The sequence below is a fragment of the Dioscorea cayenensis genome, unplaced genomic scaffold (genome assembly GCF_009730915.1).
Source record: "Dioscorea cayenensis subsp. rotundata cultivar TDr96_F1 unplaced genomic scaffold, TDr96_F1_v2_PseudoChromosome.rev07_lg8_w22 25.fasta BLBR01000121.1, whole genome shotgun sequence".
Taxonomy (NCBI): Eukaryota; Viridiplantae; Streptophyta; class Magnoliopsida; order Dioscoreales; family Dioscoreaceae; genus Dioscorea; species Dioscorea cayenensis.
Window position 1 is genome coordinate 16,488 of NW_024086512.1, and position 72,089 is coordinate 88,576.

The 72,089-nt window shown below is 36.3% G+C and overlaps 1 long non-coding RNA gene across 1 annotated transcript; it reads left to right on the forward strand.

The window, feature by feature from the left end:
* Positions 1–46,300: 46,300 nt before the first annotated feature.
* LOC120253588 lies at positions 46,301–48,366 on the forward strand. The gene is made up of 3 exons (XR_005534331.1): positions 46,301–46,567; positions 46,750–46,800; positions 48,101–48,366. It is a non-coding gene; the product is annotated as an uncharacterized LOC120253588 (long non-coding RNA).
* The last annotated feature ends 23,723 nt before the right edge of the window (positions 48,367–72,089 follow it).

Here is a 72,089-nt window from a genome sequence, read left to right on the forward strand (position 1 = left end):
GGTTAGGGTTTGTTAGGATCCAAGACGATGCTCGGCCTCTTTGGCTATGGAGTTGGTGGCAGTGTTATCTTCATCATCAGAGGACTTGAAGAGAAGGGTCTAAGAGGTGAGGTGAGGAAGTTGAAAAAGGGCACCATAGGGCTCTAGAAGTGGTTTCATTTCTTAATTTTTTTCACAACCAAATGGGTATAACAAGAATATGGTACAATGTGTTGCTTTGATTTTGTTCATTTGGATAAATTAAAGGGGGTTAATAGTGGCTTTGGGTTAACATTTGTTATTTTTAAATGATTTAGAAAATTATAACAATGATACTATCTAATTGACAAATATGGTGGTGGAGGAACATACACATTGTGTATTAGAGTTGGGCATATTAGGTGAGTTAGGAAATAAAACTATGAATTTATTTTGTTGTAAATCTGCACTAATTGAATTGACAAAAATATGAAAAATGCATCGTTCCATCCTTTTTTGCATAATTTCCTAATTCATAAACAATGTGATGACACCATATGCATTGACAGAAATAAAAATCTTTGCAATTTAAGGAAAAAAATTCCAGTTCAACTAAATCAGTACTCTATTATGAATTATCACATTATTGTACTAATTTATTTGCTTGTGAGTAGCTAAAAATCTCCTATGAAGTGTACCAAAATTTCCTTCATGAACTGGTCAGTAAATTCTTATTCTTATCCCTTTACATCTCTGCAAATTTATTATTAACATCAACAAAAGGACAATGATATGAGTTCTGATTATAATTTAACTACTGCAAATGAGCACAGGAAATGATAGATGAGAGTTCAGAGCATACCATGTGTTTTTGAAATATTCACTTGTATTTTATATAGCATGCTTTTGAAGCATTATTTCTTTTTCTTAAGTTGGCATTTTGTTCTGTTTTCCTGTGGATTTTCTCTTTTTCATTAGATCAAATTTGAGAAAAAAAAAAGAGATTTTTATCTTGTTCTATGGGTGTTAAACATTGATTTATTTATTTTAGGAAGTAGGATGAGATGTCAAAATTTGGAACTTTGGAGCTTGCCAGTGGTTTGGTGGGAAGACCAAGAAGCTGGAAATTCAGTCTGTTGTACAATAGTAATGTTTTAGCATACCATTTCTTTAAATATATGTTGCTATTTGTTATTTTTTTAAATATTTAATTTTATTCTTATCGTAATGAGGTGATCAATTGGTAGATTCTAACATGGTTCTTGTGTTGTGTTCTTCATGGATTTAGCACAATAATGCATGGATTAGTCCAAATGTTTTTAGACATTAAGAGTTAAGCAGCATTATATATATATATATATATATGTTTATTCTGTTCTTATAGTATTGTTGTTATTTATGGCTCGTGCATGTTAAATCTATCAATGTCTTTGGTTGAATTTCATGTTCTTGCACATTATTAAAATTTATATTGCTTTTACCTTACGCTTATCTCACTAATATTTGCGTGTGTTTTATTTTTTTTAATTTGTTATTCTTGCAACAATTGCACCAAATGTTTGCCATGGTATTTTCATGAGCCTTTATTTTCTTAATAATTAATATTAATCTTTTACACACTGATTTCTTTCCTTTTCTTTGGCTATCTTGTTTTTGTCTTTCTTTTAATCCAAGATTAGAAAGCCTAAGAATTCTGTTTGTTTTAGATTTTCATGACCCCAAAGATGAACTGGATACGTATGTTGTCTTGCTAGCTTTGGAAATCTATAACGAAGACAATGGTAAAAGTATCATTTCTGGCTTCCTACTTGTGCTTTAAGCCTCTGATCTGTTCTTGATTTAGTATTCTTAATCTTCTTGGTTAATGGGGAATATGCATTTGAAAAATCATATCTGAATTGACGAAAGCTTAAACAAGTGGTTCCTTCTATGAAACCTTAAGAGGAATGATCTGTTTTGCTACCTGTTAACATTAAGATTATCTTTTTATTTATGCATCTCTTATCTCAATCTCATATCACAGGCATATTTTCATCTTAGAAGCTATGCAGATCTTACGTGACATGAAAAAAAAAACATACAATATATCTGACCTATAAAGCCATAAAAGTATAATATCATCCAACTTGTGGGGCCATTCCTTCAATCATATATTCTCTTAAAATTATAATTTTTTAAAGTGGTTTATTAAATTTAATGGCAATGCTTCCATCATGAATGCTGACAAAATTCATGACGAGTGTATAATTTGAAATATCATTATAATTTCATTTTTTTGACAAATCTTAATTAATTAGTAATACTTAACCAAATATTGATAAATTAATTATAACCAAACATTAATTAATTAGAATTGTACAACTTGAATTGAAATAAAATTACTTTCTTCTAGATGTGTTTTAATCCTTTTCATTCAATCTCAGTCATGTTTCTTATGCTAAAGTATCACATAATAGATATACATGCATTCACTCTTCTTAGTCCAATCGAGCACCATTTGTTTTATTTGTTAAATTTGAAAATTCAGTCAAAATTGATCACTCTTCTTGTCAGTTTTAATTTGATACCATATCAAGAATTATTTTCAAAGCCACATGGACTATTTCCTTTTTCTAATATGACTATTTCTTGTTCTTATTTTCAAACTGAAAACTACACATATATTTTGGACTAAGACGGGCCATTAAGTATAAAGTCATCATGCCATATAGATTTATATTCTTGAATGATTCCTAATACCCTTCACTTTCTTCTTTTGGAATGGCATGCCCTCCAAGTTAATATTATTTCTGAAGAAAAGTTTTGTCTAAATCTCTAAACAATTAAATACATGCAATTAGATGCACAATTTAATATGAAGATCCGATCAACACAATATCATGGTTGTGCGAGGAGTATTTTTAGTTTTTTATTGCTAAATTAGCAGTCGGGTAGTTTTCTAGTCATGTGCACTTTAGACAAGGTTCCAAGCTATTATGTTCAAGGGCACTGGATGTTGATGATTAAGCTATTCAAGTTCTAGTGCTTAATGCTTTTGACAGTGTATTATTTTCTTTGTAAGTGCATTTAGTCATTCATGCCCTCTTTATTTTGATCATTAACTCAATAGAATAATGAATCAATTTTGATTGCATTGTGATTAGTTCTAAAATCAATTAAGTGTCACATTTTACAATATGTGTGTATATATATATTAATTTATCTTTGAAATGTACATATATATTATCATTATTGAGTTGACATAATATTTTAGTGTTGAACTGAATCTGGGCATGTCTTGTAGGCTTTCTTCTATCACAATTTCATCAAGGAAGATTTGTTAAGCGTTCATGAATACAATTTCGATCATATTGGTGAAGTATTCCTTTTTCAAACTTTGGGAAAACCTTTTTATATTCTAAATTGTAAACTTTTTAAATAGCCATTGAAGTTATATTCATCTTATTTCTCATTTCTTTCATTTAATATTGAAGTGTGATATGTTGATATTCCTTCACTTAATTAGTTGCCTAATCTAACGAACATTATATATTGCTTCTACTACTGCTTGGTATGTATGATATTTAAGTTTATTTATTACAATATTTTAATGATTAGATTGAGAAAGAAGGGTTTGTTTTTATGCTTGACTTCTGCTACTACTAGGTTGGAGAAATTAAGCGAAAAGTACTAGGCTTATTTTGATGATTAGATTGAGAAAGAAGGGTATGTTTTTATACATCTTGTTACATGTATAAATTAGTGTAATCTACAGATTTCAATGATTGACCAAATGTTATAACTTAAATTTTGTTATGATTTAAAAGTCATCAGAAGACATGCCATTTCAAGGTTATGACTATGTAGGTTAAGAATTTCATGTTTCGAGGTTATGATTTTGTTTGCTAAGAATTTCATGTTTCAGCATGTAATAGTTCTTTATTTGACTTTAATTACAATTATAGTTTCTATTTGATTATGGTTGTTTATTTATGTAGGAGAACTCATGATTCAAGATTAGGAGGTTTGAAGATTACGGAGCTACAAGATGGTGTTATTATTATTATTATTATTATTATTATTATTATTATTATTATTATTATTATTTGGTACTTAAAAATTGTACATATAAACAATTGTAATAGAAATAGATAAGAGGTGCTAAGTTTCTTTTTTGGTGTACTTATAAAATACATTATCCTTGTGATGATCATGATTTGCCAAACAATCAATGAAAATGAAGTTATAATAATACTTACGATTATTTTTCAAGATTTATTTGCAGCTTAAGATATCAAATGAATGTAATGTTAATACTTCAACTATTTATTGCCATTCTTATATGGTACAGATTCACTGAACATAATATAGTTTAAAATGAGAATTTGCATATAGAAGTTAGTGTGGGATCTCTAATATATTGATTCATTCCAATGCATTTTAAACTCCATGGTTTATCTCCATCAACAAATGCATTTTGTCATAAGCTTAGGGCTTTTTATTTTGAACTTAGTCCCCTCATTGTGCTGCAAAAAGACAAATACAAAATGTTATTTAGTTAGTAGTCTTGATCAAAAGGCCAAATTAGAACATGAACTTGGGGATTTTCTACTTGAGTTTTTCTCATATGCATCAGGAAAACTTACTCTTTTGCAAGAAATTCCCCAACTAGATATTACATATAACTCCTTGAAATCTTGCTTTACAAAAAAAGGTTCCATGATATTAAAATTAACCTCATAATTATGCATGGGTTGGCTTTACCTAGCATATAAATGATCATAATGCTCCAAATTAAGTCTTGAAAATAAATAAAACAAAATAAAAATAAATAAGGCTCTTAATTACAACTTATCATCTCTCTAAAGTGAAAAATTTAACATTTGTTTCCTTCATTTTGTTAATTTTTTGAATAATATACATAACTTAGCGGATTAATTAAAAATCCAAACAAATGATGCTAAGGGGCTATTTGGTTGCATGTAAGTAGATGTAAGTGGCTGTAAAATAAGTGTTTTTACATGTAAAAATATATTTGGTTTGTTGTAAGTTATCACTTACATGTAAAACTAAATACACCATCACAGCCTTTTGTTGTATTTTGACTTACAGCCAATTTGGCTATAAGGGAAAATGTAGCAAAAGCAAAGGTTACAATCACCAGATTCACCACTTTAATTTTCCCAACTACTTCCCAACTCTCTCAAGCCACACCAATATCATACTGCTTCTCCGTTGACCATAACTCCGTTGACGATAACTCCGGCGAGCAACCACACCAGTATCAACAGCATCATCTTCTTCGTGTGAGGTGACAACAATTGATGATGAATTGTCGGTGGAAAAGGCGTTCGATAGCCAGCGACTATGTGAGCGATGGCGGTGAGCTTCTTTCTCTTCGTGATGTTCAACTTGATCATGATGAAGCTAATCTAACCACCATAATCATCTCCTCCATCAACGTCTTCGCCAACCTCCTCGGCTTCTTCTTCCTCAAGACCTAGACCAAGATCCTTCATAGATCATGTTGAAGTAGCTCTTCACCCATCAGGAGAACACCATCATCCAGATCTTCACAAATCACCTTCAATCTTTCCTTTATCCTTCCGATGGCCATGGATTTCTCCTTTTATTTATTTATTTATATATTTATTTTTTAGTGATGTTAATATCTATATATATTGGGTTGATGTACTATGGTTTAGTGTGTATTATTTTTCTCTTATTAAATTTTAATTTAAAATGTTGGATTAATTAATTTTAAAATTATTATTAATCATAAATAATGAGATTTAAAATAATTAATAGTTTTTAGGGATAAAATTGGAGCATAGTATATAATTAAAAAATCTTATAAATAATATTACATAACTAGTGTTAACAATATGTGATAGGTAACCTTACCATTACACTTACATTGTAATTATATCCCTCAACTTACATCAAACCAAACAAAAAAAAACAAATACAACATTTCAACTGACAGCAAACTAAACAGCTATGATGTAAGTTTAAATACAATATTTTCACTTACACTGTAATTTCACTTACATGTAAATTCAATTACAGACAACCAAACAGCCCCTAAATAGAATATTCTAAAAACTTTTTCCATCTATTTGAAATACTATTAATTTGAGCAAAGGGAATTGCAGAAGGTTGAAGATTATACAGTGCAATGTAAAACTACGAAAAAACCAGGGAGTTTCTTCTAGAAGCAAAAGAATTTAGGGAGGTATGTGCAAAGAAACCCTTCCATTTTCAGTTCTTGGATATCAGCAAGAAAAGTTAAGCTTATTCTGCTAATTCTACTTTCATTCTCCATAAAATGATACTTATCTCCAAATTATATATATTGATTATATATTGATGAACAAATAGACATAACAATTTGCAATGTGTAGTTGTGCGTACATATATGTTCAACAACCAGTACACTACCAATTCAACATTCAACCACACGTACAATACTTGACAAGAAGAGGAAATATCACAATTACCTGAAATAAAACTATCCATATTTACTGTACATAATCTAGGATGAGGGGAATACATATATATATATATATATATATATATATATATATATATATATAATTCAGGACAAATAATTTTACAATCAAATTATTGACATAATATATAGTAGATATTTTTTGAAATTATATGTCATTTTTATTTTATATGAATTCTCAAAATATATATATATATGAGGAGACGGGAGATAGATCTCTAATTTCTTTTCTAACAAGAACGAGAACGTGATGATCGAAGGCCTGGGGGTTACAGAAGAGAGGATGGATAGTAGATTACGGAATAGGAAAGATCAGAAAGATTAGGAAAATATTAAATATGAGATCAACGATTGCTTTAAATTCAAAATTCAAAATATCAAAATATAAATTAAAAAAAAAAAGCTTAAGTGGGGTAGGGTCCACAGGTTGTTTGTAAGAAAAGCTGAGAATAGCAATGTAAATTTTGAGTTTTTGTTTTTTAACATTTAAATAGTGTAGATATTACTACATTGGTAAATAATATCATAGATAGTTAATTTATGTAATTTATTTATAATAATTTGATTAAATAAATAATAATGGAAAATTCAGATTTTATGCTTTTTATTAAGGTTTTTCCATTAATTTTTTTTAGAACTTTTGAATTTTTAAATTTTTTTATTAAAAAAATAGAATCGGATCAAGACAACATGAGCCCGCCCAGAATGAGCGGTGTCCCGTGATGGGCTGATCCATGGGGAGACATGGTAAGGATGTGGACCGTGCCGGCCCGAGCATGCACAGAGCCCAGGCTTCAATGGGCCAATGTCTAGGCTAGGCCGGTCCACTTGACACCATTACCTAACGATCTAGTTACAAGCCCATTTGTGGCAGGCCAATGCCCTTCTATACCCATCACTATTTACTTATTTTCATGTGTATATATACGTTGAAGTTTCTTGTCTGAAGAGTTTGAGTCGCACATTGCATGAAATTCGAAAAATAAAGGGGTGTCTCAAATACAATTTTCTCATATGACTTCAAAGTATTAAAAAGAGCATACTCTCTCTCTCTCTCTCTCTCTCTCTCTCTCCCCTCTTGGTGTATAAGCTCTCATGCAAGTTAAATTACGTCCTTATTTTCTTTTTCTCAGTCTGATTTCTTATTTTCATGTTTCTTCTTTTTGTATTTCATTGACTTACATTGATTGAATTTTGTAATTAGAGGAATAAACCAAGATAATTGGATGGAGGAGAATAAATCGAAAGGATGATGATCTATTTATTCTCTAATATTATAATTAGTGTACTAATTTATTCAAAATATCTTCTTTTGAACTTTTAGAGATCAATTTATTAGCTAATATTATGATTATTTCAAATAATGTATCAAGTTTCTAATTTATGATTGAATTTTGTTTTTAAGGTAATATATTCAACTTCTTTAAAATGGATATGTGTTTGAAAATTTTAGACTGTCATGATTTATGATTTGTCTTCCACATGACATTGTCATCCCTAGTATCTAACATTTAACAATCAATTATTGCACTAATTGCTAAATTAATTTATTAAAAAGATAATTATACCCATCATATAAATATTTTTAAAAAAAATTTCTTGTGATTAATTTTATTAGATGTATAAGTAGGTGAGATCGACTAGTTAGAGAACTTTGATAGACATTATAAATAAGTTTAGGACATGAATTTGAAATAATTAAATAGATTTGAGTATAAGAATTACATTTATTAAAGGTATCTCAATATTACCATCAATATTACCGTAAGGTAGGGATGATAATTTTAGGTCGTAAGCAATAATTAAATAGTGTTGGGTACAACCAACCTGTGCACGTCTTCATTAATATTAAATGATTACTAATTTGATACACCTCTATTTGAGTATTCGAACACATAACATATGATCAGACAAGAAGGAAGGATCACAACTGATTTAAAATAAATTATCCACACCAACTAAATCACTCTGCATTTTAGAATAAGAGGAACACATCAAACAGATATCAAATTACAACAATTGCTGACAAACATGTCACTTGATAGTGCGCCAGTCAGTTTAATAATTTCTACATGTTACTAGCATCTCAAATAGATATAATGTTAATGAATCACCAACCTGCCACTGTTCCATAAATAATTTCTACATGTTATTGACCTCTCAAACAAATATAATGTTACTGGATCACCTATCTATTCCCATATTTATGTTAGTTACATCAATCCTTAAATATACAAATGAAGATGAGAACTGCTATATGGTATTAGTGCATGATCTCTAACTAATTCAGTTTAATCCGATTTATACTCCATGCTTTATTTCTGTCAACGAATGCTTTTTCAGATGTTTCGGGGTGCTTATTTTGACCAGTGTGCGTTTGGATGGGGGTTTTGATTACCCAAGAATGGGAATGAGCACATATCTTAAGAGAAGCACATGTTTGGGGAAGGTAAGGAATGGGAATAGATGCCCTGGTCAAAGCAATAGATGGCTAATCTCCATCACCCACAAATTTGGGGGTAATGGATGACAATTAAAGGGAAAAGACATTAATGCCCTTCTCCCATAATATTTAATTACAACATATTTAGCATATATATTTAATTTTAATTTTTAAAATAAACAACAACAACAACAACAACAATAATAATAATAATAATAATATGAACTATTTAACGTACATATTTAATTATAATTATTAAAATGGAAATAATATCTAAATATTTGTAATAGTTATTTGTAGTAAGTAATTTAAATCATAATAAAAATAAATTATTTAATTAATATAAGATAATAATAAAAATATTTAATATTAAAATATTTCACTAATAAAAAATTTCAAATAAGTAATGTTTTGATATTATTCATTTTCACTAAGGGCAAAATGGTAGCTTTACAACATACTTCTTTTTCTTTTCCCCATTCCCAATGAAATTTTCTACCAACCAAACACAGTTTTCATTCCCATTACCATCCATTACTATTACTATTACCATTACCATTTTTTTCATTCCCATTCCTATTCCGTGATCCAAACGGCCCCTTAGTCTTTTCAGTGTTGGTGCAAATAGTTGACCAAAAAAATTATTGAGTTAGTAATCAAATCATAATCATGAAATATAGGACATGGTAGACATTTAGAAAGGCCTGTTGTGCAATTTGTTTCCTACTAGTGGTTTTCATGTGCCTACCTATGCCTTCATAATTGCATAAACTTCCTAAAAATTTTTGCATTATTACAAAAGCCTCCATGGCATTAATTAGACCCCTTAGCCCATAATTAATCATGGATTGGCTTTTAAGCCAACAAGTGAAATGACACTAATCCCCCCAAGGTAAGCTTTGGAAAGAAAAAGCAAAGGCTCATAAGATTTATTATCTCTCAAAAGTGGAGGAGAAGAAAAAACAAAGGTTTTTAGGACTTCTCTCACCAATATAAAAAGGAGAATGGAAAAAACAAAGATTTCTAGGGGCTTCGTACGTCCCTAAAAATTTTATACCTAATTCCTCTGTTTTGTACAATTGGGCAAAAATATTACATTTTTGAATCATGAGAATAAATTTGGAAAAAGGAATTCAAACAATGGTCGCTACAAGAAAATTGAGCTATAGCGACCAAATTTTGACGTGCATTTATAAATTTGTCTCTATAAATCTTTATAGCGGCGGATTTTCAAATTCATCGCTATAAATTAGCAATTGATTTCTATATTAGCCGATATAATATATTTTTGAGCGGCAAATTTTTGAATTAACTACTGTAGATACAAATTTATTATTTTTAGAATAGTTTTATAACGGCTAATAATGGCTAATTCATGTATTAGTTGTCACTTGTAATTTATTAAAATATAAATTATTAGTGGTAAAAGTTTTCACCAATAAAAAATTCAACCTAATGAAATTTTCAGAAAAGAGGTGTTTGTCACCCTTTTCAAAAAAAAAAATTATTAGAAAAGAATTTTAGTCATCATTTTTTTCAAAAAAATTTAATATAATGCAAAAAAAATTTAATACAACATGAAATTATATTAAAACATAATTATTTTAGCATAAAATGATAAGTTAGTGCATTATTTGCAGGCTTTATTTATTTATATGTATATATTAATTTAAATAAAAGTAATTAAATGAATTTTTTTTTAATATATCCCATGGTGGCATGTATTTATTCATTCAACCCAAACTTACAAATCCACCCCCATTCCATCCAGGTAATTAGCTACTGATGTTCCATTTAGTTTGGTTTGCTTTATTTTTGTTGTTTTCATTTTGGTACCATATCTAATTGATCAAAGAGTCATGCTATTTGAACCGAAAACATTTCACGAAAACCTCGCACGAATGATGTGGTTGCCTTATGTGGCATCCACATGACTTCATTTTTTTATTCTCTTCTAGTGCATTTCCATTGTCTTCTTCTCCATCTCCTTCACACAACTCTCGTCTACATTCTTCTTTTTTCCCCGCTTTCATCAACCAGCAACTTCTCCTTTCATCATTATTTATTATTATTCACTTTATTTTTCTCTTTCTCTTGCCATCGATGGGATGCATCATGAGCTCAATCACGCTCGAAGCTCATGGAGGAGGAGCAAGGAATCTCGGCACCATCCAAGCTTCCCCACATGGAGACGAAGCCGAATGTCGGAGAAGAATGATGTGGAGTACTCTTGCCCTCTTGTCCTCGTCTGCTACTGCTGTGCGGCGATGGTGGCATGGTGGAGTTGGAGAGGATGAGCGGAGTAAGGATGGTGGTTGTGGCTCTGAGAACCATCACTCATGGTTTCTTGCTGAGGTTCGTGCCGACTCATTGAACTCGTCATTCAGGTTCAATTTCAGTGGCCAAGCGGAGGCGGTGGTGGTGCTATTTTTGGTGAGCACGGAGTGCAGTGGAGTTGAGGATGAGGGTGTGAGGGTGGAGTCGATGGAATGGTGTATCTCACGGTTGCCGGGTTACTGGCACAGTTTTGTTTCTCTGAGATGCACGCAGCCACTCATGATTTCTCTAGAGGCATCAGTATCTTTTCTCACTCTCTTTGCTTGACTTCAAGCTCTTCTGATTGATTGTTGATGCTGGTGGGAGTGATAGCAGGGAGGGAATTGGAGAGAGGGGCAATAAGCAGGGTGTACAGAGGAAGGATTGGTATAAGGGTAGTGGCGATCAAGAAAGTAGACGTGGGGGGGAAAGAGAGCAGTAGGGCCTTTTGCCGAGAGCTGATGATCGCCATCCAGCGCATTGTGTCATCCAAATGAAGGAGCAAAGAGGTGAAGAGAAACAAAAGGCACTAGAAAAGAGAGACAGAGAGAGAGAGAGAGAGAGAGAGAGAGAGAGAGAGAGAGAGAAGTGATGTAAGTGGAAGTAATGTGGATGCCACCTAAGACATTCATGTCATTTGTGCCAAATTTTTGTGAAGTTTTTTTGGTTCAAATAGCTTTACTCTTGATCCAAATAGTAATGCTATATAACACTACTTGTTTAGATGAATTCCTCACATGACCCATGTGGCAAATGAACTTCTCTCTCCTAGTCGGCGTAGTTAAAAAAAACAAATCCTTGAAATCATCCCTCGCTTTTTCTCTCGAGACGAAGCTCCAACCTGTCTTCCCCATTTTCAATGCTAGGGTTAGCATTAGGGTTATGGTTTTTGGTTCTCTTGCTGGTAATGGATCTCTCGCCGGAGCCCGATGAGTGCATCCGTGAATCCATTGAGGACTCTGTCAGCCTCTGTTCCCTGCTCGGACTCTCTGCCTCAAGCACATCATCTCCGAGGATGAATGGAACCGCCTGCAAGACCAGATTTTTCTCCTCGGTGATCACCTTGAAGATGCTAAACGGCGGCTGGACGAGTGCCGGGTCTGATCGATTAAACCTCTCATTTCCATGATCTTGATTTTAGGGTTTTTGGTTTGAACTTTGATGGGTGATCTTGGGGTTCTTTGTTGGAGTAGGTAAAGGCGAGTATGAATGTGCTGGAGCTTAAGAAGGGCATCGAGGAGAAAGCAGCGATGATCTCGGAACATCGGGCATTGACAGAACACTATGTCGTTTTGGAAAAAGAGTGCTTGCGATTTGAGCGAGATCTCAAGAGGCTTATGGAGGTTTGTGATGAGTTAGGAAAGGCGAACGATGCTCTCCAGGAATGTCTTCTGGATAACTCGGTGAGATCACTGTCATTGCCTTTTGGAATTTAATGGAAATATTAATCTTGCTTAATTGGGAAAAAAAAAGATGAAAGAACCAGTAATCTTGCATTTTGTCTTTTTAGTCCAAGAGTTTATATTCACTGAATTATCTTGATTAGATAATTGGAAATTTTTTTTTGGGGTTTAGGAATTCCCAATTTGAGTATTTGTTAAGGATATTATCTTGACCCATTCCTCTTGTTTTTCTCTATTGCAAATGACATAATTATCTTGTTATGTAAATTAGCTCTTCATTCTATACATTGTGGCTTTATAGCCTTCTGTATCACAAACCTAAATCTGGTCTTGAAGTGGGAATTGCTCTAACTAGTGTGAATCTAAGAGCTATATTTACTCAATTGTGATTTCAATGGAAAAATTGTTCAGTTGCATAGAAAAAGTAAGTTTTAGACTGCACAATGTCCTTTCTATAATCATAGACTTGGTTTTTACTATCTTCTTGTCTTAAATTTAGAACTTTATATAATGGTCCTTGACACACCCTTTTGCATGTGTACCGCAAGTGCACGGGTTGTCGAAGTAATAAAAGTACCCTGGTGAGTGGTAGTCCTATCCACAGGGAATAGTGATCAAAAACACAAGCTTTGCTATTTAACTATGGTAAAGATGAATCAATAGTGGTGCGAACAATATCAATGTTAAAAGAAAAGAAATAAAGAAAACGATAAAGAGGGACGCAATAAAATGAGAAGAGAGGCAATCGATAGAAAGTGGGGCACCCGGACATTGCTCACCCTAGGACTATTGCTTCAAGTGCAACACCAATCATTATGTCTCCCAGCTGATGTCTAATGAGTCATGAAAATCCTTAAACACACGGTTCTAAACCTAAGGTCATGAATTCCTCTCTTAGAACTTCACTCTATTGTGACCGCAAAGAACTCTTGGAACACGGAGGTAGGATAAATCACACCGGAAGAGAAAGGCGATGTTCCGCTACCTCTCGACTCACCCTCTCAACCCTCTCCAACCTAGACTTGTCTAACCCTCATGGTGTGTCACTCATCCACAAGGCTTACCAAAATAGATTCTCAACCCTAGTGTCACTCTAAGGAAAAATCAACTCAACAAGCATTCAAGATTGGAACTCAATTAGAACATCAATTAAAGAAAACATAATAAAAGGTTAATGAAACAAAATCATCCTTGGGTTTACAAGTCCAAGCACCCACTAGGGGTTTAGCTCTCCATGGAGCAAAAGACAATCAATAATGAAATCAAAAGTAAAAACATGCAATCCATAAGTAAAACCCCCTTGTAGTCCGTATCGATGGTCTTGTGGAGTAGTCTTATGATTGTTTGCTCGCCCACAAGTGTACGGGGTCGCCAAGTAATACCTTGAGCAAGGGCCCAAGGATCGTATTCCACGGGGTTAAGGAGCTCCTATTACTCCTCCATCACTTACTTTCTAACCTTACAATTTAAGCATGGTATACTACTCTAATACATGCAAGAATGTAAATAGATCTCAAGTATGACAATTCCAAGGCAAGCAAGGAGATCACAAAAGCAACGATGATAAAAATAGACCTAGGGATGAGGATCCCCATGAGGGGTCATCATGGTATATAGATGCATGATAATAGTGAAGCAAGGGTGATTTAAAGCGAAGGATTCCAAGAATAGTTCAACCCCAATTTCTCGGTGATTAAACCCTAATCCCATACAAATGTCAATAAGGATCTCTCCTTAATTACATTCCTTTGATCGCATTAAGTGTAGGGAAATCCCGCAATAAGGACATACTTGCTCTAAGTGTATCCTTAAGAATCAGAGGGGTTACCGACACCCAATCTCTCGGCATATCGATACAAGAATACCCCTTCTAGCTCATTAAAGATCTAGTACATGCGAGTAGTTCACATCTACACATACAACTCAAAAAAGAACTAAGGATCTATCCATTTTATAGTTCTAGACATGAAGAACAATGAACCAAGATATAAATCAACCCAAATACATTCCAAATGAAGGTTTAGAATCCAAAATACATGATGATCCCCCCAAGGTTCACCTATATCCGGTGGCCTTGGGGGTCTAGTGTGCCATCATACAAACAAGTATAACAAACTCAACAACAATAAGAAATAGATGCATAAATGGCACTCCCTAGTCCGAATGATGATGAAGAAGAACAATGCCAGCCGAATGACGCTTCCTCTAGCCCAAAGAATGTCGAATGCTCCTCCTCCTTTGATGATGAAGCTCTCCCCTTGAAGTTCAAGCTCTTGATCCCTTCCAAGCCTCAAGCCAAGCTCTCCCAAGATGATGTCTTCGTTTTCTTTTTTTTCTTCCTAAGTGTTGGCTGCCAAAAGTCACCAAGAATAGCCTCCAAATGCCCTCATATACCCCCGGGATCCTACCCTCCAAAGCAGCCCGTATGCATCTCAAAATAAACTCAACAACCCCCCAAAATGACCTCTATACTAGCGGTATGCTGGCTTAATGAGGACCTCCATACTGGCAGTATACTGGCTCAATGAGGACCTCATTGAGGTCATTTGGGGTAGGCAAAAGTGCACTCTAGCACTCATAATAGTATACATACTGCCTCAATGAGCACCTCATTGAGCCAGTATGCCTTCTAACACACTCTCCTCTTCTCTGGCTACAGTAATCATCCCAAGGTCAATCCAAGGCAGCATTGAGGCCATATGCCATGGCTCAATTTTTGACTTGAAAACTCTCCAGGTGCTACAGTGTCAGCTACAGTGTTCTTGTTGTAGTACCGCTGATACAGTACTCCAGCCACATTGATCTGCTACAGTGAATGCGCTACAGTACCACAACCTGGTTTTCTTCTCTTTTTCACCCAAATCATATCCTCGTGTCCTCCATAACTCTCTCATGCCCTGTAAAGCAAATAATACACGATTAAGTATGAAACGGGCATCAATTCTTATGAAAATACATGCTAGAGGTAACAAATACTTATACTAAATTATGTACATTTAGACACTTATCATCTTATCTTCGTCAAGGGTTCCTTCGTCAAGCCTAGTGCACACCTCTCCGAATCGATGCTGACTAAAGCTCCCCCAATAATTATCTTCTGAAGGAACGCGGTGTTGAAGGCCGTAGAACCACTCCAAAAACCTTGCCAAAGCCTCTCCAAACAATAGCCACAAGCGTCTCCAAAGATGGGGAAAAGATAGGAAAATGATTGGAAAAGGGATCCCTAAAACGGCTGAAGTCACGGCTTTAAATAGGCTGGAATCGGGCATCCACACGGGTGTGTGGAATTTCCACACGTTCGTGTGAATTTCTGGAACTTCAGTTTTCTGCGAGCTTTGAATAGTAACTGCTACAATACTTTGATATAGTAAATTGCTTTAGTACTTCACCAAAATGTTCCCGAATCCACACTATTCATTGAGGCCACATGAACAGGCACACATCCATACGGTAGATCGCGTTGCCTCTTTAATAAAAATCACATTGACGGAGATCTTGCTAGCCTTGCACAAGTCAGAACACACGAATGTGACTGCCTTTGTGCCCCTCTAAACCATGTATTTACTTGAGCACAACTTGTGTCTTTGCGATTGTTCACTCCAAGATTTTATCAACAAAGTGCATCCATGATCAACTTTTGGTTTCTTTCTTTCATAATCATCTCCATAACCCTACATGCACAAAAGAACACAAATACGCATGTATAAGCGATAAAATCTAAGAAAAGTAATGCTCAATGTAAGAACAGAATACTTCATATTACTATTACACAAGCACTTATCAGTTCTTTTGTTTCAAAATTTTATGTTTGTGTTAGGTTGAAAGATTAGTCGATGAAATTGGATCACTTAAACAGGACAAGCAACAGCTTAGGATTAATCTTTGCAGAGCTAAAGATGAGGTAAAAATGTAAATGAGCTTTTAATGTGCTAGTTGGTTGAGTTTAAGAACAAGTGAAGACCATTGAAAACCATTACTAGAAATACTTCCCTTTAAATTGCTGAACCACAAATATTATATTTATTAACCTAGATCTAGGAATTTGTTTGTATGTGGGTTTTAGCTTGTCCACTTACATATGTAATCATTTTTTATGTTATTATCTCTGTTTGGTACAAACTTGTATTCGCTAGATTATATAGACAGATAAAGTTTTATTAGGATCTATTTCCTCACATCTATGCTGAATTGGATGGAAAGGTTAAAGTGTTAACCTTGGCATAAATGTATGATAGATGCATGAGTTATTCTCTATTTTTTGCACCACTTCTATAATTTCTTTCATTGCTCTTGTTTGTCTTGTAGGCATCATTTCTCATCATCTCCATCCATATAATTCTAAGTCTATTTATCCCTTTAGCTCCACCAATTTAAATTTTCTTCCCTCTTGACATTGGTGGATTAATTAGAAATAGTTCAATTATATAGTCTTATAACTCTTCTATCTTTTCTTGTCGTTTCTTTTATTACCATGCATCCTTGTGAGAATCATTATCTTTTTATATCCATTTTATATGTATATACATCTTGTTCATTGTTGTTTCTTAAAACCTCAAAAACCATTGTTGAAGTCTCTGAAAATCAATGGTTCAAGTGATTTTTGAGTAATATTATGTCATTCATAAAATGTCTAGATTAGATTTTTGGTGATTGATTGAGTAATATTAACTAGAGAAAATGTTCCACTTGTATGCCACTCAAAGCTTTTTGGTGAATGCTTTACAATCATTTTCTTCTCATTTATCAGTCTAACTTCTTTATTACAATTTTTTCAGGTTTATGTTGGGTGCCAAAAGCCATCACCTCACAGACTGAAGGCTAGTTAGCTGTTTGATAGAAATGGGAAAATTAGGACAATGTTTATACTAGATTGGCTAAGGCCAATCTCACACATGATTCTTTAATTAATAATAAATTGCAATTTCAGACATACATATCTATGTTCTACAGAACAAGGCATGACACTTTGTGTAATTTTGTGCATTGAAGGATGGGAGATGAAAAATTTGAGAACAAGACTCATGTAATTTTGTGCATTATAACAAACAGAGTGTGTCACCTATAAACATTTTTTTATCAAAATCCTTGAAGGAAAGATCACTGTCTTCAGTTATCACAACATCAACACCAACTTCATTATGATCAAGAGTAGACAGATAAGCTAACTGAGCATCGGCTTCATAAGAAGCAACAACAAACTCAACATTGGAAGGCATATTGCCACCATCAAAATATAAATATGCACAATGCAAAACATTAGCTGCACACATTACCATCAAAACATTAATATTACCACCATAAAAAAAAAAATCACACATCACCCACATAAAAATCATCTATTAAGCTTCACAAAAACATACACAACCTACATAAAAGCCATCCATTAAGTTTGACAAAACCATACAACACATACATAGAACTCATCCATTAAGGTTGACAAAACATAGGATCATCCATTAAACATAGAACATTGTTGAGCTTTGGTCACCTTAGGTCTGTATTCCCCTGTTGATAAATTCATACTAATTAGAAAATCAACATGATTAAGAAAATTTGTCCTGGTTAAATAAATCAATAAAAAAGAATAATTGGAATACCATAAACAAGACATCGGATTCTTGTGTGAATGACTGAATGCCCAGATTTAGTGAAATGAAGCTATCAAAATTTGAAAGAGAGTTTGAATTTACCTAAACAAGAAAATTATACTCCAATATGTTTAAAAAAAATTATAAAACACAATACCAAATATAAATTTCAAATATCTAGTCATTACCATGCTTTCTTGTGTGCAAATTTCAGCTTGTTTGTCATGTTGAGTTTGAGTTTTTTCCTTTGATTGAGCCTTCTGAAAGAATTAATAGCAATGTTAAGGAAAACAATAATTGTAATATTAAAGAAATTTTTAAAAATATGACTACCTTTTTCTTATTTCTAATGATCATTTATTCTACTTTGGACTTCTTCCTCTTTAATGGTGGCCGTCCTTTGCTCAGTACTTTTAGAGGACTTCGAAATTTTACACTTGAACTTTTGCTTTGGCGTTGCTCATCATCTTCTTTTAAACACATTGGATGTAGAGTTTCATTAGAATGACTCCCATAATAATGTCCATTGTCCATCAACTTTTCTATTGCTTCATCCATGTATTTCATTAGAAAATTATATCTCTCCACAGAGGCGGCCCCAATTTCAATAGCTTTAGAAAAATGAGAACATAATTTATTGTATCGCACATTTTCTTCACTACTTTGTGGGCCATCATAGCAATTCACCACACTTGTATACCTTCGTTTTATATCCTTTCCCCACCGGGGTAAGATATATCGGTGTGGGATTTCTTTTACATTCTTCTCAATCAAAACCTTGCAAATGTGTCTACAAATAATTCCTCTAAACTCAAATAAATTACATGAGCATTTAATATCAAGTTCGGCTTCATTGTGATACACATTAAAAACCACTTGCCTTTTGACTTTGCCTTCTTTTCCCCTGAAAATGTTTGTCACTTGGAATGTACATTTTTGCCCATCTGATCCGATAAGTGTAAGATTACAATACAACATTCCCAGCAACTTATCTTAAAACAACTTAAAGATTCCATTTGTATAGGCTTCTCGTAGTTGCTTCTCAAAATAACAATCAGTTGCATTGGAAAACTTGAGTTAAAAGATGCAAAATCAACCTTCGTTTCTTTTTCAATCTTACTCTTCAACGCATTATCATATTTCTCCACAAATTTTTTAATGATGTTGTTGGACCAACATACCCATCAAAAAAAGCATTGATGCTTTCACTTCTTTGAGTTGTGGACATCCCCGCCCAAAAAATGCCTCTCACATACACGGGAGCCCATCGATGCTGAATTTTATACAAAGAATTTAGCCATTCATTTTTTTCAACATTATAGTCCTTCACCATCATCAACCAAATGTCTTCAAATTCTTGAATATCAACTGCTTCGTAAATGATACTTTTCAAAATTTTTTTTATTGCTTTATATTCACTCAGTCCACCAAGCTTCTCAAGAACCTTCTTCATAATGTGCCAAAGACAGAGACGATGATGAGAATTTGGAAAAACTACTCTAATTGCTCCTTGGATGGCCATGCATTGATCTGTAATGATGGCTTTGGGTCATTACCCGACATGCATTCTAGCCAAGCTTTGAACAACCATATATAGGTTTCAGTATCTTCCTTTGATAAAAAACCGCGTCCAAACAAGATCGTTTGGCCATGGTGATTTACACCAACAAATGGTGCAAAAGGCATATCATATTTATTCGTTAAGTGTGTCATGCCAAAGGAGATAACATCACTGAAGGCTTCATAAGCTGCTCTAGACCTTGCATCTGCCCAAAACACATTTCTCAAGTGGCCTTCCTCATCCATATCAATGAGATGAAAAAAATTAAAATTTCTCTGTTGCATGTGCAAGAAATATTTTGCAAGTGCCTCAGCATCCCCAACTCCTAGTCTGAACTGCCTTGTTTTTGCAATGTAGTTCCAACAATCCTTCTCGGTGTATGTCAGATTTTCATATCCCCCACCTTCAACGGCAAAAGAATGAAAATTTTTGCTTAAAATTATGCTTGCTTGATCATTTACTTTAAACCTTCTCCTGACATGTGCATCTATTTTTTTATTGCACTTTTGGAAACAAGATTTATATGGACTAAGTGCATGATTATGCTCCAAAATGGCACTAGAAATAGTAAAGCATCCATCATTGCTAACAATCACATTAATCTTGGCTTGACAATTTGTTTTGGTGGATAACCTTGGATTGAAAGAATTTTTTGATGTTGATATCTTTTCCCACTTTTTACATATGCAAGTGTATAATATTTCAACTTTCCATCATCACCCGACCTTGTATGATTTTTTGTAATACCAAACCTTTCCTTTCGAGCATACTCAATATAGAAATTGTAAACTTCTTCAGAATTAAGCACCATACCGGCTGTTGGCACAATCTTCTTAGGCAATGAATCCTTCTGTTGTGTTAATTGCTCTTTCTCTTTGTTCATTGTTTCTGCATCAAAAGATCCAGCCATGGTCTCATTCATGGCTCGTTCAGAATAACCAACTTCTAAATCTTCCATATTTTCCTTGTTGGAATCTATAATAATAGATAAATAATAAAAGCTTAATATAAATTTGATAGCATGAAAATGTAGCTATAACTATGTAATTCTGCTGCAGTCTTTTATTGTTCAATGCCATCAGTTTCAATTTTATCTATTATTTCTTCTTTTGTTGATGTCAATGTGAGAGTACACAACTTTGGTTTGAAAGAAGAACAAATTAAATAAAGAGTTTGTTAAACTAGGCTATTAGTAAAACATACAACAAACCTCAATAATGTAGATATCAATATTCAAATAAATTAGTGAATGATATTAATTAAATAAATAAAATTTAATAAATCCAGAGGATTTTCTATTAGTGTTAACCCATACGAACCATTTGATTGGATGCATAACAACCATTGGATCTAGGTTATCTTTATTATGTTGACACCTCACTCTTTTCCTCTTTGAGGTTTTTCAGCCTTACACTTTGGTTCCTGGAATTGGCAGATGAACAAGAATAAGGGAGCAATGGTTCAATGGCTTACCTACAGGAAACGACATAGTTATGCAACCAAATCCAACCAAACTAGGGTTGTCAAAACCCCAGGTGAAAAAGATCGCACCTTTGATTTGTTTCCTTTCCTTTCCTTATTTAAGTATTTGTTGGATCACTGTCTTGCTTGGTTATTTAAGGTTTTGTGTTCATTTTGTTAAACTGTGTTGTTTTATAGTGTGTATTTTCATAATTTCTTAATTCAAAATCCCATTTTTAGTTTTTGTTAGATTCTTGTGTTGTTTGGATTTTGAGGTTTTAGATTTTTATATTAGATTTTATTGTTTTTTCTATGTTTTTCTTTTTATTACTTAATTCAAATTTTTATTTAGAATTGTTCTATCATTGCTTAACTAAGTATATGATGAATCTTAAATCATTTCAGTAATTCAAATATTTAAAGGAATGGTGGGTTAGAATAGAGGTTGTAAATTTTTCAAATCTTTTGGAGGATCTAACAACCAAAAAAGAATAACATGCAAAGATATTTCGTGACAAATAATTAACTTTAATGCAATTTTCTAAGTAACTCCTCCCTAAACAGAGTGATTATGTCTCTCGAGTTTACCTTTCAAAACACCTCTCAACTTGGCACTCGCGCACCGGAGAAATGAACGCCGAGTTGATTATGATGCCACTCACCTCCGCGAACTGGGCGACGTCTGCTTCTAAGAACCAATTTGTCTCCTTCAGCACTTCTACGGCGACGGTGGGGGTGTCGGTGTCGGTTGACGGGCAGGCGACGTTTGCTTCTAAGAACCAACTCGTCTCCTTTAGCACTTCTACGATGGTGGAGTCGGCGTCGGCGGTGGCGTCGGTTGACAAGCAGCTAATGATGATGCGAAGAGGGGGGGTGGTGGGTCCAAAAAAAACTTGATTAGGGATGCCAGCCTTGATTTCAAGGATTCATTTGTTTTTTTTTTAACTTACGTTGACTAGGAGAGAGAAGTTCATTTGCCACATGGGTCGTGTGAGGAATTCGTGTAAACAAGTAGTGCTATATAGCATTACTCTTTGCATCAAGAGTAAAAGCTATTTGAACCAAAAAAACTTCACGAAAATTTGGTATTCGCTGACAGAAATAAAGCATGGAGTATAAATCGCATTGAACTGAATTAGTTAGAGATCCTACACTAACACCATATACCAGTTTTCGTGAAGTTTTTTCGGTTCAAATAGCTTTACTCTTGATCCAAAACCCTAGAGAGAATTTGTGAGGAGAGAGAGAGAGAGAGAGAGAAAGAAAGAGAGAGAAAGAGAGAGAGAGAGAGAGAGAGAGAGAGAGAGAACTCAGAACTTGAAGCGCTGCTGAGATGGGTGGACCGTATCTACTAGTCGGCGAAGCCGAACCTCCATCTTCTTCATTTTCAGGCTTCCGATCTTGACTCCGGCCTTGGTTTCCCGATCGATCTCAAGCGGAATCGTTGTCTTCTTCTTCATATCTGAGGCTGTGGAGGTGTCCATGATCTAAGAGGAGCTCATGAGGGCGGTTTTCAAGATGGTGGTGTTCTTGGTGTCATGGGTGGACGCCGTGAAGGATTCCATCACCGATGTCTATTGTAATGTTTGCTAAAACTTTTTCCAACTTTGACTAATTGACTGAAGTTTTGACTGCCAGACATGCTTACCCCACATGCTTGGCTTTATCACTGGATTTCATGGATCTGATTAAATTTAATCATGGTTGGTTTGGCATGATTGGAGTTAAATTGTTGTAAGGCTAGAATATCTCTTCAAAGCCTCATTCTTTTCTTCCTTCTCCTTCACCAAGCCAGACTCTCTCTTGGAAGCTCTAACGACTGAAAGAAGCTTCTCCGGCAACTCTTCAGCAAGTGTAGAGGTAGGTGTCTTTCCTTGTGAACTATGTTTGGTTCTTGAATCTTGGCTGCCTATCTATAGTTTTTCTAGCCTCCTAATTGTGGAGATAATCTTTCTTGAACTTGTGTTTGTTCATGTGCTTTTACCCTGGTGTTAAGCTTGTCTTTGTGAGCTAAGTTAAGTTAATTCAGGTATGTGTGGTTTCAACATTAGTTGTTGTAACAATTTATTTGATTTTTGTGCCTTGTTTTGCTTGTTGATGATTGTATTTTAATGGTGTTAGTTCACTTTAAAATTCATGCACCTGGGTAAATGCATGTTGGTTTGTCAGCATGTTTCCTTAGTGAAAATCAGTATGATGCATTTGTTTTCTTATTAATTGATTTGGTGTGATGAGCATACAGCTAGAGTGTGTTCTTTTGATACATGTAAGCATGATGTCTGCAAGCATGTCTCTTAAACCTTATCATTTTAATTAAGTTCTTAATCCTGTTAATCATGAGATCTAAAGTTTTAGTTTGGTTTTTAATTGATGTCTTATAGATATATACATATATATATATATATATGTGTGTGTGTGTGTGTGTGTGTGTGTGTGTGTGTGTGTGTGTGTGTGCATGTATTTCAGGTTTTAGAAATTCTTTTTCGTTGATAATTCATCCATTTCTTGGCATTTCATGCTAATGTGTAGTTTATTTTCATTTTACTTTAAAATAGAAGTTTATTTATAAATGCTTGTGAGTGCATGTTAAAAATATAGATTTATATATTTTGAAACATGTGTTAATGATGATTATTAGTTTTGGAAATTTTTATGTGCTCGTGCTTATTTCATAGCCTTCCTGGAGTATATGTATATGTATAGTTGATTTTTTTGGTTGGATTAACTCTTTAATTCTCCTGTAAACTTTTAGTTGCTAGTATGTGCATGATTGTTCTGTTGTCTTGCTAGCTTTGAAATCTTTTATTTGTTGAGTTAGCTCGGGCTATAGTTGTAATTAGGCCCGGCCTAAGATTTGTAACCTAAGTTAGATTATTCTGTTTGGGTTAGATTTTGGTAGCGAATCTTAGTACGTGGGACTTGGTGAACCTGACTGTTTAGCTCGTAGCCAGGTAGGCTCTTGTACCGTATAATTATGTATTTTTGTGTGTGGCTATTTATTTATTTAATTATATTGTTCTTGCAATATTTATTCACATCTTATTTATTATTCTGCATTTGTTATCTGTTTAATTATTTAAGTTAATTATTTTATCAAGTGATTTATTGGTATTTTTTCAATCTGTATTCTATATTTCTGTGGTTTTAGTACATCTCCATTCCTGGCTCACTCAGCTAGGAGGAGCAAGTCCTAGCCATGTGCACATGTTTTTTTGTAGTAGCGCCACCGACATGCGCGGTCTATTTCGATCGCGGGTCAAGATCCAGCCTCCGCTGATATTCTGCTTTTGTTCTGCTCCGACTTCACAATCGAGCAATCTAGCCTCATGCCGTTGATTGCGTATCGACCGTGAGATGTACATGTCTCGCTTTCTCGTGCTTTTCAACTCGTCTCAATTATTAATTATTCTCGCTATATCTCAGATCATCTCGCTATTTTTCTCGCGATCCCACCGGGCCCTTTGTTGCTCATGTACTGCGTGAATTTTTTTCCTTTCACAGGAGAAAATCAAGCTTAGGATCGGTGGGTTGTTCTGGGGCTTCTTCTGTAGTTGTTGACTTATCAAACTCATGTTCTTTGAGGTTGTGAACCTTGTATGCTTTTTTTTCCTGTATGAGTGAGACTTGCATCCTGTTTGTATAATTTGGCCTGTAAACTGCTTGAGTACTCCATAGGATTGTCTTAGTCCATATCTTTATTATCTCTGTATCTGTGACTCTACTTGTAGTCTATATTATTGTTTCTGTTCTGCTTGTTAGGGTTGACTCTGACTAGGTCACTTAGGTCTTGCACCCAAAAGGGGCCCAAATCCCCATCTGATGCACCGACTCATAGTGGACCCACATTTGTGGGGTCGAGCGTGACAAATTAAAGTGGTATCGGAGTTGTTGTTAGATGTCACCCAACTGATTTAATTTCTTTCAATCTATGAGAGTTTTTTTTAGAGTGGGTCCGGGTAGTGTAATATGTTCTAAATTTTTGTCTGTCTTTTAATTTGCAGAATCATGCCTAGAGTTGAGGACGACCTCACAGAGGGCCCGCAAGCTACCACCGCAAGAGCCCATGGCCTTGGATCAGGAGGCTCTTGACCAGTCAGATACTGAAGAGCAACCGGGTCCTGTCACTCAGACATGCATCATGAGAGAGATGATGCTAATGATGCGTAGTCAGCGCCATCAGCATACTTCTGCAGGCGGTCGAGACCTACTAACAGAGTTTGGACAGCATGCACCACCACCGTTGGAGAGGACCACTAACCTGACAGTGGCCGAGTCTTAGATTAGGCAGATAGAGGGGACTTTTCGGGCTATGGAGAGCCCAGATAAAGATAAGGTCAGACTGGCTTCATACATGCTTAGAGGCAGTGCAGCCTTGTGGTTTGAGAGTGAACTGCGAATCAAGGGTGAGGATGCCTTCAGGACTTGGGAGCAGTTCAAAGAGTCCTTTAATGCGAAGTACTTCCCGTTGAGCCATCGGGCTAAAATGGAAAGGCAGTTCTTAAATTTGAAGCAGGGATCCATGTATGTGGAGGAGTACGAGGCACAATTTGATCGGCTATCTCAGTTTGCTCCGTCGTTAGTAAAGGATGAGAGAAGCAAGACCCGCTGTTTTGTAGAGGGTCTGAAAAATCACATTCGGCGAGCTCTTGTACCGTTCGTGAGGCAATCTTATACTGAGGTAGTTGACATTGCTAAGGATCTGGAGATCACTTGGCAGGAGACACAGGATCCGGGTAAGCGTGAAAAACAGCAAAACCGGGGTCCAAATCCTCGGAAGAGTCAGTCTTCTTGGGATAGCTCTGGCATTCTAGAAGGGAGTATCGGTCATGACCTTATAGCAGGCCCCGGCTCCACCATTTGGTTCTGGCAGAAGAGGTTCAGCTAGCAGTGTCCTCAAGAGATTCAGTGTCCTATGTGTGGGAGACACCATTCTTAATCAGAGTGCAGACGTGCAACCCGCACGTGTTTTAGATATGGCACTCAGAAGCATTTTGTAGCTCAGTGTCCAAAGACCCCACCTTGGATTCAGTGACAGTTGAGCAGTTGAGACTGTTGTAGTTCAGACTGTGGCAGTTGAGCAGCCTCGATCACCTGGTGGGTCACGGCAAGTAGGCACTCCAGACCATTCTCAGCAGAGTGTCTCAAGGGGAAGGAGGGGGAAAGCCCCCATGGCAGACCAGCCTTCATCCTCTTATTGCCCAGCAGGCCGTGGGAGGCCAGTTACACAGGGCCAAGTCTTCGCACTGACGCAGGAGGACGCTGAGGCATCCCACGATGTTTTGGCAGGTATCATTTCAGCGCATTCATGTTATGCTTGTGCTTTGTTTGATCCTGGTGCTACGCATTCGTTTGTGTCATCATCTTTTGCTAGGAAAATTATTTGCATGTTGTGGAATTGCCGCATGTTTTATGTGTTGCTACTCCGGTGGGAGCGGTGAGAACCGTTAATTGGTTAGCACCTGTATGTTCTGTTGTCATTGAAGGGCGCGAGCTCTTCGCCGATCTGCATCTGATGGAGCTGTGAGACTATGATGTCATTTTTGGCATGGATTGGCATTCTTTAGTATTTGCTGTAGTAGACTGTCGTAGAAAGAATGTGCAATTCTGTTTTCCAGACCGGGAAAAAGTCACTTTCAACTGCAGTAAGGGGTACACCCTAGCTCGAGAGATCTCTTCTCTACAAGCTCAGAAGCTGATTAGCAATGGTTGCATTGGCTTTCTGGCCTCTATCTCAGAAGCCACTAGTACCAGTTACACAGTGGCAAATGTACCAGTTGTTAGTGAGTTTCTAGATGTTTTTCACGAGGATCTTCCCAGATTACCTCCTGTAAGGGAGGTAGAGTTTGCTATCGACCTGGCTCCAGGCATAGCTCCTATATCCAAGGTACCGTACCGGATGGCACCCGCTGAACTGAAGGAACTGAAGAAGCAACTAGAGGAACTTTTGGAGAAAGGGTTTATTTGACCGAGCATGTCACGTTGGAGATCCCCAGTGCTATTTGTCAAAAAGAAGGATGGATCTATGAGGTTGTGCATCGACTACCATGAGTTAAACAAGGTGACTGTAAAGAATAAATACCCTTTGCTAAGGATTGATGATCTCTTGGACCAGTTGCATGGAGCTCAAGTCTTCTCCAAGATTGATCTACGATCTGGCTATCATCAGGTTCGAATTAAGGGCGAGGACATCTCGAAGAGTGCTTTCTATATGCGATATGGCCACTATGAGTTTCTGATGATGCTGTTTGGTCTGACAAACGCCCCCGCGATATTCATGAATGTGATGAACTGGTTGTTTTGACGCTACTTGGATCAATTCGTGGTTGTCTTTATTGATAACATTCTGATCTTTTCGCTCAGTAAGCAACTGCATGCGAAGCATCTGAGGATTGTACTGGAGACACTGAGACAACATGAGTTGTATGCCGAATTTTCCTAGTGTGACTTCTGCCTTGATAGTGTGGCTTTCTTGGGGCATGTCATCATTAAGGATGGAGTTTCTATGGATCTTAAGAAAGTGGAAGCAGTCATGGACTAGAAGTGACCGAGTAGAGTTAGAGAGATTCGGAGCTTTCTTGGCTTAGCTGGCTACTATTGGAGGTTTGTTCAGGACTTCTCTCGTTTAGCAGTGCCGTTGACGAGACTAACCCGGAAGGGTACCTGTTTTACCTAGACTGAAGCTTGTGAACAGAGTTTTCTGGAATTGAAGCATAGACTCGTATCTGCACCAATCCTTGCTCTACTAGATAGTGGTTGTGGATATGTGATCTACAGTGATGCTTGTAGGACATGCTTAGGGTGTGTTCTGATGCAGAATGGTCGAGTCATTGCCTATGCTTCAAGCCAACTGAAACCTCATAAGGAGAATTGCCACACTCATGATCTGGAATTAGCAGTAGTCGTTTTTACACTGAAGATCTGGAGGCATTTTCTGTATGGGGAGCCTTGTGAAGTGTACACAGACTATGACCTCAGTGTTCACTATCATCCAGGTAAAGCCAATGTGGTGGCTAATGCACTATGTAGGAGGCATAATTATGGAACCGCCGTGGATTTGACTGAGTAGAAACCACTCATGGAGAAGATAAGGAGGTTCGACTTCGAGATTGTTCCGCCAAGTTCCGAGGTTTGTCTGGCCAACATGAGCATCCAACCGAATTTGCTGCAGAGGATTAAAGAAACTCAGATGCAGGATCCTAAGTTACAAGAAATCTGTGCTAAACTTTAGCAAGGAGAGTCATCTCAGCTCCGAGTACATGAGGATGGTACCGTTAGATTTGGAGATCGAGTTTGTATCCCCTATGATCCTTCTTTGAAGAGGGATATTCTGGAGGAGGCCCATTATTTAAGCTATACAATCCACCCTGGAGGTACAAAGATGTATAGAGGACTCAAGTAACATTTCTGGTGGAAGAACATGAAGCGAGAGATAGCTACTTTCATCGTCCACTATCTTACTTGCCAGCAGGTTAAAGCAGAGCATCAGAGACTAGCATGTTATTTTCAGCCATTACCGATACCAGAGTGGAAGTGGGTGCACATCACGATGGATTTTGTGATTGGTTTGCCCCGTACTCGGCGGAGGCATGAGTCTGTGTGGGTGATTGTGGATCGCCTAACCAAGTCTGCACACTTTCTGCCTTTGAAACATTATTTGGGTGTTAAGAAGCTAGCTGAATTATACCTTGGAGAGATTGTTCGATTGCATGGCATTCCTGTGTCAATCACATCTGATCGTGATTCGAGATTCATCTCAAGGTTCTGGAGGAGTCTACAATCAGCTTCGGGTACTAAATTGACTTTCAGTACAACTTTTCATCCTCAGATAGATGGCCAGTCTGTCAGGACCATTCAGATTCTGGAGGACATGCTTCGTGCATGTGCCCTTGACTTTTCTTATTTTTGGGACCACTATCTGTCTTTGACGGAGTTTGTTTACAACAACAGCTTTCAGGCAAGTATTCAGATGGCCCTGTATGAGGCTCTTTACGGGCAGAAGTATCGATCTCCTATGTGTTGGAGTGATGTGGGAGAACGAAATCTGTTGGGTCCAGAAATGTTGTGAATTGCAGAAGAGAAGGTGAAACTGATCAGGGAATTATTGAAGACTACTCAGAGCCGACAGAAGAGTTATGCAGACAAGCGTCGCTCAGACCTAGAGTTCCAGATTGGCGATTTAGTCTTCTTGAGGATATCTCTGATGAAAGGCGTTATAAGATTTGGAAAATGTGGGAAGCTCAACCCGCGTTACATCGGACCTTTTGATATTGTGGAACGAGTTGGAGCTGCTTCTTATCAGTTGGCCTTACCACCAGATTTAGCTCAGGTTCACAATGTCTTCTGACACGTCCGAATATGCTTGTAAACCGCAAGTGCACGGGTGTCGAAGTAATAATACCCCGGGAGAGGGTATTATTACTTCGACACCCGTGCACTTGCGGTTTACACGCATATTCGGACGTACCAAGTTTTTGGCGTCGTTACCGGGGTATAGGCGTTTAGAGAACTTTGCTATTTTAACTATTTATCATTCATTCTATTTCACATTTTCTTATTCTTCCATCATTCTCATTTATTTTCTTTTGTCATGTCTTACTTTTTCTTGGAAGGAGTTTAAATGATGATTGATCCGCTCATTGCTCTATATTCTCGAGTTGAAGCTCTGAGTGGAAAAGTTGATAGAATTATTACTTCACAACAATAGGGCATTCCTTGTTGCAACACATATCATCCAATTGAAAAGGGCTACCCAAACTTCTTGTGGAATAGTGATAGACAATATTGGGAAGCACCTCAAGAGAAATGTCAAAAGGGTGAGATACTCGGAGAGGATGCACTTCAGTTGCAATGAGTATTAGCTAACTTCATTGAAGCATCCGATGTCTACGTCCAAAATATGGAGACCACACTAAGATGTCATGAGGCCTCCTCTTAAAACCTTCAGCATCAATTAGGAGGGATACTTGACACACTCTCCAAGGAACAACAAGCATTTGAGCAAGCAATTCAAGTTCCTTATAGAGATGATGTGGTAGTGAACGACAATGAAGAAGTTGGGCAAATTGAGTACATTGGTGCAGAAAATGAAAAGGAAGAAGCTGAATACCATTTTGAGATTTTGGGCAGTGTGAATGAAGATTGTGCTTGTGAGCGAGAAAATTTTCAAGGGGATTTGCTAGTGTCATATTCCTTTCAAGCTGAAAATACACAAGAAGAAGTAAATCCTAAGGTAATGGAACAAGCACCACTCTTTGGGATTGATCAATTCATAAATTGCAAGAAAGAGATTTTGGGTTTGGAAGATGATGTGGGTAGGAGATTGAAGCCATCTAATGACCCACCTGTGTTAAGCTTGGACAATTCCCAACTAAAATTGTTTCCTTGGAGGCCAAAGGTAAGATGGTTGGACTCTCCAGCAAATATTCCACCCGGGCATGTAAATTTTTGGTTTAAAGGAAGTAGCTATGCAATGTCTAGTCAGGAGGAATGCACTCTTTTCAAGCCTTCATAATGTAAGGAAGAGGTAGGTCAAGCTAAGTGACGTAAAACAAGCATTTCTTGGGAGGCAACCCAAGTTTTTAATGTTTTTCTAGTTTTTAGTTAGTATTTGCATGAATAAGGCCTTGAGTGTTGGTGTCTTGATTCTTAGATGCTTTCCCTGTGATTTTCTTGTGGACATTGTGGTGTTATCATGTGCCTAATCGTGTGTGGTGAAGAATCTTGGTCGTTTGAGCATGTTTTTCGTGTTTTCTCTGGTTAAAATTGCATTGGTAGGCAGGCTCTGAGTGTATATTTATGTTCGGAAATTTTTTGTAGAGCCTACAAAGTTTTCTAAGTGTCCAGAGAAAACACACGCCGTGTGGAATTTTCGCACGGGCGTGTGTTTTCGTTCAGAACTCATCCAGAAATGGCACAGGGGCGTGGACTCGCCCCTGTGAGCGACCTTGTGATGGTCCACGCTCGTGCGGAATTTCCTCACGGACGTGTGTTTCTCTGCAGAGAATTTCTCCTCCATCCCGAGAAGACACAGGGGTGTGCGTCTGCCACTGTGAATTGCCTAGTAAGGATCCACGCCCATGTGGAATTGTCGCATGGGCATGTGAAACACTTAGAGAATTTTCTCGATTGGACAGAGAAGCCACAGGGGCGTGCGTCTGCCCTTGTGGGTCTCTCCTGGGGCGTCACACGGGCGTGGGTAATTTCCACACGCTCTTGTGGATGCACAAAACTCAAGAGCTGCGGGTTTTCTTTAAAATCTTTTTGGTTTTCTTCATCTTTACACTCCTAATCACTCAGAGAACACCCTTGCACTCTCCTGACCCCTCACTATCATTTTAAAGGGTTGTTACTTGAGTTTTCCGGCCATTTTCTAGTCTCTCATTCTCATTTCATCGGTAAGCTTCTCTTTCTCTTTTCTTCACCAAATCTTTATTTATTTTACAGCTCCAACGTCATCTCCACCAGCAACGGCAACAGATGCACTAGCAATTGACACCTACACTTGAGGCGTCTCTACCTTCTCTGTTCTTATTTTTCACATTTTATTTTTGCATTTTATTTTGGACTTGTGTGCCCAGAAAGGATTTTCCTTCTGAGTTTATCTTTTAGTTTTGTCTCGAGTTGTATTTTATTGCTCTATTTTTTTTATATACTCGAGTTGTTTTTGTTTATTGAGCTTTACTGAACCACCTTGTGTATGCGTGCACATGGTCTTGTCAGTATGGAAATTGAGGATTAGTCATAGACATGGTCAATGAGTTTTACACTTGGCCGTGTGTGCTTCACAACCCGTTGGAATTTAACTCCCAAGGATTTAACTCCATTAAACGCACCACTAGGAGTCAGGGGAGTATTATTTCAATGTACATCTTAAGTATGGGGAGGAGTTCACATTGCACATGTCTTTTACACAAGTTTTGATTGACATACATGCTCACGTAGCTAATGGCGGTTCACCTTAGTTGCAATGATTGTATTCTTGAGTTTAGGAGAATTTTTAATATTGAATGCTTTCATGCTCTAGTTCTTGCTTGAATTTCTAGGAATTTTTGCTCAATTGACACTTGTGCACTACTCACTCTTTATACTCTTTTGGAAACTCAAGTTTGATGTTAAAGGGACTAGTTTTAGCTTTGTTACTTATGTTATTTTGCTGAAAAAAATGAAAAAAAAAAATGGGGAAAATGAAAAGAAAGAACAAAATAGTTTTGTTGTTTAGTTGTGCTTGTTGGGTGAAAAGAGCTACCACCTATGATGTATGAAGCTACTCTCATAAGTCAGATACTAGTTATGCCCTAATAAGAGAAAGAGCTATCTCATGGGATGTGTGAAAGCTACCACCCCGGTAGAAAGAGCTACTACCTCGAAAGTGTGAAAGCCACCATAGCGGTCGCTTTGGAAAAGGCTACCTTAGAGGATGTGTGAAGCTACTACTCTTTTTGAATTTTTGTTACCTTTTGTAGATAAATAAGTCCCTTACACGTGGAACTTTGAGGAGTATACTTTGGGTTGACTTGAGTGAGTTCACACACTTACACAATTTTGGGTTTGTGACACTTTTTGATTCATGATTTTAGCTAGAGTATTGATTTTTCGTATTTAGTGTTGAAATTTCCCTTACTTGTAGAATGCTCTCTTTGCATGCATTGGTGAACCTAAGGCCAAGCACTTCCAATATTTCCTTCATCTATGCATATAATGTTTTAATTTTTGCTTGAGGACAAGCAAAAGCTTAAGTGTGAGGGAGTTCCAAAAACTTGACACGACCGAATATGCGTATAAACCGCAAGTGCACGGGTGTCGAAGTAATAATATCACGGTGAGAGGGTAGTCGAATCCACAAGAAATAGTGCTTAGAACCACCAAGATTGCTATTTAACTAGAATGAAAATATGTTGAAAGTGATGTGAAAACAATCTCAATGCAAATGAAAATAAGAAAAGATAAAGGAGGTGCAAGTAAAAGATAGGGGAGGCAATCGACGATAAATGGGGTACCCGGATATTGTTCCACCTAGGACAATCGTTTCAAGTGCAAAACCCCCTATTATGCTTTCTAACTAATGCATTAATGAGTCATGGAGATCCTTTAATATATGGTCCCAAATCTAAGGTCAACCATGCCTAACTCTATACATGTCCCGGAGGAGAAATTGAATAACCTCTCAACCTCGCACTCGTATAGAATTGCAATAAGTTCTAGGGATTCCAAGTGATAAACCCTATTCCTATATATAGACCTAACCCTTTGGTCCAGGTGGAAGGTCCCTAACCACAATTAAGCCCTAGGTGCTAAAATTACTTCAACGCTTTACTCCATTGCACTCGCAACTAAGCCCCAGCGGAAGGTCATCCCTTAGCCCATTCACTCTACTATGGCCGCAAAGAACTTTTGGAACGTGGAGGTAGGATAGATCACACCGGAGGGAAAGGGGATGCTCCGCTACCTCTCGACTCACCCTCTCAACCTTCTCCAATCTAGCTTTGTCTAACTCTCGTGGTGTGTCACTCACTCACAAGAGTTACCAACAAGAACTCTCAACCCTAGTGTCACTCTAGGGGAGTATTCAAACAATCAAGCCTACAAGATTGGAACTCACAATAAACATCAATTAATTGAAACATAATAAAGAGATTCAATGAAACAAATACATCCTAGGATTCACACATACCCAAGTACCCATTATTGGTTTAGCTCTCCTTGGAGCAAAATACAATAGATAATGAAATCAAAAGTAAAGAGATGCAATCCATGAATGAAAACCCCCTTGTGTTCATGTCGAAGGTCTTGTGGATCAGCCGCGTCTTCTTCAAAGGCCCCCTCGTCAAGCCTAGGGCACACGTCGCCGGATCGGTGCCGACGAAACCTCCCCCAATAGCTCTCTTCCGAAGAAAACGCGGCGTCGAAGGCCGTCAAACCTCTCCAAAGCCTTGCCAAAGCCTCTCCAAACCCTAGCGGCCGGTGCCTCTAAAGATGGGGAAAGGTGGAAGAAAAGATAGGGGAAAAGATGGAGAAATCGCGGCTGAATCGTGGCTTTTAAGGGGCTGGAATCGGGCATCTACATGGCCGTGTGGAATTTCTACACGTCCGTGTGAATTCTCTGGAATTCTAATTTTCCGGCGGTTGTGAACAGTAACTACTACAGTAATTACTATAGTGGTTTGTTACAGTAATCTTCTACAGTGCTCTCCGCCAAAAACACTCCCAAATCCACTTTTCATCGAGGCAACATAAACGGGCACACGTTTATGCCGTAGATCGCGTCGCTTCTTCAATAAATGTTTTCATTGGTGAAAATCTTGCTATCATTGCACAAGTTGGGATACGCATATGTGACCGCCTTCGTGCCCCTCCAACTCATTGTAATGGCTTGAATACATGGAGGTTGGCACACATTCACGTATCTTAGAGCCCAACTTGTGTCTTCGCATTTGTTCCTTCCAAGATTTCATCAAATAGTGCATTTGCGATCTACTTTTGGCTTCTTTTCTTAAAACATAGCTTCATAACCCTACCTGCGCAAAAGAACACAAATACACATGTATTAGTGCTTAAACCTGATAAAAGTAATGTTCATTTTAAAGAAAGAACACTTCACATTCTTAACACACAAGCACTTATCATCTTCCATGTCTCTATGCTGAGGAAGTATCTGTCAGATCTATCTCATGTCATTCAGCATGAACCAGTAGAGCTTCAGAAGAATATGTCCTACGAAGAGCAACAAGTGGAGTTTCTTGCATACAAAGAGCAGCAGCGAGGCAATCGGGTGATTCCATTGATCAAGGTCAGATGGAGCAACTACTCCAGTGATGAAGCCACCTGAGAGCGAGAAGCCGATCTGAGGGAGCGCTATCCCGAGTTGTTCTCTGACTCTTGAAGCGAGTTTAGAGGACTAAACTCCATTTAAGGGGGCAGATTGTAATGTTTGCTAAAACTTTTTCCAACTTTGACTAATTGACTGAATTTTTGATTGCCCGATATGTTTACCCCACATGCTTGGCTTTATCACCGGATTTCATGGATCTGATTAAATTTAATCATGGTTGGTTTGGCATGATTGGAGTTGAATTGTTGTGAGGCTAGAATATCTCTTTAAAGCCTCATTCTTCTCTTCCTTCTCATTCACCAAGCCAGACTCTTTCTTGGAAGCTCTGATGACTGAAAGCAGCTTCTCCGGTAACTCTTCAGTAAGTGTAGAGAGATAGGTGCCTTGCCTTGTGAACTATGTTTGGTTCTTGAATCTTGGCTGCCTATCTATAGTTTTTCTAGCCTCCTAATTGTGGAGATAATCTTTCTTGAACTTGTGTTTGTTCATGTGCTTTTAACCTGGTGTTAAGCTTGTCTTTGTGAGCTAAGTTAAGTAAATTCTGGTATGTGTGGTTTCAACATTAGTTGTAACAATTTATTTGATTTTTGTGCCTTGTTTTGGTTGTTAATGATTGTATTTTAATGGTGTTAATTCACTTTAAAATTCATGCACCTGGGTAAATGCATGTTGGTTTGTCAGCATGTTTCCTTAGTGAAAATCGGTATGATGCATTTGTTTTCTTATTAATTGATTTGGTGTGATGAGCATGCAGCTAGAGTGTGTTCTTTTAATACATGTAAGCATGATGTCTGCAAGCATGTCTCTTAAACCTTATCATTTTAATTAAGTTCTTAATCCTGTTGATCATGAGATCTAAAGTTTTAGTTTGGTTTTTAATTGATGTCTTATAGATATATATATATGTGTGTATGCATGTATTTCAGGTTTTAGAAATTCTTTTTCGTTGAGAATTCATCCATTTCCTGGCGTTTCATGATAATGTTTAGTTTATTTTAGTTTTACTTTAAAATAGAAGTTTATTTATAAATGCTTGTGAGTGCATGTTAGAAATATAGATTTATATATTTTTGAAACATGTGTTAATGATGATTATTAGTTTTGGAAATTTTTATGTGCTCGTGCTTATTTTATAGCCTTCCTGGAGTATATGTATATGTATTGATTTTTTTGGTTGGCTTAACTCTTTAATTCTCCTGTAAAGTTTTAGTTGCTAGTATGTGCATAATTGTTCTGTTGTCTTGCTAGCTTTGAAATCTTTTATTTGTTGAGTTAGCTCGGGCTATAATTGTAATTAGGCCCGGCCCAAGATTTGTAACCTAAGTTAGATTATTCTGTTTGGATTAGATTTCTGTAGCGAATCTTAGTGCGTGGGACTTGGTGAACCTGACTGTGTAGCTCGGAGCCAGGTAGGCTCTCGCACCGTATAATTCTGTATTTTTGTGTGTGGCCATCTATTTATTTAATTATATTTTTCTTGCAATATTTGTTCACATCTTATTTATTATTCTGTATTTGTTATCTGTTTAATTATTTAAGTTAATTATTTTGTCAAGTGATTTATTCGGTAATTTTTTTTAATCTGTATTCTGTATTTCTGCGGTTTTAGCACATCTCCATTCCTGGCTCACCCAGCTAGGAGGAGCAAGTCCTAGCCATGTGCACATGTTTTCTGTAGTAGCGCTACAAGACATGCGTGTCCGTTCTGACTGCGATCGAAGATCCAGCTTCGGATGTTGATATTCTGTTTTGTTCTGTTCCGACTTCACAATCGATGATCCACCCTCATGCTGTTGATTTCTGGTATCAGTCAGGGAGATGTACATGTCTGTTTTCTACGTGTTTTCTGTATTTTCTGATTGTTTCTGTATTCTATTTGAATTATTAATTATTCTGCTATATCTGTATTATCTGTTATTTTCTGCGATCCAACTGGGCCCTTGTGCATCATGTACTTTGTGAATTTTCCCTTTCACAGGAGAAAATCAAGCTTAGGATCGGTGGATTGTTCTGGGGCTTCTTTTGTAGTTGTTAACTTGTCAAACACCTATTCTTTGAGGTTGTGAACCTTGTATGTTTTTTTTTCTGTATGAGTGAGACTTGCATCCTGTTTGTATAATTTGGCATGTAAACTTCTTGAGTACTCCATAGGACTGTCTTAGTCCATATTTTTATTATCTATGTATCTGTGACTCTACTTGTAGTCTATATTATTGTTTCTGTTCTGCTTATTAGGGTTGACTCTGACCAGGTCAAATTTGTGGCCTTGCACCCAGTAGGGCCCAGTCTCATTGGATGCGGCCGATTTGTCAGTGGACCCTTCTTGTCGGGCTGGGGCGTGACATCAATACCGGAGGATGAGGCGCCGATGGTGATGGGATCGTAGATGAAGACGAGCTTGCTGTTAGGGTTGTGGGCGGTGACGGAAAGGTTGATCCGGGAGTTGAGATGGTTTGAGGTGATGTTCAAGGTTGAGAGGCGGAGTGACGAGACGTAAAAGGTGAGGTGGTGAGGATGGTAGAACACATAGAACACACCGCCAACGATGGCGCCGAGGAGGATCAAAGCAATGATGACTAATGTCAGTGAGAGATAGCATACGCAGCAGCACCCACGGCGAGACCTTCGGTGCCTCTACTTCCATAGCGATGCTTTGGGCGATGCACGAGCATGTGGCTCCGTACATCTGATCTTTGGTAACGGGGAAGGATGGTAGTCCTCCGGCACAACCACCATTGGCGGGTGGCGGTGGTGGATGGGGTTCCCCAGTTACTATATGTAATGATCGAAGCATTCACAATAAATAAAAAGAAAAAGTAAGGCCATTCCATTTCGAAAAAGACCCATAGTTCAATAGCTTTGTGTCCGCTATCCTGCCGAGTAGTTCAGCACCTCCATTTCGGATCTCTTGCTTGGGCCACTTCCTTGCCGTTGCGTCTTTCCCGACGCTGTCAGGTGTGTAACTATTCTATTGGTTCTGATTCTTTTCGATATGTTTCCTCTTGCTCTGATTCTTGATTCTCTTGTATTAGAGGCTTGGCTGGTGTTGCGAGTGCCGAGATCCGCGCTGCTGATGAGGAAGAGGATGGTGGAAGCTGATGAGAAGCTGCCTGTTTGCATCGAAAGGTATCCGAGCCTTTCTTCAACCCAGGTTGAGATCGTATATACCTTGGATTGGAATCCTAAGTTTCTGAAGAATTTGCATACTATTCAAATCAGTGATCAACGATGGTGATATTTGGAAATATGAAAACTTAGAGTTGGATTCTTAGAGAATTTATGTGGATACTCGTATTGGAGAAAGAATCGGCATTCAAATCATCAAAAAATAAAAAATCAAAAATCAAAAGAAGCTGAACTAGTGAAGAAATAGAGAGAAATTCAAAGGAAACAGGAATGTTTACCTTGATGGGTATTAGAATTTTGAAGACAATTACTTGCAGAAAGAGATGTGTTATGGATCTTTGCAATTTTATATGGTTATATGAGAATAATCAATTGGGAAAACAATCCACATTCAAATCATTTGTGGCCATCTTTCGTAATAGGAAAAAAATAGGGTGAAATCTCCGAGAAAGGATGTATTATTCCATGAGTCAAAAATGGAAACACAAAAGAAACAGGCTTCATTGCCTTGAGAAATTTTAGATGATGACTATTGCTATGCAAGTTTGTTATTGTGTATGAATTATAATGTTGGAAAGGAATTAGCATTCAAATTATCTGTATACTTTTTAATGGAAATAGGCAACCATGGAGAGATTTTTTTTCCAAGAAACTATACAGTGTGGGAGCTGGGAAAACAAAAAACAACTGGGATACAAGTTTTAAGAGGTTCCTTGTACAAAGAAGAATGTATAGGTTTATGCATGTTCATTATTCAGTTTGCTTGCTTTGATAAGCTGACCCATAGAAGACTAGGATTTAAAACGAAATGTATACATTTTAAGAAACTATACTATGAATAGTTCTTAAGAGTTATTAAGAATAGTATATTTATGAATAGTATTTCATAAATAGGCTTATCAAAGATTGATCATGGTTTCTAAAATAGCATAACAAAACCTTAATTAGTGTTAATTCTTGCGGTCCACAAAGCTTCAAGAAGGTAGTTTAACATCACTGATAGCTCTGTTTCCCGGGACAAATGGAAGATAATTAGTTACAAGGAGAAGCCACAACTGATGTCAAGAGTACTTGAAAAGCCACTAACTGAGAAGTATAATAATATCTTGCCCAAGTACAGAAATCCTTTTTCCGACTGTTGTCGGCCATGCACACAAAATTAATTCTTTTTCCCCATCTCTTCGATATGCTATATTTCACTTCCTGCCAGTTCTCAAAGACCAATGATATGAACCCTAATCATAGATTGGTGATTGGTGAACCAGGCACCAGCTACTTCATACACAATATACTGATAATTGCTTGCATTTCACATGATAGAAAATTATCAGACCATGTAAGTCATGCCGACCTGCATCAAGTTTGTATGGGGAACTTTGATAGGAATGGATTTGGATGGCCTCATTGAGAGGTTTGTAAGGAAGCTTAAGAAGAGAAGCAAAATGCTCTGCATGGTCTCTAGGACTCCTGCATTCCACTGCAAATATGACCCTTTGAGTTATGCTAGGAATTTTGATAGGATGGATTTGGATAGGCTTTTGATGGTGATCCTGTTCTTTTCTGCCATACTTTCTCATCTAGGTTTGCCATGGCTTCTTCAAGCATGCAGAGAGGCATCTTCAAGTCATTAGAACATTTTTTTTATTTTTTTGGTTGTTGTTGTCAGTGTTGGGTTTCAGCCTATTTGGGCTAGAAGAAATAATTGGGCTTGGCCCAAGTTGAAGAAAAAAAAAAAACTGCATCAATAATGGAAGCCACTTGAGGATTTAATGGTAATTTTTCCATTGGTATTTATAACCAAGTGAGATGATGAGGATATTGGGTGAGGTCAGCCAAGAAAAGGAAAAGAAGGCAAAAATGAGGGTTTGAAGGCAAGGAAACCAAGAAGAAGAGGAAGACAAAGGAGGCTAGGGTTGAGCAAAGCAAGATGATCGGTCGGCAAATCGGTGCCGGATTTCGCCCCAACTTTGGGTAGTCAATCCTTGCAGGTAGTTCTCCCAGCCTACAGGTTTTGATCTTCCTTAATCTCTTCTTGATGTCTCTCTTTGTTATCCATTATGTGTGTTGATGATGTATGTGTGCCAAGAGCTTGCTCTTGATTTGTTGTGCCTTCTTCTTTGTTATCCTCTAGTTGTATCTAGAGAGAAACCTTCTTTGTTATCCTCTAGTTGTATCTAGAGAGAAACCTCTTTGATCCTCTAGTTGTATTTAGAGAGAGACCTCATTGTATCCCATTGTTGATGTAGTGAAGCATGTTTAAGAGGCTCTAGGGAGTCCCGTGGTTTTTCACTCGATTCGTAGGGTTTTCCACGCTAAATTGTTGTCTTGCATTGTTGTATGTTTGTTCATCCCATTCTAACAAGAATTGAGGGGTTTGGTAGTGTTTTATACTTGAGTTGGAGCCTTGAAGATTTGTAGAACATTTGGGAAGATTTTGAAGCCTCAAAGGATCTAGTTCAAGGTGTTACCAGTTCACGCGGGCTGCACGTGGGCCGCGCAAACTTGTTAGTGAAGTGCGCGGGCTGCACGCGGGCCGCGCAAGCTTATTTGTGAACCACAGCAGATCGCCAGTGTACCGCACGGGCCGCACGCGGGCCACGTAGAATTGCCAGTGAAGTTTGCGGGCCGCACACCGTCTGCGCGTGAACAGTAACAGTGCTACAGTGCCGTCGTCCAGTAACATTGCTACAGTGACTTCCGCAGTTTTCACTGTTTCAAAATATCGTCCAAACCCCAACAAGTGGTATCAGAGCGCCAGGTTGATAGAGGCAATTCTTGTGATCTAGAATGGAAGGAGAAAATACATATATGATGATAAAATTATCCCAATCGAATTATTCGATTTGGAAGAGAAGGATGCAAGACTTGTTAATTGTGAAAGATCTGTATCTCCCTACTATGGGGAAGACAAAGCCAGGGAGTATGACTGATGATGAATGGGGGATATTGCATTTGAATGCAGCTGCCACAATCAGGCAATGGGTTGATGCAAGTATCTTCCACCATATTTCTGAAGATGTGAAGGCAGATAAGTTATGGAAAAAGCTAGCAGCCTTGTATGAGAAGAATACCTTCAGAAATAAGGCCACAACCATCAGAAGATTGGTGAATTTGAAGTACAGAGAAGGAAAGAGTATGACTGTGCATACTAGTGACTTTCAGGGCTTGGTGAACCAATTGACATCTATGGAGATGACTCTTGAAGATGAATTGCAAATGGAGATGGTGAAAGAAAGCTTATTGAGTGAAGAAGCCAGAAGAAAAGACAAAGGTGAATCTTCTTCTGAAGCACTCATATCAGAAACCCATGAACAACGTGGAAGAAGTGCAAGTAGACTTCCACAGGTTTATGGGGACAGAGAAACATCCAGAGCAAGGCCAAGAAGCAGGAAGAACATCAAGTGTTTTCACTGCAACAGAGTGGGTCATATGAAGAAGGAGTGCAGATTCCTAAGGAGAGAACAGGGTAGAGGAAGTGAAGAGGAGAAGGAAACAAATACAGTAGCCGCAGAGGGTGACATTTGTGTTGTCTGTGATGATAGCTGTATTAGTTTGGGAAGCCAAGAGAGTAACTGGGTACTTGACTCAGGAGCGTCATTCCATTTTACTTCTCATGAAGACCTCTTTACTTCTTACTCTAGTGGTGACTTTGGGGATGTGAAGGTGGGGAACAATGCTACATCAAAGGTTGTGGGTATTGGAGATGTTTGGTCGGAGACAAACCTTGGGTACAAGTTGCTACTCAAAGATGTCAGGCATGTTCCAGACATGAGCCTAAGCCTAATATCCACAAGCAAGCTTGATGATGAGGGGTTCGTCAGTTGGTTTGGTGAAGGCAAATGCAAGCTCACCAAAGGCTCCCTAGTGGTTGCTAGAGGAAAGAAGACTGGACACACTCTATGGTTTGCAAGCAAGGGTTCACAAAGGAGAGGTGAATACAGTTAAGGAGGGTGGAGACATTGATCTTTGCCACAAGAGGCTTTAGCTACATCGGAGAGAAAGAATTGCATCTTCTCGCTATGAACCAATGTCTACCCAACTTGGAAAGTATGACTCTCAAAGCTTGTGATGATTGCTTAGAGGGAAAAATTGCATAGAGTTGTTTTTCACTCATATTCCCCATGTACTGAAGTCATGTATTCTTGATTTGATTCATATTGGTGTATGTTTCATGCAAGAGGAATCCCTTGGAGGAGCACATTGTTTTGTAACCTTCATAGATGATCACTCAAGGAAGGTGTGGACCACTACTCGAAGACCAAAAAAATCGGGTTCTTGATGCTTTCAAGGAGTTCCATCTCAAAGTTGAGAATGAGGGCAGGGGAAGAAAGTGTCGGAAGCAGTCAAGGCAGACAGTTGTGGTGTGTACGGTGGACAGTTTGAACAATATTGCAAACTCAGTGGTATCAGGCTTGAGATGACACCTGCCAGGACACCTCAGTAGGATGGTGTGGCAGGGTTGATGAACAAGGCAATTGTTGAGAGGATCAGATGGATGCTCTCTCATGCAAAGCTGCCTAAGCCCTTCTGGGGGGAGGCAATGAGGACTGCAGTTGATTTGATCAACCTTTCTCCAAAGAGCTAGTTTGGACAACGAGTGCTAGGCAGTGGTTTGACCGGAAAAAGATGTCTCATATGATTACTTGAGAGTGTTTGGTCAGAGGGCCTTTTGTTCATGTTCCTAAGGATGGAAGATCCAAGCTTGATGGTATTGAGGCAATTCCATGTGTTTTCATGGGGTATTGCCATGATGAGTTTGCATACAGGGTTGTGAGATCCCGTGAGCAAGAAAAATTGTCAAGAGCGTAGATGTGGTATTCCTTGAAGGCCATGTGGTAGATGATGGCAACCAAGGTGAATCTCCTAGTTCCTCCGTTGGAGTTTCGACAATTTGGATCCTATATCCCTCTTATGGTGAATGTAAATCAAGGGGGAGATGTCCAAAAAGATGGTGATGAGATAAGGGTAATTATAGCCCATCCAACTAATAAAGAAAAGTTAGCTGACGGGGCAGCAATACAAGCCTATTTGACTGATGGAGTAAGGCCAGTTAAAGGGGCAGGACAATCTCATGTAGTTGATGCTATAGAACCAACTAATGAAGAAGAAGTACTACCATCACCAACACCACTAGTAAAGCCTCAGTTGAGAAGAACTACTAGAGAGTGTTATCTATCTAGTAGATGCAAGACTAAGGAGTCTCGCTCATGCTTAGTAACGTGGAGAGCCGTAAAACCTACCAAGAAACTTTGAGTTGCATGACAAGAAGCAAAAGTGGTTTAAAGCCATGCAAGAAGGAATGAGTTCCTTGTATGAGAACCATAATCATGATTTGGCGAAACTGCCTAAGGGCAAGAAGGCACTCAAGTACAAGCGAGTGCACAAGCATAAGATCTTGCCTAAGGAGAAGATTGCGGCTTGTAGGCAAAGGGTATGCTTGGATGAGCCCCCCAAATGGAGCTGAGGGGGAGGTTTGTTGGGTTTCAGCCCATTTGGGCTAGAAGAAATAATTGGGCTTGGCCCAAGTTGAAGAAAAAAAAAAACTGCATCAATAATGGAAGCCACTTGAGGATTTAATGGTAATTTTTCCATTGGTATTTATAACCAAGTGAGATGATGAGGATATTGGGTGAGGTCAGCCAAGAAAAGGGAAAGAAGGCAAAATGTGAGGGTTTGAAGGCAAGGAAACCAAGAAGAAGAGGAAGACAAAGGAGGCTAGGGTTGAGCAAAGCAAGATGATCGGTCGGCAAATCGGTGCCGGATTTCGCCCCAACTTTGGGTAGTCAATCCTTGCAGTGTAGTTCTCCCACCTCACGTGTTTTGATCTTCCTTAATCTCTTCTTGATGTCTCTCTTTGTTATCCATTATGTGTGTTGATGATGTATGTGTGCCAAGAGCTTGCTCTTGATTTGTTGTGCCTTCTTCTTTGTTATCCTCTAGTTGTATCTAGAGAGAAACCTTCTTTGTTATCCTCTAGTTGTATCTAGAGAGAAACCTCTTTGATCCTCTAGTTGTATTTAGAGAGAGACCTCATTGTATCCCATTGTTGATGTAGTGAAGCATGTTTAAGAGGCTCTAGGGAGTCCCGTGGTTTTTCCCTCGATTCGTAGGGTTTTCCACGCTAAATCGTTGTCTTGCATTGTTGTATGTTTGTTCATCCCATTCTAACAAGAATTGAGGGGTTTGGTAGTGTTTTATGCTTGAGTTGGAGCCTTGAAGATTTGTAGAACATTTGGGAAGATTTTGAAGCCTCAAAGGATCTAGTTCAAGGTGTTACCAGTTCACGCGGGCTGCACGTGGGCCGCGCAAACTTGTTAGTGAAGTGCGCGGGCCGCGTAGAATTGCCAGTGAAGTTTGCGGGCCGCACACTGTCTGTGCGTGAACAGTAACAGTGCTGCATTGCCAGTGACCAATGATATTGCTACAGTAATTTCCGCAGTTTTTTACTGTTTCAAAATATCGTCCAAACCCCAACAGTCAGTGCAGGCAACATCCTCTCTTGAAGTAAATCTTCTAGAATACATGTCCAAATCCATCATCTATGTACTGATCCATAGTGATTTTCCTTAGTTCTGCTTTCATTTATATCTAAACAAGAGGAATCTTTTTTTTTTTTAAAAAAAAAAAATTTCCTTTGCCATTTGTGATGGTAACTGGCATGTTTGGATTTAGGGAAAAAATAGGAAAAGAAAGGAAGATGGATGAACAAATGGAATTCCTTTTCCATTTGCTTCTTTTCATCAATCTATTCCGTTGACTGGGAGATCATCCATGGTGAATAAGAACAGAGAAGGGTGAATGTTTGAGAATATGAAAAAACCATGTGATTTGTCGTTATGAAAATACTATTCTTTATATACATGGGAAATAGGCCTGCATTAAATTAATTAATTAATTAATTAAATATATTTATATATATATATATATATATATATATATATATATATATATATATATATATATATAATGGGGGTTTACTTGGTTGGGATTTGAATGATGGGATGGGATGTGATTGGTTTGATTTACTTAAGAGTTATTATATTATTCTTGTTTCTGTGAAATTGTGAGAGATGTGTCAAATAGGTCGTCGTCGGGTTAATGTTGTAAACATCATAAAAAGATATTTATTAATTATAAAATTTTATTTGATTTTTATTTTATTTTGTTGGAATTTTCAATGTTATTATGAGATAGAGTGTTATTCATGTAAGTTTCAAACATTCAATTAATATATATTTTTATTTGTATATTGTCTTTTGCTTCAATATTTTTAGACATTAATTTGAATTATAGTAAATCTTAAGATGGGTAGTTTTAAAATGAGAGTCTTTTTAATAAATTTTGAAAAATTGAAAGAGCATTATATGTGAAGAAAGCTGAAATTATATGGAAATAATTTTATTATTGATATGAATATAAAGAAATATTACTTGAGTTAATTTAATCAAATCCATGTGGCTTATCAAACATATTAACTAAATTATGATTACTATAAAATAGTTAAAGAAAATAACAGCAACAACAATAAACACCTTACACTCCCCTTCCTCATAGATGCTGTTCTAATTAATCAATTATTATTTTTCCTTTTCTTTTTTTTCTTTTTCTCATTATTGGCCTAGCTTTTTTTTCCCCTTCACATTGTTGCTTTTGGTGGCTGCTGCTCTGCAGACAAGTCCTGCCAATGTGGAGGAAGGATGTTCTGCTGCTTCTGATGATGAGTGGAAAGGGGAATTATTTCCTGGACTTCCCAAAATAAAGTATGAGGTGAGAGAATTTATATGGTCAATGTTTAGTTTTGGGAATATTTTTAGTTCACCAGATTGGTTGCCCATTGAATTTGAATTGTGCCTGCTTGATATTCTTTGTTTGTCTAAGCTGGTTGAGGCCTTTTGAATTTGCTATGATCAAAACATGTTTCTTTTTATCAGGCCCCTAGCAGCAAGAACCCACTTTCATACAAATGGTACAATGCCGAGGAACTAATTCTTGTGAAGAAAATGAAGGTATTAATTTTTCATTCATCATGTGGATTTTTTTTTTTAGTGTACAATGTACATATATGTGTTTAGCTATGCTGTACTTCTTTGCCTCAGTATTGAATGGTATTTAGTGTTGTATTTTGGCATACATTTCGGTGAACTGGAGCTGACCAGTTTGGTGCACCGACAAAGATGTGGCCTTGGGAAGATGGAACAAATTCCTTGGCTATGGCAAAAAAAAAGAAGTTAGATAAAATGGCTAGCTCTTGTTCTCTGTGTAGATCATCGGCATTAATTTTTTTCTATCTCATGGATGTAGTGCGGGCCAATTTTGACTTCATTAAAAAGATTGGACTTGATAGGTGGTGTTTTCATGACCGGGATATTACTCCTGATGATAAAACACTAGCGGTGAGTCTTCATCCACTGGTCGTATCAGGACACTAATGTAGATCGATAATCTGTGCTCTTTATAATCATGGAATGCATATTGGTTGAAGGTTTCATCCAAACTTTATAAGTTATCAAATGAATGTTGATCAATCATTATCCTATCAAATCTATTGATATAAATTGGTTTTTGGATTACCCAGGAATCTAACGCAAATTTGGATGAAGTGGTGGCTCTTGCAAAATAACTTCAGGTAATAATTCTGAAACATTATTATGTTGCAAATTAGCAAGAAATTCATTAATGCATAACAATGTCATTCCTGCAAAAGTATGGTCTTAAAGGTAATTCCTCATTTTCTTCCCAAGCTGCTATCGTCATGTTTGTAGTGAAACCATGGTCAGAAATTTCAATTATTTCCTCATTATTTTGCACTTTTCATTCTTTAGATCTGAGTTTTAAACTTTTTCACTTATATAATTCCCAGGATTTCCATTGAAATTTTGTTTCATGGAAGGGAAAAACATGAGTTAGCTTTAGATGTGGAACTCTGACACTATTCATTGATGGCATGCTTGTGAAATTCTATTTTTTTTATATGCTGGTTTGCCAGCTTTGGGCTTCACATTTATATTTGATTTTTTTTTTTCTTGTACCATTAACTACATTTCTTTCAGATTACACGATAGGCTTGTTCTTATGAAAATAAACTTATTAAATTTATCTTTAGTTTCCGGTGCTTTTCAAAATGATGCATCACTAAATTGAAGAGCAATATGGATTTATTTCTTTTGACACTAGGTATATTTGCTGCATTCTCATTGTGACTTCTCATTAATGAGTGCCATCTGGATTCAGATACCATATGTATGTGCGTCTATTGATCTGTTTATACATATATTTTAACAATTGTTGTTTGACCTATTTCCTTTGTATGTGTGGTTCTTGTAATATGACAAGGTTTAGGTGCAATATTTTTCGTTTTTCTACCTGTAAGCGCTGACTTGAGGCGCATACCACCATATATATATATATATATATTAAACTACTTTAGAAACATAGGTGTTCTACTTTCAAACTATGCTTTCTTTAAAACTGAACTGATTATTGGGAGTCAAGCATCCAATGGCTGTTGATTAGCAATTATGGCATTTGGGCGTATGTGATTTGTGTCAGAAATCTGTGGCCCCAATATCAACTTGGTGATTGGATTTAATCTCCTCCTGTATGCCACCTTGCTCATATATACATATATGGTGGCTTGAGCTTCTAACTTGGTCTTATCTACCATTCAAAAGTTATGCTACTTGTTATGATTTTAATAGAAATCTAGTATAAGAATTCAGTTTGACAACACAATCTCTGTGACATTTTTTTTATCAGTGTTTATGTTTTTTCTTAGCAAAAAAGCAAGGATATTGTATTTTACCTTTCCAAAGGCTCTATATAATATATATACAAAGCATGTGAATTATGTGCGCTAACAAACAACAGATTCTCTTTTATATTCATATACCATTTCAACACCTTGTTTTCTTTGTTGGGAAATTTAGGCCAAACTTCTGTGTCAGAGTATGATCTTGGAGAAGTATATCTGTTCAAGGTTCCAAAACCATTTATTGAGAACCAAGTTCTTTCACTTGATTCTTGACAGCTGCAATTTCTATTATTGCTAGAAATGAAGATGTATTTCATGCAACAAGGAGATCCACTTAGTGATATCTTCTTCCAATATACTTTGTTGTTGTGAGAGACTAATAATTTGTTTGCGCGCATGATAATATGTATATTGATAATAAAGAAAAAATTTGTTCTTTTATTTATCATTTTTGTAACTTTTATGGAATGAGATTAATAAATTAAAATATTAATGTTGTCATTGATATTGTCATATATATATATATATATCTTTTGTTTATTTATATTACGAATAGATTTGATTAGCTATTAAACATCTGGCTGTTTGCCATTATAGAGATATTGAGACTAAAATGGGGTCTTTAGCAGCAGATTTTCCCGCCGCTATAGGTCCTTAGTGGGTGTTCTTTATAATATTCTGAAAATAACCACTAACTCCCTTATCTTCCACGACAATTGCAACAAATTTGATCTTTTTTCTATATTTTTCAAATACAAAATATCTATCATCTTATATATACATATATATGATTTAATCTTCTCAAATAATCAAAGGATGAAAAAAAACTACTTAAAAAAAAAATTCAAAAATTGATTCTCTCATTAAAAAAAAATGATATATTTTTTTTTACATGTATTGACCTACGCATTGAAAGAGAGTTGCATCATGATTAAATAACGACATGAAAGAGGGATACTAACCAACTTTATATTTTGGCCAATAAAGGCATATATGACAATTGTCAAACATTTAAACATATATTAGAAAGTAATAGAGGGGAGATGTATTAGACTGCTGAAGCCATCATTGTTTTAGTTAATTTTTTTTATTTCTTTGAAAAGGTGGATAAATCACATGAATTACTAAAAGGCTGGTTTAGTTATGACATGCATTTTGAAGGGATAATACATTTAATTTATTTTTTATAATAATCTAAGAGAGTAGTTGCAAAGGGTAAATTAAAAAAAAAATTAATAATACTCTCTCAGTTTTCAAAGTGATAAATAAAAAAGGAATTAAAAACCTTCGAGAATAAAGAGTAACAGAATGAATATAAGATGGACATGCAATAACTCCATCATATAATAAAGCCATATATTATTTTATTTCAATACATATTGAAGAAAATTGAAAATGAATAAGATTTTTGTAAATAATGAATTCTCTTTTCAACGTGAGACGAGAGTTCAACTTTTATTATATTTATAGACTCTGTTACAATAAAAGATAATACAAGGAAAGGAAGGAAAATAGAAAATTTAAATCAATCATACAAAGAATGGAAAAATAAAATTGGAATCAATCAATTCCTATTTTGGGTTGTCACTTGCCATTATTTTTGTCCGCCACTTGTCGTGAATGAAGGAGATAAATCCTCTTGTTCCAACTTACTATTTTGAGATGACTTGAGTCTCCATACAATCCCTTAAATTATTCTCATAATTAGGAATGACATCCATGAATTGATCAGCTTCCTTATAATCTTTCTTAATACATATACATTGGACCAGAGATGGTGACATTATTCATACATATATATGACCCATACTTTTATTTATCCATGCATTGTTAAGACTTATTACTTCATATATAACTTGAAAACCATTCATGGGTTTCAAGCCTTCAGTTTGGAAGAGTAATTTTGAAGCTTGCAAGGGCATCTAAAGGAATTATTGGGTTTGGAGGATTTACTTGAAAGCTAAATGGACTGCGTACAAGGATGATTGCAATATCATAGAGCGTAGTCGAAATGTTAACTGCTTCAGTGAAGGAAGAACTTTCGGAGATTGTTGTAGCAAAAATGAGCACAATGCAAAGCACTACCGCCGCAAACTTAGACATCTTTCTTCGCAGATCAACTCCTAGATGTGATGATGATATGAAAGGGTGAGTGTTTGTTTACCATCATTTATAGAAATGAGATTGAAGGTAGTTGGAGAACCATTAATCATCTACATATATATATCTATTCTTAATATTTGATTTAGTATATAGTTACCAACAACGACACGTAACAACACAAAGAGTACATGTTGAAATATGTATATATAAATGTTCAGAGATTAACACGCCACCATTTCAACATTCAACCACACAACACATGATGAGATAGCGAAGTGTCATAACTAATTCAAGAAAAATTGTCCATAAGAAATAAATCAGTCTGCATATATATATTACCATATAAGGAACACATCTAAGAGAAATCATATAACAGTTCAATAAAATTTTTTTTTACTATGTGCTTTGTTTTTGAGATCTCAAATGAATGTAATGCTAATACTTCAACTATCTATTGCCATTCTTATATGCTACAGATTCACTGAACATAATATAGTTTAAAATGAGAATTTGCATATAGAAGTTAGTGTGGGATCTCTAATATATTGATTAATTCCAATGCATTTTAAACTCCATAGTTTATCTCCATCAACAAATGCATTTTGTCAGAAGCTTAGGGCTTTTTATTTTGAACTTAGTCCCGTCATTGTGCTGTAAAAAGCCAAATACAAAATGTTATTTAGTTAGTAGTCTTGATCAAAAGGCCAAATTAGAACATGAATTTGGGGGTTTTCTACTTGAGTTTTTCTCATATGCATCCGGAAAACTTCTTCTTTTGCAAGAAATTCTCCAACTAGATATAACATATAACTCCTTGAAATATTGCTTCACAAAAAAAGCTTCCGTAATATTAATATTAACCTCATAGTAATGCATGGGTTGGCTTTACTTAGCATATAAATGATCATAATGTTCCAAATTAAGCCTTAAAAATAAATAAAATAAAAATAAAAATAAAATAAGGCTCTTAATTACAACTTATCATCTCTCTAAAGTGAAAAATTTAACATTTGTTTCCTCCATTTTGTTAAATTTTCGAATAATGTGCATAACTTAGCGGATTAATTAAAAATCCAAACAAATGATCTAACTAGAATATTCTGAAAACTTTTTTCCAACTATTTGAAATACTATTAATTTGAGCAAATGGAATTGCAGAAGGTTGAAGATTATACCGTGCAATAGAAAAGTACGGAAAAAACTAGGGAGTTTCTTATAGAAGCAAAGAATTTAAGGAGACATAACAATTTGCAATGTGTAGTTGTGTGTACATTTATGTTCAACGACCAGTACACTACCGATTTAACATTCAACCACACGTACAACACTTGACAAGAAGAGGAAATATCACAACTACCTGAAGAAAAATTATCCATATTTAGTGTATATAATTTAGGAAGAGGGGAATATATATATATATATATATATATATTCAGGACCGAAATAATTTTACAAACAAATTATTGACATAATATATAGTAGAAATTTTTTGAAATTATATGTCATTTTTATTTTATATGAATTCTCAAAATATATAGATGAGGAGATGGGAGAAGAGGCGAACATGCTAAGGATAGATTTCTATTTATTTTTTTTCCTAACAAGAATGAGAAGGTGATGATTGAAGGCCCGGGGGTTACGGAAGAGAGGATGGGTAGTAAATTACGGAATAGGAAAGATCAGAAACATTACGAAAATATTAAAGATAAGATCAAGGGTTGCTTTAAATTCAAAATTCAAAATATCAAAATATAAATAAAAAAAAGCTTAAGTGGGGTGAGGTTCACCGGTTGTTTGTAATGTTTGAATGAAAAGCTGAGAATAGCAATGTATATTGAGTTTTTATTTTTTAACATTTAAATAGTGTAGATATTATGTAATTTTTTTTATAATAATTTGATTAAATAAATAATAATGGAAAATTGGGATTTTTTGCTTTTTATTAAGGTTTTTCCATTAATATTTTTAGAACTTTTGAATTTTAAAATTTTTATTAAAAAATAGAATCGGATCAAGACAACACGAGCCCACTCAGAATGAGCGGTGTCCGTGCTGGGCTGATCCATAGGGAGGCATAGTAAGGATGCGGACCATGCCGGCCCAAGTATACACAGAGCCTAGGCTGCAATGGGCCAATGTCTAGGCTAGGCCGGCCCACTTGACACCATTACCTAACGATCTAGTTACAAGCCCATTTTTGGCAGGCCAATGCCCTTCTATACCCATCAATATTTACTTATTTTCATGTGTATATATACCTTGAAGTTTCTTGTCTTAGGCCTTGCTTGAATGGAGTATAGTGAGGGTTCATAAAGTAAGATAAGGTAAGGTAAAGGAAGGAAAGGTAAGGGTTGAACTTATATCTTGCTTGGGGCAAGAGTAAAGTAAAAGAAGGTTATGTAACTTTTTGTGTTTGGATTGGAGGTAAAGAAAAATATGGATTTGTGTTAATATTACAAAAATACATTTTAAATCTCAAATATTATATAATGAAGTTTATGCTTGATGTCACTTGCCAAATTTAAAAACATAAAATAATAGTACAAAAAAAAAAATATTTACCCTTTGAGATATAGATTCAATAAAAAAGAGTATCATGAGTATAATTGAAAAAAATAATAAATAAAAAAACACTATTTATAGTTTCACTGAAATATATCAAGATATACATACACAATGTTTAATCACAATAAAACAAAATACACAATGTTTTATCATTTAACAATAAATAATATGTTAGGTCATTACAATATTATAGTAAGGGTAGTTTTGTCTTAAAAAAATACCAACCCTTCCCAACCCTCCAATTTGGAGAGTTGAGAAGTGGAGATAAAATGGGGTGTTTTCAACCCCTCATTTACCTCCCAAACCCTTACTTTTCTCTCAACCCTTCACCCCAAGCAAGGGTTCAAAAAACCCTTACCTCCTAAACCCTCCACAACCCTTCTCAACCCTTCACCCCAAGCAAAGCCTAAGAGTCTGAGTCGCATATTTCATGAAGTTTGGACAAATAAAGGGGTGTCTCAAATACAATTTTCATATGACTTCAAAGTATTAAAAAGAGCATCTCTCTCTATAAGCTCTCATGCAAGTTAAATTATTTCCTTATTTTCTTTTTCTCACTCTGATTTCTTATTTTCATGTTTCTTCTTTCTGTATTTCATTGATTTACATTGATTGAATTTTGTGATTAGAGGAATAAACCAAGATAATTGGATAGAGGAGAAAGAATAAATTAAAATGATGATGATCTATTTATTATCTAATATTATAATTAGTATACTAATTTATTCAAAATATCTTCTTTTGAACTTTTAAAGATAATTTATTAGCTACTATTATGATTATTTCAAATAATGTATCAGGTTTCTAATTTATGATTGAGTTTTATTTTTTAGGTAAAATATTCAACTTCTTTAAAATGGATTTGTGTTTGAAAATTTTAGACTATCATGATTTGCGATTTGTCTTCCACATGACAATGTCATTAGAGAATCTAAACTTTAAATGTTGACAACCATGTTCGAGAATCTCTAGATGGGAGAAGTTGAGACGATAAGCGTTTTCAATGCCAAATTGATGGACATAGCAAATCAAGCCTACCAGCTCGGCAAGGAGTATTTGGATAAGAAGTTAGTTCAAAAGACTCTTAGATCACTTCCAAGAAGATTCGATGCTAAAGTTGCTGCAATAGAAGAAGCAAAAGATATCACAACTATGGGACTTGACGAGTTGATGGGATCTCTACAAGCCTATGAGATGAATCTGAATCCAGGTAGAAGAGAAGAAGATATAGCTCTGAAAGCTTATGGAACAAGCTCAAAAGAGTTACAACAGACTGAAGATAAAGAAAAAGAAGAAGAAGAAGAAATTGCCCTTTTGACCAAGGAATTGTGCAGGTATTTCAGAAAAATTCAGGAAGAAGGCAAAGCAGAAGATGCAATCAACAAGTATACTTCTTTACCAGCTGTGCTAAAAAATGTGAAAGTTTTCAGAAATTTCAGTGCTTTTGCAGGTCCAGTTACAACATCAATTGCAACACCTGGAGAACCTGTTTGTGAAGAGGTTACTGAAATCGATCTTCTGCATGGGTATGAACTCATATAAAAAAACCAAAGATTGAGGAGATACCTTTTCAAACAAGTGTGACATAACGTCATATAAAAAAAACATCAGGAGGCGAGAAAAGCAAAGTTGAAGTAGGCTGTGTTCTATCAAATGATCAAAAATATAAACAAGGGAAGTATAATAAGGAGAAGAGACAACATAGAAGACAAGTCCCTATATGCTTTCATTGTGGAAAAAGAGGCCATATAATGACATGGATTCCGACATGTCATTACTGTGGTGTCAAATGGCACATTCGTCCAAGATGTTGGAAGATGAAGAAAGACATAAAAGAAGACAAAAGTATGAGGTAGACACCATATACCAGAGAAAAGAAGAAATAAAGCAAGAAGATATAGGTCAGAAAAAAAGATCTGGTGAGATACTATTTAATGAAAAAAATTCTCAAAAGACAACTGGAATTTTGACAGTGGTTGTTCAAGAAACATGACAGGTGACAAAGGCTTTTTGATAAATTTCAAAGAATGTCCAATTGGGCATGTGACTTTTGGTGAAGGTCATAAAGGTCAAGTAGTTGGAAAAGGAACATTGATGGTTCCTGGGTATCCAAAACTGAAAAACATTCTGCATGTAGAAGGACTGAAGGCAAATCTTTTGAGTATAAGTCAATTATGTGATCGAAATCTGGTGGTAAAATTTACTCTGGACAGATGCGTTGTCTATGATAAAGCTGGTCAGTGTGTTTTAAGTGGTTCAAGATCTTCAGACAATTGCTATTTACTAGAGAAATTGGAAGTCTATTATAAAACATCTTGCAACATCACTGAAATTTGGCATCATAAGCTCGGACATTTGAACTTCCGGAACCTGATGAAGATTACATAAATGAAAGTTGTTAAGGGAGTGCCCCAGCTTACAAAAAAGGAAGATGGTGTATGCGGACCTTGCCAACTGGGAAAGCAAAATCGTGCTTCTCACAAAGTGGTGCAAGACATTGGTACAACAAGAGTGTTAGAACTCTTGCACATGGATCTTATTGGACCCACACAGACAGAAAGCTTGTCAAGTAAAAGATATATATATTTGTGTGTGTTGATGACTATTCTAGGTACACTTGGGTGGACTTTCTAAAGGAGAAATCAGAAACTTTTGAAGCTTTCAAGAAGTTATGTATGCAACTCCAAAATGAGAAAGAGTGTCAAATAAGAAAGATTGTTAGAATCAGAAGCGACCATGGAAAAGAATTTGAGAATATTCAGTTTGCAGAATTCAACAGTGAACATGGGATTCATCATGAATTTTCAGCTCCAAAAACTCCTCAACAAAACAGAGTACTTGAAAGGAAGAATCGCGCTCTCCAAGAGATGGCTAGAGTTATGTTGAATTCAAAGAAGCTCTCTACAAGATTTTGGGCAAAAACAATCAATACAACATACTACATCATCAATAGAGTGTACATTCAGCCTTCAACCAATATGACACCGTATGAAATTTGGGAAGGTAAATGGCCAAATCTCAAATACTTTCACATCTTTGGAAGCAAATGTTACATTTTGAATGATAGAGATCAGCTGGGAATGTTTGACAAGAAAAGTGATAAAGGATTATTCATGGGATATTCTACTACTAGTACAGCCTATCGGGTGTTCAATTCAAGAACCAAAAAGATGATGGAAACCATTAATGTTGTTGTTGATGATTTCTCTGATATGGAGACTCAAGATGCATCAAGTGAGCCAAACAAGCTTATCACTCAGAATTATGAATCAACAAATGAAGAGTTATAGGCAGAAAAAGAAGTTGCAACACTGGTTAAAACACCAACTACAACAACAAAAACTGCTCAGGATTCATAAAGACAGCAGGTTATAACTGATGTTGCAACTGAAGTTCCAATAGGCGAAATCATCTCAGAATCAGATAAAGAAGAAATTGACAGTGAAGAAGATAATGAAGACAACAGTCTTGTACCATCCTTAAGAAAAAAGAAGAATCATCCTATTCAGAATGTGATTGGTAATGTGACTGAAGGAAGGAGAACCAGAAGCACTCAAATAATTGATTATCGAGAATTGGCCGGCTACACATGTTACATCTCTCTTATTGAACCAAAGAATGTCAAAGAAGCTTTAGTTGATGAATATTGGATGGCTGCAATGCAAGAAGAATTAAATCAGTTTGTTCAAAATGATGTGTGGACATTGGTCCCAAGGCCAGAGGATGTGAATGTTATTGGAACCAAGTGGATTTTCAAGAACAAGACTGATGACAAAGGCAACATCACCAGAAATAAAGCAAGACTAGTGGCTCAAGGATATACTTAAGTTGAAGGAGTTGACTTTGATGAAACATTTGCACCAGTTGCACGCTTGGAATCCATCAGATTATTGTTAGCAGCAGCATGTTGTATGGGGTTCAAGCTACATCAAATAGATGTCAAGAGTGCTTTTCTAAATGGTTTTCTAAGTGAATAAGTTTTTGTAGAGCAACCAAAAGGGTTTGAAGATCCTCAACATTCAGATCATGTATTCTTATTAAAAAAAAGGCTCTCTATGGCTTGAAACAAGCTCTTCGGGCTTGGTATGAAAGGTTCACAAAAGTTTTACTTGAGAAGGGCTACCAAAGAAGTTGAGCAGACAAGACTTTATTCATAAAGAAGTCCAAATCAGATCTTATGGTGGCACAAATCTATGTTGATGATATCATATTTGGTTCAACATCACAAAGGCAAGTGGATGAGTTTGTTCATCTAATGCAAGAAGAGTTTGAGATGAGCATGGTAGGTGAACTGAACTACTTTTTAGGTTTCCAAATCAAACAATGCAAAGAAGGTATTTTTATTTCTCAAACCAAGTATGCACAGAACTTGGTGAAAAGATTTGGCTTGGAAAAGGCTAGACACATGAGAACACCCATGAGTGTGAATCAGAAGTTGACAAAAGATGAGCATGGAAAATATGTAGACCCAAGTCTCTATAGAAGCATGATTGGAAGCTTACTCTATCTCACAGCTAGTAGGCCAGACATCTCTTTCAGTATTGGAGTTTATGCAAGATATCAAGCAACACCAAAAGAGTCTCATTTGAAAGCTATTAAACGTATCATCAGATATGTTCATGGTACTACAGAATATGGAATTTGGTATTCAAAAGACTCTAACTTACATCTTGCAGGTTATAGTGATGCAGATTGGGCAGGAAACATTGATGATAGAAAAAGCACCTCGGGAGGATGTTTCTATCTTGGTAACAACTTGGTCACATGATATAGGAAGAAGCAAAACTCCATTTCTCTCTCCACTACAGAGGCTGAATATATAGCAGTAGGAAGTTGTTGTACACAATTTTTATGGATGAAGTAAATGCTTGAGGACGATGGCTTGCAACAAGGGTTATTGACTATATTTTGTGACAACAAAAGTGCAATTGATATCTCCAAGAATCCAGTCCAACATTCCCGTACCAAACATATTGATTTTCGACACCACTTTATATGAGATTTGGTAAAGAACAAAACAGTTGTTATTGATTATGTTGCAACAGAAAAGCAATTGGCGGACATCTTTACAAAACCCCTAGATACTACAAGATTCAAAACATTGAGGGTTGAAATTGGCCTTTACCAACTTTAATCCCTATTGGGGACTGCAAATGACCTGCATCTCATATAGTTTATTAATGTCATTTGCAGTAGGAAGAAGGAGTTCTGAAGATAGGGGGAGCTCATGACCAGAAATTCTAAAGATAGGGGAGTTGTAGAACAAGTTGTAACAAGTCTTGTAACAACCAGTGAAGACTTTGGCATCAATTCAGACACAAAGGGGGAGAAGTTGACTAGTGCAAGAGTTCCAAACCGACTGCTCTACTTGGGTGTATTTGTTTGTGCTTAATTTGTACATCACTAGTTGTAGTGTATTCATATATTTTGCAAGCAACTAGATGATTTTCTTTAGTTTGTAAAGTCTGTGTCCCAGTCGAGTTGTAACTGGATGTTGTAACAGGAGTCAGTCTGGGTGCAGAAGCAATTGTGTCAAATTATGCCAAAGGGGGAGATTGTTAGTGCAATTGCACTATAATTGGCATGATTTGACACATAGTCAAGATGACATGGCAACCTATGTGATGTGGCACAAATGATGATATGGCAAGAAAGCTTGGCTTGGAGGAAAACATCTTGAAGATCTTGGTGAAAATATCTTGAAGATCTTGGTGGAGTTATTTTTGGCAATGTATTACAACTTGAAGACAAAATCATATCAAGACCATATTTGAAGTGATTTGATTGACGACTAAATATGGATGGAGCTTAATTGAGGAAATACCTATCAATGGTATGATTGAAGGCTTTTGATGGTATGGTTTAAAGAAACCTTAATGAGGATGATTGAGGACTATTAAGGGCAAGATTTGAAGACATGCCTATTGATGGCATGATTGAGATGAGTGATTGAAAATCTTTGTTGGGAAGATTTGAAGACCAAACTTGGGAGAATTGAAGATCAAGTTTGATAAGTTTCCATGAAAACGCACAAGGACGTGCACCCCTTGTGATGGGACTGAGTGATGAGGAACTGAGGAGGTAGGCTAGTTGTCGGCAGTCGTGATCAGGAGATTTGGCTGCATTGACTCGGACTAAGCATGACCTAGAGGTTGATGGGTCTTGAGGTCGTCCGCAACATAACCAGAACTCAGTCAAGTCAGCAGTCAGGGCCATGTTGCAATTCATGTTACAACAGGAGTTGCAACAACTAATTTCGGAAGGTTTTTACAACAGGAGTTACAACAGGAGATTCTAAAAGAGGTATGTGCTATATTTGGGAAATTGAGGTGCCTATATAAGCTACCTTGCTTGTAGATTATCAGTGTGACTTGGGAAGGAGAGTGTGTGAACACTAGACAATCTAGAGAGGGTAGTGATCTTTGTTGTTGAGAGAGTGAGTGACAAGTGTTTATACTCATCTATTTTTCACCTCTTTTTAGTGGATTATTTATCTCCGAGTTTGGCCCCAGACGTGGGTGAGTGGATGCCTAGAGCCGGGTTACCAATCTTGTGTGTCTCCTTCTTGCTTGGTTTTGTGTGAATGTTCTTTGAGTGTTTTTGAGTGTTCTTTAAACTACAAACCACATCGGGTGGAACTAACACATCCATAGTCCATACTGAGCAAATGCAAAACAAATGATTACAAAAAAGACATGAATAACTCCCCATTTAAAACTTTAAACAGGCACCGTGCATGCATGAGAAAAGAACCAAAAATTTTCAAGTCCTATTTAATATATATCCATAATCATTTGGAACCTCAATCAAACACCTTGCATGCATTAGAAAACAAAAACCAAAAATTTCAAATCCCATACAATATAAATCTATAATCCAAACCCACAAGATAAATGCAAATGATAACAAGTAAGCAATGTAGATATGAATCATTCCCCATTTGGATCTTCAATCAAACACCTTGCATGCATGAGAAAAAAAAAACCAAAATTTTTCAAACTCTATTAAATATGCATCCATAATCCAAACACCAATATGATTCCATTCACTTTCCATTTCACATTAAAATTGTTTTCTAGTAAACCATCACCTAATTCTCTTCAAGTCACATCCTTTCCAATAATCAAATCTTCAAGTTTAGAAGTACCAATTCACATTGAGGATGGTTTAATAATTTACTGTAGTCTAAATCCCAAAGCTATACTATACAACATCACAGTGTAAATATATTAACATCTACAGGATAAACCAAAACAAAAATCTTACGAGATCCCAAAAAACAAGTCTCTATTTTGAGAGTTTTTTTTGCTCTAATTGAAATCTTGTTTAAGATAACCATAGCATGCTTACTTACTCAAGATATATCTACATGCCCAAATTAATTAGATTTGTTTTCTGAATTAAGCCACTATAAATGATCCTCAATAATGAATCCATTCAGATAGTGGGAAGGAGCTAAGGATGGAAATCAATACAAACAAGTACCGACAAGTAAACATGATAATTTGCCAAACAACAACATATGGAATGACATCAAAACAGTAAAAGAATAACATCAACAATTTATTAGCCTTTGTTAAACAACGAGTGATTCAATATCTCGAGAACTTGATAACTTATCCACTTCCTACAATTATTTGTAAACATGTCTCACCAATGATTTCTGAGAATGGGATAATGCATATTTCATCCAAATACGAACAATGTCTTTGCAAAATGTGTCATGAATTCCAAAACACAATCAAGTAAACAAGAGGTTAAATCTAATGCCATACCTTTGTAACTACTGCTCTGTCACAAAAATTTCGGAGAGACCCCCTCTTCCACCAAGCAAGCTATAAAGCTGAAACACCCAAATTGACCAATGATAGGTCACATTGATTCAATCAAACTTTTTGCTGCAATGACATTTCTCACACTATGAAGGCGTCACAAGTAATTGTCCCAGTAAAATACTAACACAGAAATCAGTAAAAGCAACAACTTAATCTATTAATCATACAACAATAAGCTCACCCAAGAAAATAAACCATCAATGGAAGTCCTCCCCAAGAAATCGGAACAAAAGCCGTAGAACTAACCATCAAGAATCTGAAACTCAACCTCAAATTACTACTAATTTCTAACCAAAAGATCAACAAAAATCCAATAAAAGCACAAAAAATTGAATCAATTAAACATTATAAGAAAAATAGGAATAGAAAAGGGATACCAGTTGTGCGATGGCCTTGGGGAAGAGATGATGGTGGTGGCCAATTAGTATGGGTGGAAAGTGATTCAGTCATAAGTGAGCTCTTGGTTTTTGACTGAGATCAATGGTTGATTAATCATGCTCTTGACTTGCTAGATAATTTTATAAAAAGTTTATATTTATTATATATGCACACATAGAGAGGCATGCGGTTAAAATTCACAATTGTCCTTGATATGTTTTAGCTGTTGATGTTGACACTGTAAAGTAAGTTTTATTATTAAAATCTTGAATTTGCCCACCGACTGGTTTATAATGTTCATGAATATTATAACCAAATTAAGAAGAAACGAGAAGAATAGCGACCAAAATTTGAAAATTAATTCTAGCTTCTTAAAATAAAATTATGTTGATAGTATATTTTTTAAATTATGCATATTTTAAAATAATAAATTTATTTAAGTATATTTTTTATAAGTATTTATTTCACAATTAAAATGTTTTTCATTAAAAAATTCATTACAAACCGCATAAGAAGATATTAATATTCAAAAATCATTTCACAACTGTTTAATATTATTTTTTTCCCAACTTAAAAGTTGTATCCATTATATTTATTTATTTTCATATATCATATATATATATATATATATATATATATATATATATATAAAAGAAATGATCATCAGATTTTAAACAAATATTTAAAAGATCGGTGACTAAAGAGACTATACATAAAAAAACAAATTAGAGTATACTCACACAAGTGAAAAAAATATACTCGCACAAAATAAAAAAATACTCTTCATTGTTTATTTATTTATTTTATTTTAAAAAAATGATGTTTTTTTTCTTATTTATAAAATTTATTGAACCTTTGCATTTTTTAACATTTGCAGCTATTGAATAACCGCTGCACATCTATCTTAATATAGAAGTTATGTATGAAATTGCTACAAAACCGCTGTAATAGATAGTCTATTGTAATAGTTTTACAACCGCGGTATAAGTACAGTTATATAGTAGTATGGACATCTTTATTTCCTGATGTAGAATATGGCAGGTTCTAAAAGGATTATTCATATCAAGCTTTTGATCATTACGCTTGTGGATTTCATGATTGCTTTGCGAGCCTGATCTTTCTTTGAAAAATCTGTAGCTGCAGCTTTGGCACTGGCTATAGCCGCACTAACACTAGATGAATGGCTGGTTCTAATAATTTAGATCTAGTTTTGTATGATTAAAGTGATCCAAGCTTTAATGAGAAAGGGTTTGAAGGATCTTTCTAATATGTATTGTATTTACTATAGAAATATGTTTTTTTCCCACCCAATACCAAATGTCTATCAATCAAACAAGCCAAAGTTTTCCAATTAGCAGGATATTTACTGATAAGTGCTTGTGTATTAGTAATACGAAGTATTCTTTTCTTACGAGCATTACTTTTATCAGATTTTAGCGCTAATATATGTGTATTCGTGTTACTTTTGTGCATGTAGGGTTGTGGAGCCAAATATAGAAGGAGGCCAAGGTAGATTGTGATTGCACTTTGTTGATGGAATCTTGGAGTGAACAAACGTGAAGACACATATTAGTAATACGAAGTATTCTTTTCTTACGATGAGCATTACTGTAGCAGTTACTGTCTACAAGCCACTGAAAAAAAACCAAGTTCTGCAGACTCACACAGGCGTGTGGAAATTCCACACGCCCATGTGGATTCTCGATTCCAGCCCTATATAAAGCTGCGACTTGTACCGATTTGGGATCCCTTCTTTCCATCCTTTCTCTATCTTTTCCCCAACTTTGGAGAGGCTTGCGGCTTGTGTTTAGAGGGGCTTTGGCAAGGCTTTTGGAGTGGTTTTGTGGCCGTCGACACCACGTTCCTTTGGAAGAGAGTTATTAGGGGAGCTTTCGTCTACACCTATCCGGTGAGGTGTGGCTTAGGCTTGATAAGGGAACCTTTGAAGAGGACGAGGGTACTCCACAAGACTATCGACACGAATACCGAGGGGGTTTTACTTATGGATTGCATCTCTTTACTTTTGGTTTCATTATTGATTGTATCTTGCTCCATGGAGAGCTAAACCCCTAGAGGGTACTTGGACTTGTAAACTCTAGGATGTTAATGTTTTATTGACCTTTTATTATGTTTCTTTAATTGATGTCTTTAATTGAGTTCCAATCTTGAATGCTTGTTCAATGATTTCTCCCTTAGAGTGACACTAAGGTTGAGAATCCATCTTGGTAACCTTTGTGGATGAGTGACACACCATGAGGGTTAGATAATGCTAGGTTGTAGAGAGTTGAGAGGGTGAGTCGAGAGGTAGCAGAGCGTCCCCTTTCCCCTACGGTGTGATTTATCCTACCTCCGTGTTCCAAGAGTTCTTTGCGGTTACAATAGAGTGAAGTGCTAAGAGAGGAACTCCGCTGGGGCTTAGTTGCGCTAGCAACAGAGTGAAGCGTTGAAGTAATCCTTAGTACCGGGCTTAATTGCGACTAGGGGTCTTTCACTTGGACTAATGAGTTAGACCTTTATTAGGGAATAGGGTTTATTACTTGGAATCCCTAGAGGTTCCTGCAACTGTACACAGTGTGAGGTGTTGAGACTGATTGATTTCTCCACAAGAGCATAATGTAGAGTTAGTCACTGTTGACCTTAGGTTTGGAATCGTGTATTTTTAGGATTTCCACGACTCATTAAGCATCAGGATAGGGAGACATAATAGTTGGTTTTTGTACTTGAAGCAATAATCCTAGGCGAGCGATGTCCGAGTGCCCACTTTCTATTGATTGCTTTTCCTCTCATTTTATTGTGCCTCTCTTTCTTATTTTCTTCAGTTCTTTGCATATTGATTTTATTCACACCACTATTGATTCATCATCACCTTAGTTAAATAGAAATCTTTGTGTTTTTGATCACTATTCACAGTGAATCGATAACCCACTCACCTGGGTATTATTACTTCGACAAACCCGTGCACTTGTGGTCAACACGCAAAGGGTGTTGTCATTTACTATCAAAATATGAACTAGCGCATCAAAACCACATTTTTAATCAATAAAAAAATCTTGAATTTTCTCTATTTTATAGCTTATTAACTACTAAACTCAAAAGAAACAATTCACATATAATGCATGCTTATTTTTGTAACCAAAATCCACAACTTCCATAATTTTAAAAATCTGAAAAATTAAATAAAATTTTGAAGAGTCATTCACATCAAAATTTGATTTAGAAATCAAAAGGACCAAATATATATATATATATATTTCAATTAACATTCATTAATTTCCATTCGAATTTGTTTTGAAATAAAAAAAATCAAACATATATGCTTTCAATAAAAAAAATCAAAGAATATTTGCTCCTTTCATAATTTTTCTAATGTGAAAAAAAAAATTCAATCTAAATTTGAACATTTATTCTCACCAAAAAATTTTTGTTTTAAAAGATCAAAAAAATAAAAATATTTCAAACAAAAATAAAAAAATAATTAAATAATTAAATCACAAAAATTTATTCCAATTTTAGTTGTAAGTTTTCACAATGCAAAAATAATTAAATTTTTTATTGGAAAGTCAGAGAGTAGTCTATTTTTAGTTAGAGCCATCAAGAATAGGCTCTAATCTAATACATCTCCCTTCCATTACTTTCCAATACAAGTTTAGATGTTGTTTAACACATGTCATATATGTCATCGCTGGTCATGATTTTACACTTGGTTAATATATATATATATATATATATATATATTTTCCACGCGCTAAGATCCCATCTAAATATGAAAAATGATTATCTTTTATATTTTTATTTTATCTTTGTTTTTGGTTTTTTGAATGAATAAATTTTGTATAATAAATTTCATTATCTTCTACATAAATTTGATCAATTTTGCATTTTATAGAAATTAAACTTTAATATTTTTCTTATCTTCTACAATAATTGCAACAAAATTTATCTTTTTCCTATATTTTACAAATACAAAACTTCTATCATCTTATATATACATATATATATATATATATATATATATATATATATATATATATATATATATATATATATATATGATTTATTTGTTTTTCAAATAATCAAAGGATGAAAGAAAAAAAGCTATTTAAAACAAATTCAAAAATTGATTCTCTCATTAAAAAAAATTGATATTTGTTTTTTACATATATTGATATACGCATTGAAAAAGAGTTGCATCATAATTAAATAACGACATAAAAAAGCGATATTAACCAACTTTATATCTTGGCCAATAAAGGCATATATGACAATTATCAAACATCTAAACATGTATTGGAAAGTAATATAGGCGAGATGTATTGGACTACTGAACTCGTCATTGGTTTAGTTATAATATGCATTTTGAAAGGATAATACATTTAATTTTTTTTATCATAATCCAAGAGAGTCGTGGCAAAGGGTAAATTAAAAGAAAAATAAATAATACTCACTCAGTTTTCAAAGCATATAAGAGCACCTGAAGGATATTTTGTGCCTAGAACACCAATTTGGATGGTAGTTGAATTGAGCATACCAATACATAAACCTCCAGTGATATTAATTGGGAGGCCTAGGGCAGCGTTAACTACTATTGCTCCAAGAATAGGGCCCATGGTTATAAGCTCTCGGGCTTCAGTGAAGGAGGAACTTTCATAGATCGTTGAAGCAAAAATGAGTACTACCGTTGTAAACTTAGACATCTTTCTTCACTGATCAACTGCTAGATGTGATGATGACATGAAAGGATGAGTGTTTGATAACCATTATTTATAGAAGTGAGATTTAAGGTAGTTAGAGAACCATTAATCATCTACATATATATATATATATCTATGCTTAATATTTGATTGAGTATATTATTATAAACAGAGACACATAATAACAACCCAAAGAGTACATGCTGAGATATGTATATATGCATGTTCAGTGATTAACATGCCACCATTTAAACATTCAACCACACAACACATGATGAGATAGGGAAGTGTCATAACTAATTCAAGAAAAGATATAAATTAGTCTGCATCTATATTGGCATATATAAAAGGAACACATCTAAGAAAAATCATATAACAGTTCAATAAATAATATTTTTTACTATGTCCTTTGTAATTGAGATCTCAAACAAATGTAACGCTAATACTTCAACTATTTATTGCAATTCTTATGCTACAGATTCCCTTAACATAATATAGTTTAAAATGAGAATTTGCATATAGAAGTTAGTGTGGGATCACTAATATATTAATTTTGTTAATTTCACCGATGTGGTTTGTGATTTAGAGAACACTCAAACACAAAGACTCATACTAAACTCACACAAACCAAACAAGAAGGAGACACACAAGATTGGTAACCCAAGTCGGTGTCCACTCGCCTACATCTGGGGGGCCAAACACGGAGATAAACGATCCATTAAAAGAGGTGAAAATAAATGAGTACAAACACTTGTCACTCACTCTCCCTAACAATTAAAATCACTACCCTCTCTGAAATGTTCAGTGCTCACACACTCTCCTCCTCAAGAGACACACCCAATCATACAGCAAGGTAGATTATATAGACGCACGACGTCCCAAATATAGCACATATCTCTTTTAGAATCTCCACGGCTACTAATTTAAAAACCTTCCAAAATTAGGTGCTGCAACTCATGTTGTAACATGAATTGCAACATGGCCCTGACTGCTGACTTAACTAAGTTCTGGTTACGTTGCAAATGACCTTAAGACCCATCAACCTCTCGGTCATGCTTAGTCGGAGTCGATGCAGCCCGATCTCCCGATCCCGACTGCCGGCAACTAGCCTATCTCCTCAGTTCCTCGCCATGCAGTCCCCTCGCAAGGGGCACACGTCTTTGTGTATCTTCATGAAACTTACCAAACTTGATCTTCAATTAACCCAAGTTTGGCCTTCAAATCTTCCCAAGAAAGATTTTCAATTAATCATCTTAATCATTGATAAGTGCTTGTGCGATATAAATACGAAGCGTTCTTTCCTTATGTTGAGTATTACTTTTCTCGGGTTTTTACACTAATATGTGTGTTTTTATGTTACTTTTATGCAGGTAGGGTTGTGAAACCAATTATGAAGGAAAAGAAGCCATCGTGGATCACAATGCACCGATTTTTGGAGGAAATCTTGCTAAAGTTCAAAGCGAAGATATAAGTCGGGTGCGAGATGCTAGAGTGTGTGCCAACCTCCCGTATTTGAGTTTGCACAACCATTTTGGAGATGCTGCAAGGGCGATCACACTCAAGCACTCCGACTTATGCACATAGAACAAGATTTCCATCAACTTATCCGTTATTGAAGAAGCAAAGCGATCCGCAGCATAGCGTGTGCCCGTTTATGTTACCTCGATGAAAAGTGGATTCGGGAGTATTTTTGGCGGTATTGTAGCAAATAAGCGTAGCAAACAACATGGCAGTGCGTTCACGGCCCGGACGAAAATAGCAGGTTTGAGAATCGCGCGGGCGTGTGGAAATTACCCACGCCGTGTGGAAAATCCCACATGGGCGCCAGGGGCGTGTGGATTCCGATTCCGACCCTATTTAAAACTAATTCAGCCCCGATTTGACATTCTTTTCTCCATCTTTTTCCCCAACTTAAGAGAGCGTTTCGGCTAGGGGTTTTTGATAGGTATTGGCTAGGGGTTTTTGGAGAGGTTCTACGGCTCGACATCGTCGTTCCTTTGGAAGAAGGTTGGTAGGGGAGCTTCCGTCGAGTCGTATCCTATACCGGACAAGGAAATCCTTGAACGATAAGTAGAGGACTTTCCACAAGACCATCGACACGACTATCGAGGGGGTTTCTCTATGGATTCATTGCTTTTACATTCTATTTCTTTGATTATACTTAGCTCCATGGAGAGCTAAACCCCTAGTGGGTACTTGGGTATTTGTGAACCCTAGGATGTATTTGTTTCATTGAATCTCTTTATTATACTTTCAATTAATTGATGTTTGTTGTGAGTTCCAACCTTGAATGCTTGATTGTATGAACATTTCCCTTAGAGTGACACTAGGGTTGAGAGTTCTTGTTGGTAACCTTGTGAGTGAGTGACACACCATGAGCGTTAGACAAAGCTAGGTTGGAGAGGGTTGAGAGGGTGAGTCGAGAGGTACAAGAGCGTCCCCTTTCCTCTCCGACATTATAGATTCTACCTCCGTTCCTCGAGTTCTTTGCGGCCATAATAGAGTGAATGGTCTAAGGGATGACCCTCCGCTGAGCCTTAGTTGCACCTGCAACGGAGTGAAGCGTTGAGGTGATCTTAGTATCTAGGGTTTAATCGTGGTTAGGGACCTTCCGCCTGGACCAAAGGGTTAGGTCTATAATTAGGAAGAGATTTATCACTTGGAATCCCTAGAGCTCATTGCAACTCTATTCGAGTGCGAGGTTGAGAGGTTATTTAATCTCTCCTCCGGGACATGTATAGAGTTAGGCATAGTTGACCTTAGATTTGGGACTATGTATTTAAGGATTTCCACAACTCACCATTGCATTGATTAGGAAGCATAATAGAGGGTTCTTGCACTTGAAATGATTGTCCTAGGCGGAGCATTATCTGAGTACCCCATCTTTATCGATTGCCTTACCTCCTCCTTTACTCGTGCTCTTTTACTTGTTGTTTTTACTTTTGAGAATTGAATTATTGTCACACTTATCACTACTGATCTTTCATATAGCTAAGAAGCTGATTAAGTGTTTTTATTCCCTACTCCCTGTGGATTCGATACTTGCTCATCCGGGATTATTACTTCGACAAACCTGTGCACTTGTGGGATATACACAAGGGGACCTTGTCAATCATGCTAACAATAGGCATATCTTTAGTCATGCCCTTAATAGTCTTCAATCATACCTATTAATGTTTCTTTAAATCATGCCTTCAATAGCCTTGATTCATACCATTGATAGGTATTTCTTCAATTAAGCTCTATCTATATTTAGCCATCAATCAAATCACCTAAATATGGTCTTGATATGATCTTGTCTTCAAGTTGTAACACATTATCAAAAATAGCTTCACCAAGATCTTCAAGATATTTGCCTTCAATCCAAGACTTCTTGTCATGTCACTTGTCTTACCATGTCATTATTCATGACACGTCACAAAGGTTGCCATGTCATCTTGACTTGGTGTCAAATCATGCCAATTTTAGTGTAGTTGCACTAACAATCTCCCCATTTGTCTTAATTTGACACAACTGCCTCTGCACCTAGACTAACTCCTATTACAACTTCCAGTTACAACACTAACTAGGGCACAGACTAGATTGACACTGTTACAACTTCCAGTTACAAGATCAACTTGAGAACAGAAACCAAAACTGACAAGACTTCATCTAGTTGCTTACAAAGTACTGAGAGAATATTACATTCTAAAACTAGTGAGACAAATATGATTAAGTATAAAGTACTGTTAAACATAAACATTGTCCAATTGAACCAAATAACAAAAGAATGATAGCCCTAATAACTTTAAAAAGTAAACAGTCTGGTGCTAGCATCAAAGTTCTCTCCCCTTTTGTGACACAATTTATGCCAAAATCTCCTGCAGATGTTGCAAGTCATTGTAAAACTTTTGCTGTAACTCCCCACATCTTGAGTCTCTAGTCATCATCTCCACGACTCGTGGCGTGACCACTCCCTTCTTCTTCTTAAAAATTTTGAGGCGAGATAAGATCTTACGCTTTTTGTGCAGCGATGATTAAAAATTTTCGAGAGTGATGGGTTGCCTCCTCTCCACATCTTCTAGCTATTCTTTCAAGATCTTTTCGTATTCTTCTTCAACCAGCAGATTTGCCTCTTTTGCGTCTTTATGCATTGGTGGTGATGACATCCTTCCTACAGGTAAATCAATTTTCTTACCTGTGGTAAATAGTTTTTGAGAGATCTTCAGCTTCTTCACTGCTATAACGGATTCTCCCTTCATGAGTTGTACTCTATGTTGCAACAATACTGCGACAACAAAGCAGGATACCCAAGTGATGTTGAGGAGCTTGTACAGTCTGCTTTTTTAACAATGTTCTACAAGATTAGCCTTCCCAGATTTAACTTCTTCCCAATCCCAACAACAAACAATAATAGCCCGGGCTCCTTCACTATGCTTGAATTATGTGGAGCAGGTAGCCAATTAAGAATACCAAGCCTAAACAAAACATTATATTTAGCTGTGAGGATGGAGGATGGATGTCACACCCACCCCTTCTACCGAGGTAAATGTGGCACCCATCGGGTTAAAAAAATTCCTTTTTTTAGCTGGAGCACTGACCTCTCGAAACCAAATCGAGTTACAAATTACGATTTATAACTTTTACACCAAGCTGCGAGGATTCAAATACATAAATACAACAAATATAATAACTCAAATTTGTGGAGTACAACGCTACTAAGATCACGATACCAACAAATATAAAAGAAAAAGTATGGGACCCACTGCGGTCTTGGACTTAACCACGACTAGCTCTAAACTTGAGCAGGCGATCTAGGGTCTTGCTCACTGCGATTCTGACACATTCGGTTGGTCGGTAGTGGCTTAATAATTTCAAATATTCAAATACGAGTATATATAAAATATATAAATACCAACCTCTCAAATAATTTTTCCAACTTTTTCCAAAAATACAGAATTCTAGCAAAATACATTTTTTTAAAGAACTTTTTGAAACATAAATTCATCACAAATCAATATCAAATCAATTTTTCTAAGAAAATCCAAATTGTTGTGAGAGCTGCCCTCCTAAGGCGACAGTGGGCTTCGCCCCCTCATCACTGACCCAAAATAACAAGTAATATAAAAAAATCCATTCTCAATTCCACGACTGGAAAACTCTCCCCCACTTAGCCGCAGTCGCGACTGGGTTTGGGGAGCCATGAGTCTTGGCCGCCAGCGTTGGCCCGTCGGTCCCCATGTGGTGACTCTAGGGATCCCGATGTATAATCGATCGGGGCTCTACGCTCCCACGATGCGGACAAATCAACACTCGGGTCCACCACGCCACCTCTAAAGGCGGCCCGTGGGGACCCACTCTGCGATGAGTCGGGGCCTTAGCCCGCCGTCGCCCATCAAACCAGCATGTAAATGCTGGCGATAAAAGCAATGCGTATAAATCACATCATAGGATCCTTATCCGGGACAAGCATTCACATCACGAAAATAAACATCATTTCCACAAAGCCCGATGTCGAAAAGTATAACAATGCATAAAACCCGGTAAAATCCGGATCCAGTGATACCATTCCTATTCCGGGGAATGAAAACCAATTCCACAAATATTGTCGGTAAAACATTTTTAAAAACGCTCACATGATTTCACAAATCATTCCAAATCAAAAGCATATATAACCATCAAAAAAATAAATACATGAATTGAATAATTAAATCACATATACATGTATTTTTCACTATTCATAAATACGTATAATTATCTGAGCCGATGTATCAATACGATTATCGGGGAACATCAGCGGCAAGTAAATATACATATATTTTTAACCTTATCGCATAAATTAAACATGATAAAAATGAAATACTTAAATAATTATTTCCAAAATACTAGTTATTAAACAATTATTTCAAAATAATAATAATAATTAATATTAAAAAAATAATAGCCACTACCAACTCACACTGGTGTCCTTGGGTTCCTTCCTAGATCCGGAACTCCCTCTCAAGGCTGAACAACACCTATCAGGAATAATATAATAAAAAAATAAATAACATATTTAAACTCAAAAAGAAAATACAGAAAACGATAATAGACTCTCTATTGGGCCCACTCACTCCAATCGGTTAAAACCCGACCTTGCATAGTCCAATTGCCTTTCGGGTTGTATTTAAACAAACTCGGTCGAGGGCTAAACACTTTCTTTGAATCGATCCGAACCAACCTTAATTGCCTTTGAACCAAACTTAATTTCATTTGAACCGAGCTTGAACCAACTCAATTCTTATTCAAAATCCATTGAACCAACTTGGTTCGGTCCAAAACCCATAACCCAAAATCAACTGAACCAAAACCCAACCCATCTCAACTTGAGTTTGATCAAGCCCAACTCAACCAAATCAACTCAACTCAACCAAAATCAATTCAACTCAATCAATTCGATCCAACTTGGTTTGATCTAATCAAATCAATTGGACTAACTCAACCCATTTCAATCTAACCATTATCATTAACCTCCTAATCATCATAATTATCAACAATTAATCAAACCAAACCCTAATCTCGGTGCTACTGATAATACTACTGATAAATCCGGCAAACTCACCTCCATTTCAAG